The 69,356-nt window shown below is 34.7% G+C and overlaps 8 protein-coding genes and 1 long non-coding RNA gene across 23 annotated transcripts in view; all 9 read left to right on the forward strand.

Annotated features, from left to right (window-relative positions):
• The window catches only part of LOC132039661 (uncharacterized), a 9,315-nt gene extending 4,232 nt beyond the window's left edge, over nucleotides 1–5,083 (forward strand). Inside the window, exons 3-6 of one of the 10 annotated variants that reach the window (XR_009410442.1) lie at nucleotides 2,555–2,808; nucleotides 4,137–4,172; nucleotides 4,286–4,353; nucleotides 4,852–5,083. This is a non-coding gene — a long non-coding RNA (uncharacterized LOC132039661). Of the gene's footprint in view, nucleotides 1–2,554 lie in introns of all 10 variants that reach the window. The other 9 variants (XR_009410440.1, XR_009410441.1, XR_009410439.1 and 6 more) reach the window with 9 other exon arrangements.
• Nucleotides 5,084–9,381: 4,298 nt separating this feature from the next.
• Nucleotides 9,382–20,355, forward strand: LOC132040800 (uncharacterized). 5 transcript variants are annotated; one of them, XM_059431478.1, is made up of 7 exons: nucleotides 9,383–9,517; nucleotides 11,124–11,198; nucleotides 11,941–12,039; nucleotides 12,532–12,987; nucleotides 13,587–13,785; nucleotides 17,615–17,696; nucleotides 20,149–20,355. In XM_059431478.1, exons 4-6 carry the CDS (start codon nucleotides 12,547–12,549, stop codon nucleotides 17,662–17,664), a joined length of 690 nt encoding a protein of 229 aa, XP_059287461.1. In that variant the 5' UTR covers nucleotides 9,383–9,517; nucleotides 11,124–11,198; nucleotides 11,941–12,039; nucleotides 12,532–12,546; the 3' UTR covers nucleotides 17,665–17,696; nucleotides 20,149–20,355. The 5 variants fall into 5 exon arrangements, with proteins under 5 accessions (XP_059287459.1, XP_059287461.1, XP_059287456.1 ...); XM_059431473.1 differs by having other exon boundaries at nucleotides 9,384–9,517; nucleotides 20,137–20,355; XM_059431475.1 differs by lacking the exon at nucleotides 9,383–9,517 and adding an exon at nucleotides 10,221–10,349 and having other exon boundaries at nucleotides 20,137–20,355.
• Nucleotides 20,356–22,260: 1,905 nt separating this feature from the next.
• Nucleotides 22,261–23,295, forward strand: LOC132039275 (protein CHROMATIN REMODELING 5-like). Its single transcript, XM_059429797.1, has 3 exons — nucleotides 22,261–22,901; nucleotides 22,981–23,074; nucleotides 23,228–23,295. Exons 1-3 carry the CDS (start codon nucleotides 22,587–22,589, stop codon nucleotides 23,293–23,295), a joined length of 477 nt encoding a protein of 158 aa, XP_059285780.1. The 5' UTR covers nucleotides 22,261–22,586.
• LOC132040405 (protein CHROMATIN REMODELING 5-like) lies at nucleotides 23,107–23,972 on the forward strand. Its single transcript, XM_059431039.1, has 2 exons — nucleotides 23,107–23,703; nucleotides 23,736–23,972. The coding sequence occupies exons 1-2, from the start codon at nucleotides 23,324–23,326 to the stop codon at nucleotides 23,875–23,877; spliced, it is 522 nt and encodes a 173-aa protein (XP_059287022.1). The 5' UTR covers nucleotides 23,107–23,323; the 3' UTR covers nucleotides 23,878–23,972.
• A 4,645-nt stretch (nucleotides 23,973–28,617) lies between these two features.
• LOC132040823 (stress response protein NST1-like) lies at nucleotides 28,618–34,710 on the forward strand. Its single transcript, XM_059431502.1, has 6 exons — nucleotides 28,618–28,657; nucleotides 29,805–29,929; nucleotides 30,398–31,639; nucleotides 32,267–32,477; nucleotides 33,135–33,217; nucleotides 34,419–34,710. Exons 3-6 carry the CDS (start codon nucleotides 30,413–30,415, stop codon nucleotides 34,536–34,538), a joined length of 1,641 nt encoding a protein of 546 aa, XP_059287485.1. The 5' UTR covers nucleotides 28,618–28,657; nucleotides 29,805–29,929; nucleotides 30,398–30,412; the 3' UTR covers nucleotides 34,539–34,710.
• A 2,253-nt stretch (nucleotides 34,711–36,963) lies between these two features.
• LOC132040260 (serine--glyoxylate aminotransferase) lies at nucleotides 36,964–42,892 on the forward strand. The gene is given in 7 exon segments (XM_059430886.1): nucleotides 36,964–37,074; nucleotides 38,376–38,587; nucleotides 39,408–39,692; nucleotides 40,231–40,533; nucleotides 40,536–40,596; nucleotides 41,146–41,356; nucleotides 42,597–42,892. Coding segments are annotated over 6 exon segments (1,203 nt in total). The 5' UTR covers nucleotides 36,964–37,074; nucleotides 38,376–38,382; the 3' UTR covers nucleotides 42,735–42,892.
• A 1,530-nt stretch (nucleotides 42,893–44,422) lies between these two features.
• LOC132039892 (GCN5-related N-acetyltransferase 6, chloroplastic-like) lies at nucleotides 44,423–50,305 on the forward strand. Of its 2 annotated transcripts, none has more exons than XM_059430443.1 (9): nucleotides 44,423–44,757; nucleotides 46,728–46,950; nucleotides 47,065–47,117; nucleotides 47,247–47,283; nucleotides 47,826–47,897; nucleotides 48,595–48,699; nucleotides 48,869–49,025; nucleotides 49,120–49,196; nucleotides 49,886–50,305. In XM_059430443.1, the coding sequence occupies exons 1-9, from the start codon at nucleotides 44,642–44,644 to the stop codon at nucleotides 49,949–49,951; spliced, it is 906 nt and encodes a 301-aa protein (XP_059286426.1). In that variant the 5' UTR covers nucleotides 44,423–44,641; the 3' UTR covers nucleotides 49,952–50,305. The 2 variants fall into 2 exon arrangements, with proteins under 2 accessions (XP_059286426.1, XP_059286425.1); XM_059430442.1 differs by lacking the exon at nucleotides 44,423–44,757 and adding an exon at nucleotides 44,794–45,447.
• A 1,418-nt stretch (nucleotides 50,306–51,723) lies between these two features.
• LOC132040314 (uncharacterized) lies at nucleotides 51,724–54,868 on the forward strand. The gene is made up of 2 exons (XM_059430951.1): nucleotides 51,724–51,859; nucleotides 54,149–54,868. Exon 2 carries the CDS (start codon nucleotides 54,204–54,206, stop codon nucleotides 54,672–54,674), a length of 471 nt encoding a protein of 156 aa, XP_059286934.1. The 5' UTR covers nucleotides 51,724–51,859; nucleotides 54,149–54,203; the 3' UTR covers nucleotides 54,675–54,868.
• Nucleotides 54,869–60,048: 5,180 nt separating this feature from the next.
• Nucleotides 60,049–67,931, forward strand: LOC132040861 (SNF1-related protein kinase regulatory subunit beta-1). Its single transcript, XM_059431553.1, has 4 exons — nucleotides 60,049–60,316; nucleotides 65,979–66,157; nucleotides 66,273–66,435; nucleotides 67,335–67,931. Exons 1-4 carry the CDS (start codon nucleotides 60,131–60,133, stop codon nucleotides 67,653–67,655), a joined length of 849 nt encoding a protein of 282 aa, XP_059287536.1. The 5' UTR covers nucleotides 60,049–60,130; the 3' UTR covers nucleotides 67,656–67,931.
• Nucleotides 67,932–69,356: the final 1,425 nt, after the last annotated feature.

Raw genomic sequence — 69,356 nt, forward strand, 5'->3', positions numbered from 1 at the left:
TTTAGTATCATTGTGTCTTTCTCTGTTAGATTTTCAGGTTTTGTTACACTTGAGTAATCAGTCGTTTCATATATGCTAGATTTATTGGAATTGGGAAACTTTAGAGGAAAAGAATTCTTCATAAAATGTGAGCCCATAAAATGTGAATGTTACAGGAAAGGAATTGGTCATCACTGATTAAGAGGCCTGTGAAAGTATGTTGGACATCAGATTTCCTTTGTGTTACTAATATTTTCCTTACTTTGTTTGTTGTCTTCTTTGCGTACTCTCTTTAGTGAAATCAAATAAATTTCACTTGACTAAGAAGGTCCTTTTTCATCTTTTTAGAATCATATGGGATGTGTATCTCAAGATCTACTATCTATTGCCCTTTAGCTTACCTTTAGATTCTTCTTTCGTCCATAGTAACCTATGGAATGTTGTCAACTCTAAAAGTTTCTTTTATTGTCTTTCTTCCGATATACAACAACAACAACAACCCGGATAATCCCACATCGTAGATCTGGGGATAGATGTGAGACCTTACTATGTAATGTTTCCGAAAGACCCTCGGCTCAAGAAAAGCATAAAAGCATAAACAAGTCAGATAATGCTAAGAAATTCAAGCGACATGTAAAAGCAATAATATAAAATAAAATAATGCAATTCCGAGGTAATGAAAGCACGGAAATAGTAGATAATTAAATTGGAGCATAAGTTATAGGAATTACTAATAAGTCGTGTCCTCGGTATAATCTACTAGCCTTCTACCCTAATTGGGTCCTCCAAACTCCTCCTATCTAAGGTCATGTCCTCGGTAAGCCGTAATTGTGCCATGTCGTGTCTAATTACCTCCCCCCAAAAATTATCAAGAAATACAAAGAATACTTTCTCTTCTTCTTGAAATTCTACAGAATGTTACAGGAAAGGAATTGGTCATCACTGATTAAGAGGCCTCAAAGTATGTCTCCAAAAGTATGTTGGACATCAGATTTCCTTTGTGTTACTAATATTTTCACCTGAAAGTGGTCCGAGTCTCCTCTCACTGTCCACTTTGTTGGTTGTCTTCTTTTCTAGGTCGAGGAATACCATGTGTGCTCGCTCCACCAATCTTTTCTTCTTTAGTGAAATCAAATAGACAAATTCTCATTTAACTAAGAAGGTCCTTTTTCATCTTTTTAGAATCATATGGGATGTATATCTCAAGATCTACTTTCTATTGCCCTTTAGCTTACCTTTAGATTCTTCTTTCGTCCATAGTAACCTCCACTTCGTACAAGAATGTTGTCAACTCTAAAAGTTTCTTTTATTGTCTTTCTTCCGATATACTGTGGTGAAATTATTTGCTGATGAACAAACTTAAATTCTTTCCATCAAAGAACAACTTGAAGATCCAAAACTGGTATATATATATATATTTTTTTTTTGCAAAATCCAAAAGTCTTTTTCTTTCAAGAGCTTATAGGCCCGATGTGTCCAATCCTCCCACGAATACTAGGATTTTCATCCTCCCAAAACGTGCCCGCACGCGCGCATATGCACTAATAATGTTCAAAGTGAATCCTTCAACGACCTATCAGTGGCCCTCCTAACCTCTACCACCTGATCCCTTAATTCGCTATCCACTAAAATGCCCACCCCATTTCTATACTTCGACCTACCAGAGAACCACAGCTTATACCCGTCTACCTCCTTAGCTTTAGTACCTACCCATTTGGTCTCTTGGATACAAGCTATATTAATCCTCCTCTTCTTAAGAATCTTAACTAGCTCTATGGACTTCCCCGTTAACGTCCCAATATTCCAAGAACCTACTCTCAACCTAGACGCTACCCCTCCTAACCTCGCCCCGTCCCCAAACGAGAACATGACCCTAGTCTACCATCACTAAGCCAAGCCACAAGTAAGAGTATTAACTAATAAATTCAAAAGTCTAAATAGCAAAATTTTACTACAAATGTGTGGACAAATAATGGATATAGCAACCGGAGGTACCAACTCCAGTTGAACTAAACCTGGTCGCCGCCGGAAAATACTGTTCACGTCGGAGTTACTGTTCACTGTTGAAATTCTGTTCCCAAATACCTGAAACAGAAGAAGAGAAGAGGGGGGGAAAGAGAAGAGGAAAAAAAGGAGATGGAAAAGAGAAAGGAAAAAAAGAAAACAGTAGGGAAAAAGAGGGGGCTGCCGGAAAATGGTGCCGGAAAATTCTCCGGCGATGGCGCGACTGCGTTCTTACAGCGCCAACAGCAGCTAGGGAAAAAAAGGAGAGAAAAGGGGAAAAAAAGGAGAAGAGAAGAAGAATAGGAGATGAAGAAAAGGGGAGGAGAAAAAGTAAATCTGGCCGGAAAAGTGACCGGCGTTACCTGATCGCCGGAGTTACCTGGTCGACGGATATACTGTGGTGAAATTATTTGCTGATGAACAAACTTAAATTCTTTCCATCAAAGAACAACTTGAAGATCCAAAACTGGTATATATATACTTTTTTTTCTTTTTCTTTCAAGAGCTTATGATTGAATTGATGAGCTGATGATACTTTATTTAACTTATGAAAATATTATCTATTAATCAGTCCGATGAGGATATGGCTGAGTTGTTTCATAGTGTAGCAGCTATGGATATTACATTCCAAGCCTCAAGGTGTGTGTTTTGGCATTTTGTTTTGTTTTACATTTATTTATGGTGCCTTTATTTATTGTTGTTTGTTCCATTAAGGTATTGTTAGCATTGAATTTTTTGTTAGGAAACTGATAATGGACGGCATGTGAATCGACTGAGGAAGCATCAATCAAGTGAAGTTAGGAGATTGGTGAAGATGCTTGTGAGGTTTGATTTTTTCATGAATTTTATTATGATTTTAGTTGAATGAAGCAGTTAAAGAATAGTTACAGCTGCTGCAAGCTTATGTGATCCCTTTTTTTGCAAGGAGTTTCTGGTTTGCTTTGATTCTTTTCTTTCTTTCTTCTTTTTGTGCCAGAAAAGGAAAATTGTTGATGATTGGTAATATCATCTACAAAAGCCGATTTTAGTCTCTCCTTTATGTTTAGAAGCTACAATGTGGGCTAGAGTTGAGGTTAAGGGCAATAGCACAGAAAGGAATTGACAAAGAAAAATGATATGGGTTCTGCTGAGTTGATTTACTGCTCTCATTTTACTCTAATTTAGAAGCGACAGTTGGTGTGTACAAACACCGCACAAGTTACTTGTACGAAAAGCAATGTAAATTGTGCCATGGGGTGTGCCAACAAGGGCCCATTTAACGACAGCATCATTTAATATGGGCATTTTCGTTCCCACTTACAGCCCTTTGATTTATCTTCTAGGTTACACGTGTTTATAGAGGTTGGACAACTGGCTTCATTCATGACGTAGCAGTTCTAATGATCTTCTTCTTAGGATTACCCCGGCTCTATTTGGTCACTCCTATTTTTTTTTTTTTTTTTTTTTTTTTTTTTTTTTTTTTTTTGGCTTCTTTCCACTCTCAATTTCTGTCTCATTCTCACATTCGGTGATTTAAGTTTCTGTTTTTCTCTTTCCCAGTTTCATCACCTCCTTGCGCAAGCTTTGAGTTCTTCTCTTCCAGTGACATGTACCTGTTGCAGTTCATATTTGATTTTATTTTGTCTCCAATTTTAGTATTTCTTCTTTCTTTGTAGGGTATATTCTGAAATAGATGTCTTGGTGCATGTTCTGGTACCGTGTTACTTTTGATTTGGGTTTGGTAAAATGGTGTTTAGAGGGTGATATTGGTACAAGAAATAAACCAGAATACCCAATCTATTTAGGAAATAAAGAATTGTGAGAGGAGGTTTTCGTAGAAAAGATTAAAACAAAATACTTTCTTTTGGCAATATAGAAATATTTAAAGCATGTCAATTTTGTTCCTTCTCAGCTTTCCTTTCATGTCTCTTGAACATATATGTGAGGACTATGATATCATGATCTAAGGCTATTGCACGTACTGTTTTGTCATTTTTTGTGATTTTTCTTTTGAATTGTTGCGATGTACTTTGAAAAATAAAATGGGGCACGAAGTAGCTTGCTTTTCAGGTCTTAATCTCTATGTACTCCCTTGAATAAACTTGTCTTAATCTCTATGTACTCCCTTGAATAAACTTTCTTTTTTGTGCTAATCTAATCTTTTGACTTTGCAGAATGCATTCCAGATAACATATTTTCAATGGATATGGGTAATAATTCTTCTCCTATGTCAAAGATCAAATCCTGATATCGCTAGATTGTCTTTTTGTTTTTGTTTGTGCCATAAAATATGGTTGATATGAGGATTCTACTTTTTCTGTAGTATGAGTATGGGGTGAAATCATGCTTCCACGAGGCGTTTGAGATGGTCATTGCAAAAATAGTTGTAGGGTATGTTTCTTCATTCTTGCTAGCAGAAACTCAACTTTGGTGCATTTACTATCTTAGTTCCTAAGCTTAGCGAATCCAGTTTGCTCTTGTTAATCCAATTTGCCATTTATATTACTGGGTAGGAGTCTTATTCGTATGCGGTTATATCCCCCTTCCTCTTTATGCTCTTATAACTCAGGTACCATCACAGACCTATGTATCTACATTTTATTATTGTCCCAGATTACCTTGCACATTTGCTATTGCTTTGTCAAGAGATGAAAGTTCACGACATGAAACTACTGATGTTTCTAGTCTTTTAGCATGATTTGCTGTTAATTTAGAAAAAAGCATTTGCCTTTTTGTAGATGGGATCCCATATGAAAAAATCCTTCTTTGTTGGGCAAACCTCCAAGGCACTGAAGTAGTGCATATGACTAGGCTTAATAGAGAGCTCTCTTTTGTATCCATCATGATTGAATTTTGATCACTTGTGGCTTGATTCATTTTATTTTGTAGGCACGGGATATAAGAAGTACGTCTCATCGCCTAACAACCCAAAAAGGGTCACAAAATGGAAGCAACACCACAAATTCATGCAGAGTGGTCATTGAACATTATTTAGGATTTATTGTAGTTAATGCCCCTGTTGCATTGAATGGATGTAAAATACAACTCAAAGTTTTAATACATTTTATGATGTAATTTGAAGTACTTATGAGTTCTAGTATATATAACGAATGATTTACTTGTTTAATCTTTTATTGAATGTTTGTGTTGAAATTGTAAACCAACGAACTGGCTGTGATGATTGCTCCAAACTTCACTAAGTTGGCTCCTTGCTGCTGATTTTGGATGTACACCTCAAGGAAGAGAAATTTTAGGGAGCCAATTCCAAGCCAGTTATTCTCCCAAAAAGAGATTTTTTTTTCCCCATTTCCAACTTTGAATTTTGTTCTATAGCTGAAGGCTTGCCATGGGTTCCTAATAGATCTCCATACACTGAGCCCATAAACTGTGTTCACCACCTTTGTCTTCCAAGAATCATCTTCTCCATATTTGCCTTTAGTAACATTCTTCCATAAAGTATCATCTTCATTTGAATATCTCCATAGCCACTTCATGCTCTAGTTTTCATGGTAGCAATGGTTTCTACATTCCTTAAAGAACAAATTGTGATTATGTTTGTCATTTGGTTGAAATACATTAGTACATCTTCGTGGAAGGAGTTGCATTTGGCAAAATGCCAGTAGTACTGAGTACTTTTTTTTGGTAACCGTAGTGTCAAGGCCGGCATGCGCGTATCTCGACTAATTGCATGTGACACTTGCTACCTCCCTCCAACAATAAGGGTTGGTGACTCTTTCTACTAAGGCTTGGACAAATGAGAAGAAATAAGTTATCTAGTGTTGGCAATGGATTTTGAAAGCTTAAGATTCTCAATCCACTTCATTGACCATTGGGCCACACTCTTGAGTATCTCATATCTGGTATCTTTTCTTTATGTATATGTTTTGACATGCAATTCTAAGATGGATATGTTGTTACATGATGTAGGATTAGAAATGAGTACAAGTAGCAAGCATAGATGATGAAGTGAGATTTCGTTGCTTGAGATGGTTTGGTTTTGTTCTACGTAAACCTACAGATATGATGCATACTGATGTTATGATGAGTGAATGTTCTAAAATGACAGGAAGCAGACCTAAATCGCAAAGAGAGAAGTTGGAAAGATACCTATAATCTCTCATCATTATGATTGAATGTGCTAAAATAAGAGGAAGCGAACCTAAAATCGCAGAGAGAAGTTAGGAGCAAAATATTTGTAATCTCTCGGAATCAATACAAACTTAGCTAACAACGTAACATGATGGATTGAAAGATCCATATTGGCCATCTTATTGAGACTAGGTTTTGGGTTCTATTTATTTGCATTTAATGGGGGTATTGGATATGAATTATTCAAATATTAGCCTTGTTAAAGTGCTTTCTTTTTCTTTCACAAGCATGTATTAGCTCTTACTAGATTTATATCATGCATAAAGTGTACAATGTCTTAAAGTCATTAAGACGTTCATACAATGATTCTTGTGAACGTATAACATTTAACGTCGTTCTGTATATTATCACCATTGTCAGCCGCTACCGCAACCACAACAGACACCTCCACAACTTGCCACCTTTACAGAGTACCTCCACCACCCACCTCCACCTCCACCCACAATCACAATCGTCAATCACTATCACCAAACCACCGACCATCTCGATTGCCGATCGCTATATCACTAGCCAGTAGTTATAACCACAAACACCAAGCTCTATCGCACAATCACTATCCAACCACCACCAACTACTAGTCACCACCACTGACTTCTTAGCTTCAACCACAGAACTACCAACACCAATCAATACCATCAACCATATTTTACATCCACCACCAACGCACCACCACCATTGCCTCCATTGTCCAATCGTCATCGCAAATTCCTCACAACCACGACCACAACGAGCCACCACCTTACAAATATCATCGCCAACCACTATCACGACTAGCTTTTAGATGTGATTCATCATAGAGACAAGTCATACAACATCATGTAAATTAGTATGTTCTTTAATATCTTGTGTATATGTTACTTATTAATTTTTTGAATTTTCTATTTATTAATTTTTTTAAGTAAAATGAATTATTCACGTTCAAATGTTGAAGAAAAAAATCGTAATTGTTAAGTATTTTGATTTATATACAGTTTCTTAGTATTTGAATATGCATTCGAATTCAAACATCCTATTTTCTGAAAAACAAACGGTGTCTTAATGGGGTTTGAGATTTATATAATGATGTAAGAATAAGTTGTTGAGATTCAGAAAGTATCAAGTAAGAAAATATCATTACTTAGGAGAAGTGATAAGAATAACTTTAATGTGTGAGATTCAGAAAATATCAAGTAAGAAAATAACATTGCATTTGGAGAAGTGATAAGAATAATTTAATGTATGAGTTTTATGTGTGAGATTCAGAAAATATCGAGTAAGTAAATATCATTGCATTGGAGAAGTGATAAGAATAACTTTATTGTATGAGTTTCAATTATAAGATTATTTAATAATGGCTTAATACATTTTTTTTTAATTTGCTAGTAAATTTACTTGGACACTCACACTACAACTTATTTCAATTGAAAACCCGAATACATACTAAAGTGTTTCTACTAGACACTTTCTGTTCAAATTGTGATTTTTTTGAGCGTCTATTAGATAGCTAAGTTAATAACATAAAATATGTCATGACTTGTAATTGTACGCATCGGTCTAAATTGGAATAGGCCCGAGGCTTTTGGCTTTTTGAGATGAATGCTTATAACTAAAGGAATTGACATATTTTAAGTGATAAACTTATCTGCATAATAATCAATTGAGAACATGCGCAAGAAAAGGACTCCCTCCGGATAAAAAAGAGTGTCCACTTAGTCATTTGCACACCCCTTAAGAAACTACTAACTCCTAGAAAAAAATAGGTAATTTGACTAAACTGCCCCTAATTAAATATGTATTGGGATTTGATCACATAACTTTAATAAAGGCAAATATGGAAAAATTAGGTTAGTTCTTTTTTGATTTGATAAGTGGACACTCTTTTTGACCCACGAAAAAAAAAGGCTAAGTGAACACTCTTTTTGATGCGGAGGGAGTATCAAAATTTGAGTTGAAAGTGTCTAATACGAAAATTTTATCATGTGTCTAGGTGCTCAATTGATACAAGTCGTAATTCGTGTATTTAAATGATATTTACTGGCAAATTTAAGGGGTTATGATGTCTTAAGCTTTATATAATCTCTGAGTTGGATTCACAAAATCCGATATACTATATTTTAGAACATTCAAAATTTTCAGTGAAAGATTGAAAGTTAGGAGTATTATTATCATACGAATACCTACAATAAGTATTACAAACAAAACTTTACCACAATCCCATTAGACCAAAAACTGGAAAAAATAAATTATTATGATTAAGCAATTAGCTTCGCGTCAAAAGCTGCTACAACTTTTGTATTATACTTTATACGACTATAATACAAAAAGTCATAGTTTACCCTTGTTTTAAATTAAATAAATAGTAGAAAAATAAAATTCAAATAATTTTGGATTTTTAGGTGTTTTATTGTTATAAAGCTAATTTTTGTATAAGTTATCCTATATTGGTTTCGTTATAAAATAATACGAGAATTACATAGACATCTTTTTAGTGATTGAAAAGAAGTTACGAAAAATAATACACTTGAAAAGAAGTGAATCACCATAAAAATACCTTATTAATAGAAGGGTTAATTGCGCTTTTGATTGTTTAATTATTCATAAATTTTGAATTTAGTCCTTGTGATATTTTACTCATCTCCTTTAATCTTCAATTACTTGAAATGTGTATTTTGATCCCCTTTTCCGATGAATATTCACAAATTTTCAAAAAATTAACCATTTCATCATTTAATTATTCATGTATTATGTTAAACTTTTATTGTTACTATAAATATAACATATTACGCACATAAAAGATCGAAATAACACATTTTAATTAGTTAAAAGCCAAATGTAACGAGTACAAAGATTAAATTAGAATTTACTAATAACTAAGTGACCAAAAGATTCTCCCTTAGTATAAATTAGAGTAAGGGTCAATAACATTTTTGGTCCCTTAATTATTGATAAATTTTAATTTTAGTCCTTAGATTATTTGATTAAGAACATTTAACACTCAACTACGTAAAACATGCACTTTTGATCCCTTTGCTTGTAAGTAATCATAAGCTTTCTGAATTATTAACGGTTTCACCATTTAATTATCCACGTGTTATGTAAATTGTTATTGTTACTCTATATTTAGGGCAACATACTTTTAAGATAATTTAAGTATAACATATTTTCTACATAAATAGACTAAACGCACACATTTTAATTAATTAAAAATTAAATATGCTGATATCATATCTTACAAAGACCAAAATCATAATTTACCCATAAACAGGAGACCAATAGTGCTATTATCCCAGAAAAGAAACCAAAAAAGGAAAATAAAAATAAAAATGAAAGTGTGATTACCAAAATCTAGTCTAAGAGTATAACAGACCAATAGTTACAAAGCTGCCATTTGTCATTCACTCTGCTACTTCCTTCTTTCTCTGCTAAGGTGAGCAGTCAATTTTATATGCTTTTTTTTTGTTGCTCAATTTAACTCTTTTTTCCCTATATGTTTCAATTTTCATTCATGTTCGTTAATTCATAGAATTGTTTTATGTATACATTATATCTGTATATATGCATTTGAGTTTTGTGGTATCCAAAATCTTGGATTTTAAGGGAATTATTGAAGGTGATAAAAGCTTAGAATTCAATCAAGTTATGCCCTTTCTTTGTCACTCTTTTTTGGTTCTATGTTTCATGGAATTTATAAGTCTCTGTTTTTCTTTTTAAAAAGTACAACAACAACAACAACATACCCAGTGAAATTCCACGATGTGGGGTCTGGGGAGGGTAAAGTGTACGTAGACCTTACTTCTACCTTGGAAGGTGAGAGGCTGTTTCCGAGAGACCATCGGCTTAAGAGAAAGCTTGACAAAAAAAGGTTAGATAAGGACAAGAAAATTAAAGCAGTATGAAAATGAAAATAATGAGAGCGAAAAAGCATTGATAAAGCATTTTGAAAAAAACAGTAGCTACTATAGATAAATACGATAAAAAGAATGGTATAGCATTATGAAAAAGGCAGTAACTACAATCGATATACAAATGAATACGCCAATTGACGTACAAGAAATAACAGAAAGTAACAGAAATCGAAGGACAAGAAACTATACGAGTAATACTAGTGACATACATTAAATCTGTATATATGCGTTTGGGTGTTCCACGTATTCAAAATCTTGGCTTTTAACGAAATCATTCTAGGACGAACAACCTCGTCTAAAAGCTTAGCAGTCAATCATGTTATGCCTTTTCTTTGTCTTCAACCTTGACTGAAGGTGAATTTCACTCTTTTTTGCTATATGGTTAATTTTCATTTATGGTGAGTCAATTCATGGAATTTATATCTGTATATATGCATTCAAAATCTTGGTTTTAATGAAATCATTGAAGGTGAATTACCTCGTCTAAAAGCTTAGCATTCAATCAAGTTAAGCCCTTTCTTTTTCTTCAACTTTGATTTTGCTAAATTTCATTCTTTTCTCCCTATATGTTCTAGTTTTTGTTTATGGTGAGTTAATTCATGGAATTGTATTTTAGATGCGCGTATAAGTATCTGATTTAACTGCTTTGATATGCGTTACTTGAGCCGAGGGCTTTTCGGAAACAACCTCTCTACCTCTATGAGGAAAAGTTAAGGTCCTTTATTGTTTTATAGGGGTGTGTACATTTTTCGTACCCTCCCTGTGGGTACCCCGAAACTCTTGGTTTTTGTGGGATTACAGCTATGACGGGATGTTCTGTATAAGTCTCTGATTTTTTATAAAGGACATACATATATATGTATATATGCATTTGGTATTTCATGGATATTCAAATCTTGACTTTTAACGGAATAATTGATGGTGAATGACCTCGTGTAAAAGCTTAATAGCCAATGAAGTTTTTCCCTTTCTTTGTCTTCAGTGTTACTGTGCTAAATTTCTCTTTTTCATTTTGCTATATGTTTCATTCACGGCGGTTAATTCCCTTTATTGTTTTATAGGGGGTGTGTGTGTATAAGTCTATTTTTCTGATAAGTGGCCTACTTATAACTGTATATATGCATTTAGGTTCTGTGGGTATCCGAAATCTTGGTTTTTAACGAAATCATTGAAGGTGAATTACCTCGCCTAAAAGTTTAGCTGGTATGACGGGACAGAGGTTTATTGTTAATTATATCTTCGATACTTACCCCACTTGTGGGATCACACTGGGTTGTTTTTTTTTTTTTTTTTTTTTTTTGATCAGGTATGGCTATATCTTCGATACTTATGTGTGATTTTTCCTTTTTGGGACCATAGCTGATAGCACTTCTTCGAAAAGCACAGCAGCTAGGGTGCCCTTTTATTTACTTAATTGTGTTTCTACTTCTTAGTACTTCCCATCACTTGATGTTTTTTCTTGGACCACAAATGCATCTCTTAAAGCTTAGAAGTTAGAGAGATTATACTGTTACTTGCTTATGTTTTCAATGGTTTTTTCCTTGAGCTAAGTATATAGATATATTTTTTTGTTAATGGGGAGCGATGAGACTCCAACATTCTTGCTCATACCATGTTAAATTTAACTGTGTTATCACTCCAACAAAAAGGCTTGCTTTATTTATATAATTATGTCTTCGACATAATGATGAAAGGTTATTGTTATTTAAAGTGATGAGGTCTTCTTTGTAGAGTATCAAGTGTCAGGATTTCAGATAAAGCTGACTCTTTTCCCCTTCAACAATGATCTTTCAGCTGGATGTTATGGAATTTTTAACAATTTATAGGTTTTTGTAATTTCAGATGTGTGTGAATGTAATAATTCAAGTATTTAGTTATCTTTAATATTTATAGTAGAAAACAAACACTGGCATAATTACAAAGTTGCTCCTTTGGTTACATGCAGGTTATTTGTTCAATACGTGGAAACAACCTCTTTGCATAAATCCAAAGGGAAGGCTGCAGATAATATTTTCCCACCCTTCTACCCTTTGGACCATTTCAGGTAAGGGACATGCCTTTCTCTTTTTGGGACAAAATATTTTTATAGCCTGTTTGGCCAAGCTTCTAAAATTAGCTTATTTTGAGAAGCAGTTTGTGTCTCGAAAGTGCTTTTTCAAAAAAGTACTTTTGGTGAGAAACAGTTTGTGTTTGGGAAATTAATTTGAAAAACACTTCTGAGCTACAATTAGAAGTTGATTAAGCTTCTAAAACGTGATTCTAACTGTATTTTCTCAAAAGTGCTTTTCAAAAAAGTATTTTTGGGGAGAAACTATTTTATTTTTTCCTAAAAGCTTGGCCAAACACCTTTTCTTCTCCTAAAAGCTTGGCCAAACACCTCAACTTAAAAAAAATCTTTTTTTTTATATAAATAAAATAAAAAAAACGCTTTTTGCCTTGGAGAAGCTTGGCTCAGACTATTAGTGAACTTACATTGAGTATATTCTTTTTCTTTTGCCTCTAAACATCGTTGGTCCGATCTGTTTGTTATTAAAAGCTTAACCCCATTAAAATGGCGCGACACCCCTTTGAGGGCTTGGAAATTATGTATGAAGCTCAACGTTTACCAAGAGAGAGTGCACACCATTTCAAAAGGAAGATTAGAGAAATGACGAGTATCGATGAAGATTATGCACATTTTTTGATGCTTTCCCTTGACTATCATAAAGAGTCCACAAATGAAGGTGGAAATGAAGGTCCCGCTGTTGCTAGAGATAAGCTTAATCACGGCGAGTATGAGGACAGAGACGAGGATGAGGTTGATCCAGATTACGAGGAGTTTTTGGCTAATGCTGAAAAATATGGGAACTCATATTTGGCTAAAAGTGGTCAGAGTTTTGAATGCAAGACTGCTGAAGATGATCTTCGAGTAATCGTCGGTGATAATTGTACATTTGGAAAGGAAGGAAGCTCTATTCTCATGGATGCTTCTTCAGCAAAACAATTGGAAAATGTATGATCCTCCATTCTCTGCTTCTCCTCCTCATTTTATTTTATCCTCCCTACACCTACTTTCTTTTGTAGGGAATGCTTGGTATGATGGAAATTGTTTTACGGAAAATATTCTCCTATATTCGCTTGTTTGGTTGCACTAAGTATCTTGGAAAATGTTTTCCTCAAAACAAGAGAAAGTGTTTTCCTTGAAAATTTGAGAATATTTTCCGGATCAATAAAAACACACCAACGTATCCCCAACCAACCCCCACCCTTGCCTAACCCTCTCCCTCTACCTACCACCTTCCCTCTCTACCCCTACCCCTTCTACTCCCTCCCCCCCAAACCCCCAAAACCCCCACCATCACCACCACCAGAGGTTGCACTCCGGATTCAAAAATCTCATAGTGTTTTGCTATTATGCAAATGCTCTTAAGATGACATTTTCCCACTTGCGTACCAAATCCAAAAAAATGAGTAGGAAAATCACTTATTTTCCGGAAAAATATGTTCTTGGAAATTTTCCGTCATACTAAACACACACCCTTTGTTAATTCAGAATTTCTCGGAAATATTTCATTGTGATGCTTATATATTGACGATGTATTGAATTTTAAGGTTGAGGATATCTGCCCACTTCAAACTGTAGTTTCTGATTTTGAGTGGAATGTCAAAGCTCTTCTTGAGAGGCCTTACGATCAGAAGGAATATATAGGATTGTGGAAACTTGTCAAAAGTAGAACGCCTTCTCACTTGCGTAATGGGAAAGTTTACACGACAAGGCGGTTGGGGAAATCATATTTGGATCATTATAAAGGTGAGCTAAACATCTTAAATTTTTTCTGCATTGATGCTATGTTTTGCTGTAAGTTTCACAGTTTTGCTACTACTCCTCCTTGACTTTGTCGAACATTTGCAAATTTGTTCGTCAAATGGTTGTAATCAGTCACTGAATTCAATCCTTCCTGATGTGGACATATTATTATGTTATTTTTCTTATCGATAAGGAATTATTGTGTTATTTCCTTTTTACTTTTTTTTTGACAAGGTAACAGACAATTTCCTTTCTATATTTTAAAAACAATTTAAATTCTTCAACCCATGAACTTCGTTATATAATTTCTCAGTTGCTATTGCAAGATTTTATGTGAAATCAAAAGAAGAATTAGAATGTATTAAGAAGTAACATAGTTACACTTATGACCCCTATATTATTGAAATTCTACACTTACACTGTTACACACCCTATGAGGTATATCGATACCTAAGTATATTAAAATATAATTATCAAAGACAAACTATAATTATAAATAAAAAAGTTTTTATGCATGAAATTTAAAAAAGAGAATACTTATATTTGTTGAAAATCATTATTCACGCCTTTGATTAAAAAGATAATATACATGTATCTTTTGAAACTCTTAAACAAGAAATGAAGACAAATTACTTAATAATATAATGGTGTCATACTATGGCAACCTTCCAAGCTTGAAGTGGTTACTGAATACAGTGAATTTGGTGGCGTGATACCTGCCTTTTCATAAGCAAAAGGTGGCGATGGCTAGTTTTAAGAAGAATAAAAATGGAAAAGAAGCTAGGATGTACTTCAAGCTTTGGTTAATTTTTTTGACATTTCTCTAGTGTAAATACTTGAATGTGGAGTTAAACACTTGGTAACTGTTAAGTCCCTCAGATGGCTGCTTTATCTCTCCTTCATGAATACCTGGCCACCTTGTAATTGTAATTGGATTCCAGATTTTCCCCCCAGTCAACTTATCAAAATTCTTTCGAGAAGACTTCTTGCCCCTGAGATTTTTTGGAGTGATAATGCTATGTAGTAACTGATGAAGTGCTCATGAGCGCCTCAAAAAGCCGATATATACATGCATAGGAATCTCTAAGAATTATTTTTCTTGGGAGAGGGCAAATATGCTAGTTAGTTGAAGTATTAAGTATCATATTTTGTTAAAAGTTCTAAATTTAGCATATATCATGGTCATTAATAATATGTTTTCTCGAATTGAATGTTCATATCTTATGCATGAACCGGCAACATAACTTTTTTTTGATAAGGTAAATAATTTTATTAATAATTGGGGGAAACCCCATATACAGGGTAAATACCAAAAGAAGAGAACCTACACCAAAATATGGTTCTCAATACTCTATACAAATAGGGACCTCGTAAGTACACCAAAAAGAAACTAGAGACAAAACACCACTTTGCAATTTTACAAAATCGAGTTCCGCCCCTTCAAATTCCCTCATATTCATCTCTTGCCAATTGACCCACATGATTGCTAAGGGGGCAACTCGCCATGCCCTCGGGCTTCTCTCCCCCTTCTATGAGTCCAAATTTTTAAAGCCTCCTTCATTGTGCCCTGCATTACCCACTGCAACCTAAAAAAATTAAGGGCCACCCTCAAAAACCGACTAGCCACCTTATAATGCAAAAGAAAATGATCTATACTTTCGCGTCCACTCTTATAAATAAAGCATCAACTAACATAGGTGATCTTCCTCTTTCGGATTTTCTGCGGTTATGATCATACCCCTTGCCGTTAACCATACAAAGAAATAGACCTTCCTCGGTGCTCTAGGGATCCAAATGGAGTCATAGGGGAAAGTACATTCGTCTCTCACTAGTATCCTCTTATAGTAAGAGCTAAAATAATTTTCATTCTAAAGGGAACGTTGTGAAAGGGGTGCTTAAAAAACATTTAAGCCCTAAAGTGAGGTGCAAAACATGTTGAGCGCTTCACCTCGCTTGGCGGGCGCTTCAGTGTCGTCGTCAAGGCTCTAAGGCATACTTTTCCTTGCCAATGAGCGTAATCCTCAAGAGGCGACACTAAACAATTGACATTCTACTTTATCATAATTTTGTAGCGCTTCACCTGGCTTGGCGGGCACTTCAGTGCCGTCGTCAAGGCTCTAAGGCATACTTTTCCTTGACATTTCACTTTATCATAATGGAAAGTTTTCCTTCCATTCTTAAACTCCGTGTCCAATCAAACGCCTTCATATAAGTTGGGACGGTGGGAGTATTTGTTGTTCATACTTAAAGTTATTAGTCTTGGACTACACATACATATTTTGTATGTTTTCTCCGTCTGCACCTTTCATCATTAAAGCCCCTTTATTTGCGCTTTGCACTTAAAGTCCCAATGGCCCTTAAAGTTTTTTCGCTCTTTTCGCCTTTGATAACACTAGGAAGGTTTTAGTATTTTTTTTAAACCAGAAAAAAAATATGAATTGCAATTTTACTTTAGAACACGACTTCTCTCTTTTTTTTTTTCTTTCCCAAAACCATTTATTTAGAAGAAGAAAAGCTCAACATCTGAAGGTTAAAAAAATGCTAATAGGACAACATAATTATCTGTATATGTGAGAGAGTAAAGACAACAAATTACAAACTATACGCATTTATGCTCCTAATTATTTCTTTTTTTTTTGGAAAGAATATAATTGAGGTACTTGTTATGTCCCACTTTGTGAGATTTCACTGGGTATGTTATTGTTGCAGTTAATGTACTTGTTATGTCATCCCAAAACAATATCCTTTTTTTCCTACGGGAAATCTTCTTTCAACATTTTTTACTTCTTTTTTTTGAACAGTTAACAAAACATTTTTTACTTTTAATTACCACAAAGGATATGTATTAAATGCCACGAAGGGGAACGTTGGAAGTTGGAGCAACGGTAGAGTTGTCTCGTAGTAACCTTTAAGTTACGGGTTCGAGCCGTGGAATCGCCACTGATGCTTGCATCACGGTAGGTTGCCTACATCACACCCCTTCCCCGGACCTGCGTGTGAACTCGGGATGCTTCGTACACCAAGCGGTCCCCCCCCCCCCCCCCCCCCAAAATCATGTTTAGAGCCCATACTATCTAGCAAACTGGAAAGTCTTTGTCAGGTTCTCATGAATGATTTTGTATGCCACCAATTTACACAAAATTGCATATTAATAGAATATAAATAATAATTGTGGAAGATAATCGTACTCACTAGAAAGGCAAGCAACTTATAATACCTTCAACTTTTTAAAAGAAACATATATCATGCATGGCTGGGTTCGGAAACATTCATATCATGTTCTGAATAGATTTTGTGAAGAATGCTACTTTGACGTATCTAATAAAAGGCTACTCCAATTTGTGAATACAAATTTCTCTGATGAGTTGTGTCATGATCTCGTTAGGTTTTGGAACAATTTTTGTGCAATCCAAAAAAAGTTTTGAAACAATTTTCTAATTTGGAGGTCCTTTTATATTACTGTCATTTTTTAATGATATTTTTCCCTGTATCTTGGTTAACACCAATTTTCCTAATATGCACAATAGGATTTGTATGCTGCGAGCAAGCTAAACTTGCCCGATTTTTGGATTTTTGCCGTTTTGATTTGCTAAATATATACATTGATAGAGAAGGGTTCTTTTCTCACTTTCCTTAGTTCGATTAAAATTGTCCAAAAGTTAATTCTATCTGACCATGCTTTACCTTCAGTTAAATTTTCTTGTGTGCTTTTTCTCTGTATTCTCTGTAGTTCTATACTATAAACAACATTTGATCTCTGTGCTTCAGTTAATTGTTATTTAAGTTTAACTGTGAAGGCATTATGTAATGATTGTCCTCTTTAAACCTGCAGACCTCCATGAAAACTTAAAGAAGTTGACAACAACAACCGAAAGAAGCTAAACATCTTGCGCGGCTTCTTCTTTTGGTTACAGGTGAGTTGCTCTTATTCTTCACTTTTGAATAAATAATTGTGTAATGCATTCCTTTGGCAAGACTTCTTGGCCGCCTACATATGTTCACAACGCCTTGAGCATGCATCATGTCTCCTGTCACTACATTGCCTCGTGCGTCCTCTACCATAGCAACATTCTCTTAGGCCAATACCACCATGCATGCTGGCCATGCTAGCCCCCCTCCCCCTCTCTCCTAATCCCAAAGATGCTCCAAAATCTTTTCGATTGTTTGTTCGAGAACTACAATCTTTAGCTCTGGTTCATCCTTCGGAACCATATCACATCCCGAATCTGATGAAATAGGATGAATTGAGACGGTATTTTGTAAATGCGTATTTTTCTTGAATGTATTAACCATTTCTTTATTTTTCCATCGCTCGGAAGGGAAAAAAAAAGATCTATTTGTTTCTTCAACAATTTCTGATCTCTGGTGGAATTCTCAGTGGGATTAGGATTCAAACCCCGATGAAGTTCTGACCATCTATCAGAAAAAAAAGAATGAACGGATCTTGTAGGATTCCCAAGAAATTCTTCGATTTATTCTAGAAACAGATGATTAATCATCGAAGTTCTGACCATCTATCAGAGTAAAAATGAATGAATGGATCTTGTCGGATTCCCTAGAAATTCTTCGATTTCTTCTGGAAACAGATGATTAATCATCTGCATCTCACGTTCTGTGAATAGCCATTTATAGGATTCCAAGAAATTCTTCGATTTCTTCCGAAATGGATGATTAATCATCTGCTTCTCACGGCCCATGGACAGCCAAGGCATTGAGGAATATCCAGAAAAGCATTTTAGGAATCGGCTTGATTCTATCTCTTTTCTTTCCGTTTGAAGAAAGGAAGGATCCCAAAGAATCTATCTTTCTCTTCGTTGTCAAATCTCTCTTGAATTAATCAATGTGTGATATTCCAAATCCTCACTATGAATGGAATCCAAATGATCCCGAGCCCGCATGGGAAGGTCCTAGAAGGCTGCCCACCTGGCATTTGGGAAGCTTCCATGCCCAGTGATCTTAGGAATACTCTTAACAGTGACTTACCGAATAACTGATCGATATAAAAAGAAATCGTTTCATGGATATCCGTTTTAAATACACAGCTTGACTGTACTTCACAATCATAAAAATGCTAGTCTATTTAGATTTATGGAGAAAGCAATTAATAACCTAATCCTTTTATTGATAATAAGTAACATAATAAATTCCTGACCTCATTAATAAGTAATTTTGTTTAATTTTCTTTTAAAATTATTAATGATAGAATTTTTGAAGGCCATAGGAGTTTTTTTTTTTGGCAATAAAATACATAGCCTTAAACAAAGATGTCTTATTTTTCTAGCTTTTTTGTGCAACCTGGTTTTTGTACAGGATGTTGATGCAGTTTTAGATGTAATAGGAGTTCTGCACAATCTGTAGTTATGTTTTCTCGCAGTGGCTTAGTGCGAGCATTTATAAAATCTTTAATTACTTATCAAAAAAATAAAATAAAAAAATTAATAAGTAAGTTTGTTTAGTTGAAATTCCAGCTTGAGTTGTGTCTCATATGCATTATTTACCGAAGTATGTAATGATCAGATTGTCTCCTTTTCTTGCTTTCCTGCGTCGTTTGTGTTTCTTTTGAGCCGAGGGTCTATCTGAAACAACCTCTCTACCTCGCAAAGGTAGATCTAAGGTCTCGTACATCCTACCCTCCCGAACCCCACTTGTGGGATTACTCTGAGTGTGTTGTCGTAGGTAATGATCAAATCAATTGATGTATCCGTAGTCTATGTTGCTCGGACTCGGGTGTGGGTTTCTGATCCGGGTGTTTATCTAGAGGTCGGATTCTTCGTCACCTAAATTCTAGGATTCAGGGATATGAATCCAAGTGCAGATTTCGGTGCTGGGATACAACCAATAAATGTACAGTACGACATGTAAAGTATATGTTTCGATTAGTTAAAGTTATTGAGAATAAAACTTCGTTCTTTATAAACACCAATATTTTATCTTATCTCGTGTAATAGAAAAGCATTCTCAGATTTTATATAACTATATATACGACATAAGCCCAAAAATCAACCAAACACCCAATAAATCTATACTTCTTGGTCATAGAATATGGCCAAAGTACCCAAGGTAAGTTGACCAAATCCAGTATGGATCCGACACCAACACTCATGTCGTGTCGACACGGGTGCGGCTTGGATTTTGAAGAGTCCACGCAACATAATCCACAGTGACAATATAGAGCATCACGTGGAGTACTTTTGTAGCCAAAGTCAGCTTCATCGTCCTTAATTGTTTTCTAGATGATCAATGTTATTAAGGGAACTTGGATTCTTACTATGTTCTGTTCATCACATTTTTAGTGCTTTACACAAATTTAGTTTTACAATATAAGCTCCATGATTGTTCTTCTGTTGTTGCCAGAATCTCCCGCAGGAAGGAGCCTTCAAGCCTTGGACCAACCCGGAGTGGCTCTCATTGGTGGATAAATCCAGTGGATAAACCGAGTGGATTATCTTGCTATTGTTTCTTTCTTTATTTTTTGGCTAAGAACATTGTAGTACTCTTCTGGAAGATTTCACCCCTTGCACCCTGATTTGAACCCCCGGAAATTTTGTTACATTAAACTGGCTGTTGTTGATTTACCTGTAGTTGCTTTTTTACATTTACTTGTGTCTAATTGGTTCTTCTGCTTTCCTTTTTGCTCTGTTTTGTTGCCTATTTACGGTCTCTTATATGTCACCTTCTGAAAAGGTGTAGGCAAAAGAGACCTTCCTCTGTTACGCGCAGCCTTTGCCCAAATAAATATCAATCTTGTATGTGTAGATGTAACTGAGTATTTTAGGAATGCAGTTTTGAAACTTTACCTTTATTTGGACTGTCTATTTCTCATTCCCTTGCCAGAAAGAGGGTAGATCAGACAAATAATATTTTTTGCTATCGAGAGGAAGCACTTTTTAATCTAGTCAAAAAGGACATATTGACAAAAAAGACATGAAGATAAGGTATCAAATTACAATCTTGGTCTTTAGAACTGAGATTGTACTTTATTTTTAGAAGGTGTGTGTGAGTGCTGCAGGGAAGTGTTGATGCATGATTTAGCAGACTTTGATGGGTCTAAGGGACTAGTACATTTGTCGGTTAACCCATAGCATCTTGATATTTCAGTTGGCCCTTGTATTCTTTTACTAGAAGTAATAATGTATGTGGGGTTTTGCTTCGTGTCAATGGATGTTTAGTAACAGATTTGCTGGGTCCAAAGTACTATTGAAGAAATTCAACTCAGGTTAGTGAGTTGCCTTATTTAGACTGTTAATTTTGAATATGCTTCTAGGAGTAAATAAGTGAAATCACTTGATCAAACTTACATGGGATCCCTCCCCTCTCCCTATGTCACGGGTTAAGCAGATTAATAGATAATCTGTAATAACTTCAGTAAAAGGAGAGCTTTTGAAGGAGTAGAGTCGAGTTTCTCTTAGTTAAGGAGTAACCTCCGCTCTCTTTTGTTCTTTTGGTGTATACCGAATGTTCCTTGTTGTATAGAGGATTGGGTGGAGTTTGTCGAGAATCATATTTGTAGATTCTTGATCTTTTGGTATACCCTTTGAATACGGTCGTTTTGGCAATGTTTATGAATGAAAATACTTTTACTTGGTCAAAAAAAAAAAAAAAAAAATTACTTCAGTAAAAGGACTAGCCTTGGATATTGTGTTTTGTTTCTTAGGTCAGCAAAGCTTGCAAAAAAGTAAGTGTTTTATTGATGTGAACCAGCAAAGCTGGAGAAAGTACATCCGAAAAGTTAACTTTACAGAGAACAGAAAGAACCAAGAAAATCTATTATGGCAGAGGGCTCTAAAACATAAACCATGTCCATGTTACGCCAAAAAGTAAGGAAAAGAACATATTTTTACTCAAGATTAAGACTTTTTACCTGAAAAGAGGAAAGGCAGGAGGATCTTCATGGTTCATTTTCATTGTGTAGCTAGGACTAAAAGGAGGAGGGAGTTTCAAGTCCTCCACTTTAGCTTTATTGGTTCATTCAAAGTTTAACTGTTTGGCATACATACATTCCTTACCTCCCCAGTTGTACCTCCTTTTTGGATATTGGAGAAAATTTCCCAAGGGTCAGTGTTGCATAGTTTGAAAGTCGGTGCATAATGAGCCTGCCCCTCTACCCTTCTTCACTTAAATAACAAGCTTTTGTTTGCGGCATAATTCAAACCCGTGAGGCGCACCTAATCCACACATTACAATCGCTCGTACCACTTAGACCAAAGCCCTCGGTTCACCTCCTCTAGTTGTACTAAACAAGACAAAGGCGAAGGATGAATTCTTCCCTTGGGCACAAAAATGATTGACTTACCCCTTTGTACTTCCCCTTCTCTTGCCCTGAAGAAGGAAAATAACGATGCCATAGCAGTATGTTCTGGTCTCATTGTGTGGGCAGTCATTGACATAAATAGTGAACTCCTCCATCTGTGTGGTGCTCGTTGTGTGGGGAGTCATAAAGACTTTTATATCAGTCATGGCATGATCTCTATCTTTACAATGGTGAACTGGACCAATATCTTGGACTTGTTCAACCATAAGGTCTTCAGTTGCTTCCTACTGACTTTTGATACCTGCTTTCCCAGCAAGTGCAGTGAATGCATACAGTTGCCTCTTCTTGATATTCCTTCGTGTTCGTGGTTGTATTTTTCTTCCACTTAGTTTGCAGATGTTCTTCCAGCTGTAGGATGTGGAAGTTCACTGATCTTTTTATGTTGTGTGTTGATTCTAAGATCTTTAGCTTTTCAGTTACTTGTATAACTTACCCGAGTTAGTCTTGCCAACAGGAAGTTGTAGCTGTTGGTGGGAAGAACACTAGTTTAAAAATGGGCCTTAAGGCTACCGACAAGCAGAATGAAAGCCTTCGCAGCACTGCAACATCTCTTGGAAAGGGTAAACAAAGTAAATTAAGCTCATCCGGATTAAATGTTAAAATGGGTAGAGGCAGAGCTGCAAGAGGTCAGAAGGTTGAACAGTTGGTTAAAGGGGAAGGTGAAATGTCAGACAATGATGAAGTTTATGAGCAGTTTAAAGAGGTGAAATGGATGAAATGGTGCGAATATGTAATGATGGATGAGGAAAAGACGCTTAAGCGTCTTCAAAGATTGCAGACTACTACTGCTGATCTCCCGAAGGACAAGGTTAATTTACTAACTTCAGCTCTCTCTCTCTCTCTCTCTCTCTCTTTGCAATGGGTCTGAATTTTATTTATCACACCAGGTATTAGCCAAAATACGGAACTACCTGCAGCTTCTTGATCGCAGGATTGATCAAGTAGTTCTCGACTATGAGAAGGAACCACATAAGCAAGAAAGTAAGTATCTTATGTTATCATTATTTTATCTTATGTTATCATTATTTGGCTTAAGCTAATAGTTTATAACTTACTGCCGCTCCTTGAGCCCCTCTCTACCTGAATGGAGTGTGTGGGCGCATGAGTTTTCCTTTTCTCTTAGTTATGAAACAGTATATGAGTGTGGAAATGGAACTATGCTTTCTCTCTTAATTTCTCTCCGCCTAAACACATCCAGTTAACAGGCTCATTTTAAATCTTGCTACTGGGATGACAGTCCTTTTATGGAATTATGTATCAACATTTTCAATTTTGTCTGGCGGGAAGCTTCGTCAGATTTATTCTAAACTTAAACAGGTGCAACATGTAGAAGGAAAGGTAGGACCATCGCAATTTAATGGTTCTGCATTCGGCAATCCAACGACAGGGTTTATACCCCGAGGTTTCGATGCTGCCAAATTTGAAGCATGGAAACGAAGGAAAAGAGCTGAAGCTGATGTTCATTCCCAAGTTCAGCCCCTACATCAAAGAACTTTGACTAATGGTGCATGCCTTCCTGAATCGAACTTATCGTCAGGGATTCTTGGCGCAGCTCCTTTAGATAACCAACAGTCGGGTAATGGTAGGGCTTACAGAACACATCAGTCTGGCCTGCCCTAAATACCAGGTTTCTCGTCCGGTCCCAGATAGATCTCCTACCAGACATAAACTACCATGGTGGTACTCCTGCATGCAAGCCATTCTCCCAAGTGTTCGAATTTCAATTGATGTATTTACATTTTGCAGCTTTATGGAAATTGGAAAGGTACACTTTCAGTTTGTAGCGACATCTTGAGAGTTGTGGTAAATGTATTTGGCTTCTTGCACTAGCTCTCATGGTAGTAATGGTTTCTACATTCCTTTGAAAGAACAAATTGTGACAAAATGTTTTTTTGTCAATTGTTGGAAATACAGTTATTTACATCTTCATGGAACGGGTTGCATTTGGCAGAACGCCAGTGGTACTTAGGGTATCTTTTGTTTTGTGCATATGTTTTGAATTTGTGTGATGTTACGATGGATATGTTGTTGCATGATGTAGGAATAGAGATGATCACATCTAACAGATGGTTCTAGCAGCAAACATAGATGATGAAGTGAGATTTCATTGCTTGAGATAGTTTGATTTTGTTCTCCGTACACCTCCAAAGCAGTGGCGGAGCCAAGATTTTCATCAAGGGGTTCAAGAATATGAAGAAGTAAATAAGTGCAGAAGCTAAGGAAGTTCAACATTTACTATATATACTTAAAAAATAATTTTAACCTTGTATATACAATGTAATTTTCTGCTGAAGTGGGTTCAGCCCTTATCCATAATCCCTTGTTGTGATGATTGAATAAGGAAACAAACCTAAGATCGCATAGAGGAGTTGGAGCAAAATACTTGTAATCTTTCATAATCAATATTAATTTATCTAACAACGGAATATGGTTGATTGAAAGATTCATATTGGCCATACTAACTTGTTGAGATTAGGATTTTGGTGCTATTTGTTTGCACTCAATCGAGGTAGTCGATGATACAGTGAGAAAAAAAGAGATATTTCACAAGCATTTATTAGCACTTACTAGATTTATATTGTGCACATATTGCACAATATTTTGAAGTCATTAAGATACTCATTTAATAGATTCTTATGAATGTAATTTTTATTGCTATTCTTTATATACGCCATCAATTACTACTATCAATCATAATGTACATTTACCACCATTTCAATCACCATCAGCCGCCATTCTCTAACTTTCATCTAAGACTTCACACAATCACGAGCCTCCACCTTACAAGTAAGAAAAATATTTTTGAAGGGGAAAAGTGATACGAACAAGTTTAATGCATGAGTGTAAATTAAGATTATTAGTTGGATTCACAAAATCAGATACTATATATTTTAGAACATTCAAAATTTTCAGTGAAAGATTGGAAGTTGGAGTATTTATTATCCTAAGACTACCTACAAAAAAAAAAAAAAACAAAAAAAATTACAAACAGAACTTTACCACAATCCCAAAAAACAAAAAATGGAAACATAAATTACCATGATTAAGCGATTAGCTTCGCGTCAAAAGCTACAATGACTTTTGTAATATACGACATATAATTCAAAAGGTTACAATTTACCCGTATTTTCAAGTGAATAAATAATAGAAAAATTAAAATTAAAATGATTTTGTATTTTGAGATTATTTTATAAAATTAATTCCCATATGAGTTATCTTATATTGGATTGGTTATAAAATAATCCGAGAATTACCTAGAAATCCTTTTAGCAATTAAAAAAAAAAAAAGTAACAAAAATTTAGACATTTGAAAAGAAGAAAGAAGTGAATCACCACAAACATACCCACTATATATTAATAGAAAGAAGTGAATCTCCAAAAAAAAAAAAAAAAAAAAAGTGAATCACCACAAACATACCCACTATTAATATAAGGGTTAATACCTAGCATTTTTGGTCTTTTAGTTATTGATAAATTCTAAACTTAGTCTTTGTGATATTTAACTAATCATATTTAACCTTCAATAACTTGAAATGTGCACTTTTGATCCTTTTTCCTATGAATATTTACAAATTTTCAAATTTATTAACCATTGGTCATAGTAATCTAAATATAACGTATTTCCTACATAAAGATCAAAATAGCACATTTTAATTAGTTAAAAGTCAGATGTATTGAGTCATATATATTACGATAAGTAAAATTAGTAATTGAGGGACCAAAAGTGTCACCCCTTAACAGAAATTAGAGAAAGGGTTAATAACATTTTTGATCTCTTAATTATTGGTAAATTCTAATTTTAGTTCTTATGTTATCTGATCAGGCACATACAACCTTCAATTACTTGAAACGTTCACTTTTGATCCATTTGTTCATGAACAATCATAAAAATTTCTAAATTATTAAGTGTATCATTATTTAATGATCCATGTATTTTGTTGAACTGTTATAGTTACTCCATATTTGAGGGTAATATAATTTTAAAATAATTTAAATATAACATATTTCCTAGAATAAAGGGACCAAAAACACACACTTTAATTTACTAAAGATTAAATATGTTGCATGATATCACCGGCAAGGGTGAATCAGCTAGTTGAGCATGAGGCTTTTATAATGGAGTTCTCAATTTCGAAACCCTCTACCTACGATAGTATGAGATTTGCCTTCTAGATTGAAATTTAAATCACGACTTCGACACTGCAAGTATGGACTATCTCTCATGTGTGATTGCTGGCACCCAAAGGATAGCAGTTGTGGTTCCCTAATCATAAAAAAAAAATAAAAAAAAAATGTTAGCATGATATCTCACAAGGACCAAAATCATAATTTATCACAAACCTAGGGACTAAAAGTGTCAATTCACCCTTAATAGAAATTAGAGAAAAGAAACCCAAAAAGACTAGGAAGTATGATTAGCAAAATAGTGTAGAGAATAATATAAGTGGGGTTTTTTTTTTTTCCCCATTAACAAAATTAGTACTTAACAGAGTTGTCATTATCTACCATTCTCAATTTATCATTAAAGCTGTTTCTTCTTCTTCTTAGTGGTGAGCAGCTAATTTATGCTTTTAATTCTGCTCAAGTTAACTTTTTTTGCTAGTTTATGTTTCAATTTTAATATATGGTGTGCTAATTCATTAAAATTGTTTTGTTGATACACTATATCTGTATATATGCATTTGGGTTTTGTGGGGTTTTAAAATCTTGGTATTTAATGGAATCATTGAAGGTTAATTACCTAGTCTTAAAGGTGAATCACTGTAATAAATTTTACTTTTTTTTTTTTTTTCCTTTTGCTATATGTTTCAATTTTCATTCATGGAATTGTTTGTATAGATACTTATAGATACATTAGATCTTTATATATGCATGTAGGTTTTGTGGGATTTTAAAATCTTGGGGTTTAACAGAATTATTGAAGGTAAAAATTCAATCTTTTTTGTTCTATGTTTCAATTTTGATTAATGGAATTATTTTATAGATAGATTATACCTGTATATATGCATTTAGGTTTTGTGGGGTTTTAAAATCTTGGTTTTTACTGAATTATTGAAGGTAAAAATTCAATCTTTTTTGTTCTATGTTTCAATTTTCATTAATGAAATTGTTTTTATAGATAAATTATATCTGTATGTATGCCTTTGGGTTTTGTGGGGTTTTATAATCTTGGTTTTTTACTGAATTATTGAAGTTGAATTACCTCATCTAAAAGCTTAGAATAAACTTTAGTGTAAAAAAATTCAATCTTTCTTGTTCTATGTTTTAATTTTCATTGATGGAATTGTTTTATAGTTACATTATATCTGTATATATGGATTTGGGTTTTGTGGGGTTTTATAATCTTGGTTTTTAACGGAATTATTGAAGGTGAATTGCCTTTAAAAGCGTAGAATTCAATCAAGTTATGCCTTTTCTTTGTCTTCAGCTTTGATTTTGCTCAATTTAACTCTTTTTTGCTAGTGTATGTTTCAATTTTAATTAATGGTGAGTTAATTCATTAAAATTGTTCTATAGATACATTATATCTATTTATATACATTTGGGTTTTGTGGGTATTCAGAATCTTGGATATTTAACGGAATCATTGAAGGTGAACTACTGTAATAATTTTCACTCTTTTTTTGCTCTATGTTTCAATTTTCATTCACTGTTAGTTAATTCATGGAATTTTTAAGTCTTTTTTTTTTGTTAAAGTGTCATACATTATTTTTGTATATATGCATTTGGATTTTATGGGTATGTTAAGTCTTGGTTTTTAACGGAATCATTGAAGGTGAATTACCTCGTCTAAAAGCTTAGAATTCAATCAAGTTAGGCTTTTTCTTTGTTTTAAGCTTTTGCTGTAAAAAATTCACTCTTTATTGTTCTATGTTTCGATTTTCATTCACGGCGAGTTAATTCATGGAATTGTATAAGTTCTGCACTTCTTTTTTTTTTTTTTTTTTTTTTTTTTTTTTTTTTGAAGTGACATTTTTAGTATCTGTATATATGCATTTGAGTTTTGTGGCATTCAAAATCTTGTCTTTTAACAGAATCACTGAGGCGAACAATTATAAAAGCTTAGCAGTCAATCAAGTTGTGCCCTTTCTTTGTCTTCAACTTCTACAGTGATCAATTTCGCTCTTTTTTGCTATATGTTTCAATTTTCATTCACGGTGAGTTAATTCACGGAATTGTTTTATAGGTGTGTGTGTGTGAGTCTTATGTTTTCTCTATAAGACGTGTATAAGTTATATCTGTATATATGCTTTGGGTTCCATGGGTTCCCATCTTGCCAGCTGGACGTTCACGATTAGAACTTGTAGGGACAAATGGATGGTGGTGGTCAATTGTATGCACTAGCCCTTTCATTCCTTTATAGCCTATTTCGAACTTTGTTTTGTCCGAAAACCCAACTGGCTTCGATGAATACAATGCTGTCTTCCTCTTATTTTGAATCACTTTCTTCATCTGTGTTGTTGCCATTAGGATCAATCAAAGCTCCAACATACATATAGCTGTATATATGCATTTAGGTTCTGTGGGTATTGAAAATCTTGGCTTTTAACGGAATCATTGAAGGTGATAACCTCGTCTAAAAGCTTAACATTCAATCAAGTTATGCCCTTTCTTTGTCTTCAGCTTTTAGTGTGCTAAATTTCTCTCTTTTTTGCTATATTCACGGAATTGTTCTCCAGGTGCACGTGTATGAGTCTCTTTATTCTTTTTTTAAGTGGTATACATTATATCTGTATATATGGTTTGGGTTTTGTGGGTATTCAAAATCTTGGCTTTTAACGGAATCATTGAAGGTGAATTACCTCACCTAAAAGCTTAGCAGTTAAGAGAGTGTAGAATGGCTTAATTATATCTTCAATACGCAGTGGAGGAGGGAGGAATTCATCAAGGATGTTCATCATGTACCATACATAAAAGAAGATTTTAACGTTATGTATATAGTGTGATTTTACACTGAAGGGTTTTATTTTTGCCCTTCTGCCCCTGTCAATACGCATCATGCGATTATATTTTGGGGCCATATCACTTGTATTAAAAGTTTAGCCGCTAGGGTGCCCTTTTATTTACTTAATTGTATTTTTAATATGTCTCGTGACATGATGCTTTAACATACATGGTATTTACTTAATTGGGTATCAAAAAAGATATGTCCCATCACGTGATGCTTTTTCTTCGACCACAAGTGCATGCCTTAAAGTTAGCAGTTAGAGAGATAATACTTCTATTTATTTATTTATTTATATATTTATGTCTTCAATGTTCTTTTTCTGGAGCCAAGTATGTAGATATACTTTTTGTTAACGGGGTGATGAGATTCCAACTTGCTTGCTCGTACCATGTTAAATTTAATTGCATAATCACTCCGTCTAAAAGTTTAAGTTATTAGAGAAGGCTTGCTTTATTTATATAATTATGTCTTCAACATAAGTTATGATGGATGGTTATTGTTATTCAAAGTGATGAGGTCTTTTTTCGTAGAGTATCAAGTGTTAAGACTTCTGATAAAGTGTTAAGACTTCTGATAAAGCTGACTCTTTTCCCCTTCAACAATGATCTTCAGCTGGATTTTATGGAACTTTTAACAATTTATAGGTTTTTGTAATTTCTGATGTGTGTGAATGTAAGAATTCAAGTATATTAGTTATCTTTAATATATTTAGTAGAGAACAAACATTGGCATAATTACGAAGTTTCCCCTTTGGACATGCAGATCATTTGTTCAATACGTGGAAACAACCTCTTCGCATAAATCCAAAGGGAAGGCTGCAGATAATATTTGCTCGCCCTTCTACCCTGGGGAGAATTTCATGTACAGAATATGCCTTTCTTTTTTTGGTACTAAATATTTTTATAGCATGTTTGGTCAAGTTTCTAAAATCAGCTTATTTTGAAAAGTATTTTTTCAAATGTGCTTGTTCAAAAAAGTATTTTTGATGAGAAGCAGTTTATGTTTGGTTAATTAATTTGAAAAACACTTTTGAGCAGCAATTACTGTTTAACCAAGCTCCTAAAAAGTCCTAATTGTATTTTCTCAAAAGTGCTTTTTACAAAAGGGCTTTTGGGGAGAACCTATTGTTTTCCGCTTCTCAAAAACAACTTCTGCTTCTACTCAAAAACACTTTTTCTTCTCCTAAAAGCTTGGCCAAACTCCTCTACTTTTTTAAAAAAAACCTTCGTTTTAAAGTAAAGCACTTTCGGCCTTGGAGAAGCTTGGCCAAATAGACTATTAGTCAACTTACATTGAGTATATTCTTTTTCTTTTGCCTCTAATCATTGTTGGTCTGATCTGTTTGTTGTTAAAAGCTGAATCCCATTAAAATGGCCCGAAACCCCTTGGAGTGCTTTGATATTTTGTTTGACGTTCAACGTTTACGGAGAAAGAGTGCACACTGTGGGAATAAGGAAGCAGGGTCTGATAATAGTGATATTTGGCGTTTCAAAAGGCAGATAAGAAAAACGAAGAATATCGATGAAGATTATGCACAGTTTTTGATGCTTCTCCTTGACTATGATAAAGAGTCCATAAATGAAAGTGCAAATGAAAGTATCCCTATTGTTAGAGATGAGCTTAATGATGACATGGATGAGGATGGTAACGAGGACGAAGATGATGGGGATGGTAATGAGGACGAAGACGATGAGGATGAGGATGATCCAGATTACAAGAAGTTTTTGGCTAATGTTAAGCCAAAAGGGAACTCATATGTGCTTAAAGTTGATAGAAGCGATGGGTTTCCTGTATTTGTAGAGTACGAGAAAGAAGATAGATCTGGATCTGATGAAGAGTGTGAATGTTTAGGACAGGAAAAACAACAAGACGCTGGGGATGAGAAAGATTTAGATAAAGTAGAAAGTCATCCATTTTCAAGAACTGTACTGGAAAATGATAATGATGTGATAGTTGAGCCTTTGGGTCCTGTTATTCAGAAGGAAAAAGGGCTTACAAGCCAGAATCCTGGGAGGCCTCGGAAGGGTGAGACAAAAAATAGGTCAGATAAGGAGCAGAAGACAGGGAAAGGGAGAAAATCAGCTAAAAAATTCAATAACAAAGAAGAAGCAGCTGATGTAGATGAAGACTATTCCTTACTTCTGGAGAAATTTATTTGTAAGAATTGGCGCATGACAAACTCATTTATTAGGCAATATAATCTAAAAAGAAAGCCATCATTAAGGGCTCTCCTGGAAAGTGATAGCGATATACCTCCAAAGAAAAAGAAGAAAAAGAGGCTTAGGAAGCAGAAAAGTAGCACGAAGGGCAATGATGCATCCAAGAGGCAGGGAAAGGGTGAGAAAAGGAAGAGGTCAAGCAAAGAGCCGACGGCGCGAAAAGGGAGAAAATCATCAGCAGTTGTGGCTGTCAACGAAGATGTAGCCAGAATGACACCAGTAGATGTTGCTGTCAAAGAAGAGATAGCTGATGTAGATGAAGCCTCATTTAAGGCTGCTGAAGAAGATCTTCAAATAATTGTCGGTGATAATTATACATTTGGAAAGGAAGGAAGCTCTAATCTCATCGAAGCTTCTTCAGAAAAACACTGTGAAAATGTATGATCCTCCATTCTCTGCTTCTCCTCCCCATTTTATTTTATCCTCCCTACACATGCTTGCTTTCTTAGGGTGTGTTTGGTATGACGGAAAATGTCTTCCTATTTTTCCTTGTTTGGTTGCACTAAATATCTTGGAAAATGCTTTCCTCAAAGTACGAGAAAATGGAGGGAAGTTTTTTCCTTAAAAAATTAAGGGAAAACATTTTCTGGATCAATAAAAAGTTAAAAACACACCAACGCATCCCCAACCCACCTACCCCTTGCCGAACCCCCACCCTCGCCTACTCCACCCCAGCTTGCCCCCTCCCCGTGCCCTACCTACCACTTACCCCTACCCCTTCTACCCATCCCCACCCCCTTACTCCCTACTCCCCCCCTACCCCCACACCACCACCAGAATTTGCACTTAGTGTTTTGCTTTGAATGTGCAAATGCTCCTAAAATGATAGTTTCCAACTTGCGAAACCAAACACAAGAAAATGAGTAGGAAATCACTTATTTTCTTGAAAATCTTTTCTTGGAGAACATTTTCCGTCATTCCAAACACACCCTTGGTTAATTTGAAGTTTTTGGAAAATATTCCGTTGTGATATGCTTATATATTGACGATATAATTAATATTAAGGTTGAGGATAGCTGCCCGCTTCAAACTGTGACTTCTGATTTTTGGTGGAATGTCAAGGCTCTTCTTGAGAAGCCTTATGATCAGAAGGAATATATAGAACTGTGGAAACTTGTCAAATGTAGAAAGCCTGTTCTAAAGAGTTCGGACTTACGTAATGGGAAATTTTGCTCAACGAGGCGGTTGGGAAAGTCATATTTGGATCATCATAAAGGTGAGCTAAACATCTTAAATTTATTCTGCATTGATGTTATGGTTTGCTTTACGTATCAAAGTATTGGTACACAACATCTATGAAATTGGCAAGTCTTTGTCAGCGTCTAATAAATGATGTTGTACACCAAAATGAATAATAATAAAATATAAATAATAATTATGGAAGATAATCTTAGAACTATGATGGAACTTTTTACGCACTAGAAAGGCACGCAATTTATATCATGCTTAAGTCCTTCTAATTACTGTCATCTAAAGAAGTTCTCACCTCTAGCATATTAATTTACACTCTTATGAAAAGTGATATTTTTTTTTTTTTTTTTTTTCTGCTTACAGCAATTTGGATCTTGGTTATCAACAATTTGCCTAATAGCACTATTTTAGGATTTTTTCGGTTTTGATTTTCTAAACATATACATTGATAGAGGAGTCTTCTTTTCTCACTTTCCTTAGTTCGATTAAAATTGTTCAAAAGTTAATTCCATCCGACCATGCTCTACCTTCAGTTAATTTTTCTTGGGTGCTTTTTTCTGTATTTTCTGCAGTTCTATACTATAAACATTAAGCAGCATTTGATCTTTGTGATTCTGTATATTGTTATTTTAAGTTTCACTATAAAGGCATTATGTAATGATTGTTAGCTTTAAACCTGCAGACCTTGATGAACAACTTAAAGAAGTTGACAACGACAAGATGAAAAAGCTAAACATCTTGCGCGGCTTTTTCTTTTGGTTACAGGTGAGTTGCTCATATTCGTTACTTTGAGAATTGTTTAATGCATTCCTTTGGCTAGACTTCTTGCAATTACACCCCCCCCCCAACCCCCCGGGTTGCGGCAGCCTGAGCCGCATGGAAAATCTGTAGGAGGAGTCCACCTAGAGGCATCTAGGAAGCTTCCATGCCCAGTGACCTTAGGAATACACTTCCAGTGACTGAATAACTGATCAATATAAAAAGAAGGCCAAATACCTAGATATGCCCTGAAACTTGGCACATTTTGTAAGTTGGACACTTAAAGTTAACTAGTGATCAGATAGACACTTTTACTTCACAGAAATGGGTCTTATTAACACCTCATGTTGACATGGCAAATCAGGTGAGTTTCACTTAAGTTTGGGAGCTTGAGGACCCCAATTATTCATTCTTTTTCATTTTTTTTAGAATTAAAGTGATTACCTTGTGTGGCCCCACATATAGTTGAGCTTAACACTGATATCCATAAACAATTTATTCTTAGACTAAATACCTAGATAGACCCTTAAACTTGGCACGTTGTGTATGTTAGCCAAATTGTTGCTTGAGAGTGCTTTTCAAATTGATTAGCCAAACACAAGCTGCTTGTCACCAAAAATACTTTTTTGTTGAGACTTTCCGAAATAACACTGATATTATGATTAGACAATCAAATAATTTGGTGTTATTTTTAGATGAAATGAAGCTTATGGGAACATTCAATATGCTGATACAAGTCAAAACATCACTGGTGTTCGCATCTTGTGTAACTTTATTATTTACCTATATTCAAAATTTCATGTGACTCGCAGAATATATTGTTTGTTCGCATCTTGTGTAACTTTATTATTTACCTATATTCAAAATTTCATGTGACTCGCAGAATATATATTGTTCTTGTGATTGATAACTTGATCCAGTTGAAGCCAACCTTTTTCTCTTTTTGGTTTCCATTAGAATCCAATGGAAGCTTTAAAACAATTTAATTTTATATTTCTATCTAGTTACGTTGATCTCATTTGCTAGTCTGAGGAATTTCATTATGAGGGACTAGTGAGATAAATTCTGTACTTTCGTTTAAACAACAATTACACTAATTCCAGATTTCAGACAATTGCTCGTCTTACTCTGTTTTGTTCATCACATTTTTAGTGCTTTACACAGATTTACAATATAAACCCCCCGATTTTTCTTCTGTGGTTGCTAGAATCTTACACAGAAAGGAGCTTTCAGGCCTTGGACCAATCCGGAGTGGCTCTCGTTGTTGGAAAATTCCACTGTTCCAATGCTTACTTTCTCTGATAATCAAGCCGGGACAATGTGGTGAAGGATGTTACTAAAGCATGCCATGCCTAAGTCAGAAATGATACAATGGATCGTCTGTTTTGTTATAATTTTGTAAGATATTGAAGTCCATGTATCATCCATGTAAATAAACCAAGTGGACTATCTTGCTATGCAAGGGAATTTGGGTAATATTTCGATCTGCTTGTGTCTAATTTCTTCTACTTCTTTCCTTTTTGGTTGGTTCTGTTGCCTATTTACATCCTCTTATTATGTCACCTTGTGAATATAATGCAAAAGGCGTAGGCAAAAGAGACCTTCCTTTGTTCGTGACGAGCCAATAAGACTTTAGGTCCCTTTGCCCTATCAATCTGTTATGTGCAGATGTTGTAACTGACTATTTTAGGAATGCAGTTTTGGAAGCTTTTCCTTTTTGTGGACTGTCATTTTCTCATTTCCCTTGTCAGAAAGAGGGAGAAAATGAAAGAGGTAAAAGTTATTCATAAAGATTTAGTTGTACATTTTCAGGAAAAAATCTTGAAAGGGGAATGAGTATTTAGAAGGAAAACAAAGAACACTCATGATAAATGAGGATTCATATAGTCGATTCTAATTTATTTGAAACTGAGGCATAACTATTGTACCTTTACTGAGTCAGTCTCCTAACTTTGCTTTTACAGTTGCACTTGGTTAGGAAAACTTTTCCACTACTTCACTAGTTTTTTGCAAGATAAACTAATACAAGACTGTTTAAGACAACATATAATTTCGATTTGAGGGCAAAAGTTAGCGCGGATACTATCCCTTTTTATTACAGTTGTGTCCTGCTCAACTATCGGGTACCTATTATTGGCTAGCAATACAAGTATCGGGTAACTCAGCTCTATGTGAGTTACTATGAATAATAAAAGGAGAAAAATCCCAAGTAAGAATTGACCACTTGCCTAAAGGGTTGCAGAGTTGGACAAAATAAAAGTTGAGAGATTGGAACAAATGGCCAATATGTAGAAATCAAAAACAAAGATTGAAAAGGAAAGTAATAAAGAAACAAAAATAGGAAAAACTGCTAGGTATCACTATTGCTTCCCACAAATGAGGGAGTGGTTCATATGGCCCTTTTTATCATCTTATCTTTTCAATTCTTTCTCAACCTCATGCACTCCATTTAATCTTTCTGTGGTCCGTATTAACTTCTTGTGAAGTAAATTTTTTATGGCTTTCTTTTATGTGTCATCATAGATCTCTAGTCATCTTGATAAGCTCTTTGATTTTTTTTCGTATATTATATTTGAACCATGTGTTTGTTATAGTTTTAATATTATTTAAGTCCACTTTCGTTAGAAGATGTACAAGAGATAAAAGAATAGACAAACCTGCTAGTGCTTTTCAAAATCCTGCAACCCATCTCTATTTGACAAAAAAGAAAACTTATTCGATCTCGATGTTTATAATGTGTGATTGGTACATATTTATCACTTAATCATGGTTAAAAAATATATATTTATTTTAAGTTTTAATTGTTAAAATTAAATTATTTGATTTAACATAAACGCTGAGTGTGCGACTAGATAATTATGTCCCCATTCCTTTCAATACTAAGACCTTAGGTGGGGGGAAGAGAGGAGACGTGTGGTGTTTTGCCATAACCTGTAATTATGGAGAGGACCTCATTTGGACTATTCTCATATGATGATTCTTCTCATTAATATTATTTGTTATTTTGCAAACATAGATCTTTTTCTAAATATTTGCTGTCTCAGCAAACAAAGCATTTATTACTTTCTTAAAAAATAAAATCACTCTTATTCTTTTAAAAATCAGTGAAATGTTAATTAAGTAAAATACTTAAAAGAGATGCATCACTAGTTTTTACCGAATTTAGATAGATACTCTTAAAGCGTTTAACCTTTTTTCCTACAAAGAGCATAAAAATGTTATACGACTTACAATAATATAGACTTCGAGGGTCTATGGAAACAACCTCTTTACCTTCACAAGGTAGGGTTAAGTCTGCATATGCACCACCCACCCAAACTCACTTATGAAAATACACTGGGTATGTTATTGTTATTGACGACTTACAATATAGACTAGAAGTAGTAATATTTAATACATAAAGACTCTTCGAAAATACAAATAGCATTAGTAAGATTGCAACTGTGTAGATTTTTGTTAGTAATTTTATGAACATATGCTCTTCTAATCTATCTACTCCCACGTATAATTATAAACTTTTTTTTTTGACAAGATTTTCTTTTATAAACTTACAACGTTTAAGTAAGAGTCCAAAATCTTTAAATATTTGAGACAAAAAATATTGGCTTTTTTGAGAAAAAGATAAAAGTAAAAATTGAAAGTTAGACGTATGGAAATTCACAAATTTCTTAGCCATAGGATTAGCATCCACGTACGCTACTTATCTGCCACGTCAGGTACATGGTGGGACCCACATAGAAGGTTGAGTGGTCTCATGCACTTGTTATAAGAGTTTGTATTTGTTGCTTTGCACTTTTCATATTCCTCTTTGCTTCTCTGCTCTGAGGTCTGAGAGCCAGTTACAGTAATTAAGTCCATTTCAGGTACATGTTCTTCTAAACTCACTTGTATTTTATTCATAACTATAAATATTTGTGTGTGTATCTATAGTCAAATCTCTCTATAACGGTATTGTTTTTCCTGATACTTTCTGTTGCTATCGTAGCGAAATATTGTTAATAGAGAACATATTGTATAACACAACATGAAGGATCGGTTCCACAGAAAATATGGTTGCTATAACAAAGTATTGTTATAGAGGATGGTTGTTATCGAGAGGTCTGATTATGTATATATTATTTTTGAGTTTATGTTCTGTGCAGTGACATGTTAAATGTTAAGTTAGACCCACAATATCAGCTAACTCTATGTATTAAGCCTGATATGATATCCTACAAAATAGGTTGAGTATACTGATAGTGTAAACTTTTCTTTTTACTGCCGAGTATATGAACTCATATGTTATACTCCCTCCGTTTCAATTTTTTGTGTCTTGGTTTGATTGAGAATGGAGTTTAAGAAAGTAAAGAGACTTTTGAATTTTATGGCCTTAAACTAAAGATGTGTTTGATGCACCGAAATCTTTCTTGAATCTTGTGGTCTTAAATATGTCATGTGGGGTATTGGAGTTGAAGAGATACTACTAAATATGGAAAGTGGCATTCTTTTATTAATAGACTAAAAAAGAAAAGTAAGACACAAATAAATGAAACAGAGAGAATATATGTTATAATACAGAGAGAGTTTTAATATAGTCTAAGATACTAATTTTATATTACAGTACTACTTACAGCTGAAGAAGTACGTTTGATCCAAAATATAAACAGGATTCTTGAAAGTTGTGAGTATGTATGGAATAATAATGTTAATTTAAAAAATGACCTTTTCCATACTAATTTCCTAATATATAGGGTCTAGGCTGATATTATGCAGACTGCTTAACTGAGTCAATTAATGGACACAAAATTCCATTTTCCAAAAAATGCAAAAGAGCTTTTTCTTGTTGAAATTAGCAGAAAAAGAAAATAAAATGTAGCATCCTAGGGTGTGGTTAGCAGTCACTGAAGTGAGTGAAAACTATAGAAAACCACCGATGGAATTATAAAAAAAAAAAAAAAAAAAAAAAAAAAAAAAAGAAGTGTATTTATTCAGTGTCTCGTTCTAGCCATACAAGTGGTAGAACATTATTTTTCTTGTTCCTGTTTGGCTGTTTGCATTTTCTTTGTAGAAATTGAGTCCTATTGGTAATTATATGGTAATTGGAATTTTCAAGATTCTTATATGAGGAACTTTTTTGTGTGCGGATATATTTGAAGGCATAAGGTTGATTTTTGAAATCCCAAAGGGAGAAGATGGACTATGTCAATGGACCTGGAAGGAACCACTTGTTTGTTCCGGGACCTGTCAATATCCCGGAACAAGTTCTTCGTGCTATGAACCGGAACAATGAAGATTACAGGTCCCCGGCCATTCCAGCTATGACAAAGACCTTGCTTGAGGATGTGAAGCAGCTTTTCAAGACTACTAGTGGAACTCCATTTCTGATCCCAACTACAGGTAGAGTACTATGTCGGTATCTTACTCTTTATCGTCCTGATATTTGCATCTGAATGAGTTTGGTTTAATGATCCATCGGTTCTTAAATATTATTTTGGTATGGTTTGCTACTTATTTCAATTTTCCAGACAGGGGAAAGACAAGTTGCCTAGGTTTAGTCCTCTTGATCATCCACCTTGGGGTTAAAATGAAGAGATAAGATTTTGTTTAGCATTAGGATGAGTCTTAAGCCGTAATATAAGGCCAAATGGAAGAAAAAGATCTATATAGATAATACCAATCAGTTGGGACTAAATTTTAGTTATTTCAGTATGTTTGCTTTAGGTCCAATATCTACAAGGAGTCCTGCTAGAGATTTATATGCCAGTAGACCTTATCTTTTTTAATTTTCTTTTTTACCCCTTCCTCAGGAGCTCCGCCTTTTTTCTCCCTTGGCGACTCGAACCCACAACCTTTGGAGGGTGTTTACCATCTGAACAACCCCCTCTTGTCCAGTAAAGATATAGAGAACGCCTAGTGTGTTTTTATTTTTATTTTTGTTTAATATTGGAATGAGATGAGTTTAATGGAGCGACGCAGATAGTGGACATTCAAAGCCGACCTCAACTTGTTTATGATTAGACGTAGTTGTTGTGATGTTTTATTAGGGTGAATCTTTTCAAATTGATTTTGTCCTATTATAGTAATATAAGGAAGGCGATAGCTTTGCAATAATATGAACGACGTCAGTGGTCGCATAGTTTTAAGTAGTTCTCTGATTTTTCGTGGCTCAACTGTCAAACTCGTGATAGCCAAACCTTATATTGTTTACATGTGGCAGGAACTGGTGCATGGGAAAGTGCACTTACAAACACGTTATCTCCTGGTGATAAAATTATATCCTTCCTCATCGGTCAGTTCAGTCTGCTGTGGATTGATCAGCAGAAACGTCTCAACTTTGATGTTGATGTTGTTGAGAGTGACTGGGGCTACGGTGCAAACCTTGAGGTTTTGGCCTCGAAAATTGCAGAAGATAAGTCACATACAATCAAGGCGATTTGCATTGTGCATAATGAGACCGCCACTGGAGTTACCAACAACTTGGCTACTGTAAGGAAAATACTCGGTAATGCATCTAACTGTGGCATACTTTGTTCAGATAATCGAAGTCAGACTTCGAAAAGTATGCATGAATTTCACTATCTCTCAAGTTTCGCTCCTGTTTCTGTTTCTTTTTTCGCCAAGTCCTCTCTTATAGCCTGTTTGGCCAAGTTCTCGAAATTTGCTTATTTTGGAAAGTGCTTTTAATCATAAATGCTTGTCGAAAAAGTAATTTTGGATAGTAGCAGTTTGTGGTTGACTAATCAATTTGAAAATAACTTTTGCCAATAATAGAACAGTACGTTATGCTTGGCCAATGTTTCAAAAGTGCTTATGGGGAAAAACTACTTCTTTTAGCTTTTGATAAACATCATCGCTACTACTCAGAAACTCTTATTTTTTCCCTAAAAGCTTGACCAAATACCTCAACTTTCTAAATAAGTACTTTTCGGAAAGAGAAAAAAAGCACTTTTGACTTCCCAAAAAGCATGGCCAAACAGGCTATTAGTATATCTGTGCCAAATTATGAAATGATTGCTAACAAATTTGTCGATGCCTGCCAGATCACTACCAGCATCCTGCTCTTTTCCTTGTTGATGGAGTGTCCTCAATTTGTGCCCTCGATTTTCGAATGGATGAATGGGGTGTAGATGTGGCACTTACTGGTTCCCAGAAAGCACTTTCCCTTCCCACCGGGCTCGGAATTGTCTGTGCTAGCCCAAAAGCTCTTGAGGCTACCAAAACTGCAAAATCAGTGAGAGTTTTCTTCGACTGGAATGATTACCTTAAGTTCTACAAGATGGGAACTTATTGGCCGTATACTCCTTCCATCCAACTTTTGTATGGTCTGAGAGCAGCTCTCGACCTTATTTTGAGGAAGGCCTTGAAAATGTGCTTGCAAGACACGCTCGCCTCGGCAAAGCAACAAGGTAAATAAAACCTCTGGTAGTAAATAAAATAGGAAGGATCTAAAGCTCGATATGCTATGCTTACGTTTAGTTACATTATAGTAGTGATATACTTCAAGCAGTACTGATCAAAACCTTGGCTTTTCACTTAAATTTTAAAGTTTATGATAGAAAGTTAGAAACTAAGTGGACAAAATCTCTACTAGCATTCAACATAACAAGATACTCCTAATAAGAGACTACCAAAATCATACTCTTATTGAGCTGATGATTCATACCTGTTATGGTTTTATTAATTAGTGAATCATGTATATCATGTTTTGCAATAACCCCAGCTTATTTGCACTTCGCTAAGATAGTAAGTACTTCGGTTGTTCCATTTCATATAACGTTCTTCCATTTTTAGCCTATCAATGTATATCTAAGAGATGCATCAGTTTCACCAGGATTCATTCTTAGTAAATCCAGAGTTACATTTTATTGGTAGTGCTTAGCATACATAATTGGAGATTCGTTCTTGAATCGGAGAAATGATACATATTTTTTTTTTTTTTTTGAATGAGAACGCAGACTCGCCGTGGAGGCATGGGGCTTGAAGAACTGCACTCAGAAGGAGGAATGGTTCAGTGATACCGTCACTGCTGTTGTTGTTCCTCCATACATCGACAGTGCTGAAATTGTGAAAAGGGCATGGAAGCGATACAACTTGAGCTTAGGTCTCGGCCTAAACAAAGTTGCAGGAAAGGTTTTCAGAATAGGACATCTTGGCAACTTGAATGAGGTAACCGTCTCTTACTGCAGATAACATGTCTTATTTGATCACACATTTTGTGAAGACTGACAAAATAAAGATTATACAGTGATTCCTCAAGCATGTGACTGTCACTATGGAACAGAATTGGAATTTCCTTTTAGATTCTAAAAGGAATTCAAGAACAATTTTTTAATATTCAAGATCATTTCTCGAGTACGTGTTAGCCACTATGATAATTGGTGTGGAGATACAGTTCTAGCATACTACCATATGCATAAGTTCTGGCTTGTTAGTGTATTGGCACCAGATATTCAACATCATCAAGTTGAGGGCTATTTCAACTCTATACCAACTAAACTAAAGGCATAAAATCTTCATTTAACAGTTAATTTCTTTTCTTTCTCTTTTGAAATACTTCATAGTTCATCATTACCATTTCACTGTCTTAGAGATTCTGTTCTGATTCACTGTGTAATGACACTTCAAAGTTAAAGCACCTTATATATATATATATATATATATATATATATATATATATATATATATATATCTCATAAAACTCAGTGTCGATGGTTTTAGGCTCTTCTCTTCTTTTTTCACTTGCTGTACATATATACTCAAAACTTCTATTACCTCTCTCATTAGTCAAGCCTGTTTTTTTATGTGCTTTCTTGAATTTGCCACTCCATCCTTTCCAGTTCATGTGGCACTTTCCATTTGGGATATTCTGAAATGTTTGACACCATTCTATTTTTATCCTACTTTCAAGAATTTGGCCTCATTAAACAATTACTCTTTAATTTGACGTGATGTTTTCTCTCTTTCAAACTAGTACTTTACTATTCTTGACTATTTTTTCTTTTTCTGGTTTCCCACTCGGTGTCTGTCACCCGCATTGGGACCCGACTAAATCCGGATTCTTGCATGGAAGTCCCACTTTAGGGGTAAAGCTCCTTAACAAAGGCGACTCCACACCCAAGGCTTGAACCGAAGACCTCTAGTTAAGAAAGGAGTTCTTATCGCTCCACCACAACCGTTGCTTGCTACTATACTCTACTATCATCACTGTTATGTTATACAAGTCAATTAACAACTGAAATTCCATATCTAGTCAAACACCGACACACCGAATGAGTACTCATGTTCTGCTAATTTCTCCTCTCCTTTTATTTTTATAGGTTTGGTATATTCCTAACTATAGCATACTTACCTCTTTTTTTTTTTTTTTTTTTTTTTTTTTTTTTTTTTTTTGTGTGTGTGTGTGTAGTTGCAACTGCTGGGATGTCTTGCTGGAGTTGAAATGGTGCTTAAGGATATTGGTTATCCAGTGAAGTTTGGTAGTGGAGTTGCAGCTGCTAGTGCCTTTCTGCAAAATTCCACTCCACTTATTCCATCAAGGATCTAATCCAATTGTTATTGAAAGTATACAAAAGCAATGCATGTAAATTATTCTCGTCATGTTACTTTTGTTCACTGTTCAGATACTGGTTGAGAATACTTTTGTAAAATTGAACAATTTCCTTGTTCTTCTTCTGACTATATGTATTTTCTTTTTCTTTGGAATTATTGCCCCTTTTGGATTTTAAGTTTTAGTTAATATATGAATAGATTGCATCAAATGAAGTGTAACAAAAACTTACAAAATCAAGCTAGTCTAGACAGGATTTAGTTACTTGTTAACACTAACATTTACAATTTCAGACACTATATTATCATTGTATGCTACTCTAACAACTTAAATATCACAATATTACAAAATAAGTCGAAGTATTACATGTCAAACTTGAAAAATATGTTGTGTCAAATTAATTGAAACAAAAAGAACTGTGAAGATAAAGCCAGTAAATTAAGAGTTGCTTGTTCAGAGGTCTCGTATTTGAGCTCTGAGTATGAAATCACCTTTGATAACAAGCGCTTTACCTCCTAAATTGGGACTTCCCGAAGCGAATTCAGACTAATCATAGCCCAAATCGAGTATCGATTACTGAGTGAGAACCAAAAAAAAAAGAGAGTTGCCTGTCCAGAATGTTAGCTTCAGCTTTCTTTTTTACTTATTATTTAAGAAAGAAAAGAGAAGCAAAAATATAAGGAAGTACCACATTGGTTACTACGAAGGCTAATAGCTTAATGGTATTAATCGTCACAATCTCGAATATTCGTAACGACGAAATTGGAAATTTAGTTATGAATTTTCAAGATTTAATTTATATTTATAAAAAGTAAATTTTGATTTATATTCACATAATTATTCATATATGCATATAAATTTTATGTTATTCAACTGACTACCTTTCCATCTATATAGTTATGCCAAGAGGTCAATAATAAACCAAAAAAACATGAGCTATTTTTTTAGTTATTTCGTTAAGAGAAAGAAAGGCTAATGAATAGCAAACGTATCATAAACAAATTATTTTCTTTCAAATCTCACTCTTGAAAAAACATCTTTCAAATACCGAAAACTCTCTGAATTTATTTTAGCCTAACTCTTGTGTAAGTTCAATTGTTATTTCGATCCGTCTCATCAATTCAACTTAGTCATATTCATTAGCTCGATTTTTTCAAATTCACATCATGTAGAATTCATTTAAGTGGAAGCTCTCTCTATCGAGATTTTTCGTTTTCAAGGTGCAAATTCGAGATATCTAGTTAAGGAGAGAACCATCCATTTAAAATTTTACCCCCTCCGTCCATGTTTACTTATCCATATTTGACTTGACACACCCCTTAAGATGCAATAAATAGAATGATAAGTTTACTATATCACCCCTAAGTTTTATAAATCGTCTTAATAATTGAAATCAATCAAATATACTTTAACAAATATGCAATCACTAATAATCTCTTGAACTTTTTAACCCAATAATTAATGATAAGGATAAAATAAGTATTTAAACGATAAATTATCTCTTCATTTTTCAAAGTGGACGAAGTAAAAATGGACATTGAGAGTAAAAAAAATTTAAGAAAAGACTACCACTTGGCTGCATTAAAATGTCATTTGTGGGGCCCAACAAAGATCCTACTTAAATTAGGAAAGTGGATAAAGTGGATATTTTATATTTACCCCATTTCTTTTCTCTCTCTCTCTTTCCCTATTATATTTTTCCTATTTTTGGGAAAACAGATGGATAGTACCTACACAAAATAGTACTGTTGACCATCTTTTTTTTTTTTTTTTTTTTCCTTTACTTTTTTCTTCCCCACCTCAATTCTTGATTTTTCCCACTTATTTAGGGTCTTAAAGCTAGAAAAAAGTTTGAATTTTTCCCATGTAATTCACCCCCCCCAAAAAAAAAAAGATCAAAAAAAATGGAGCTAAGAAGTTTATTCTTGCCTCAATTCAAGATTCAACAACCTCAATTCACTTGGCTTTTCTCTAAACAAGACAAAAATCAACCCCTTGTTGTTGTCAACATTTTTAGCAGGTAAATATGATGTTTTTGTTTGAAATATGTTGCAAATATAGATTAGATATAGAGTTTATGATTTAATTAAATAAAGTGGGTTCTTTTATTTGTGATTCTGAATGAAATTGGTACAATGGAGTGGAATAAATATAGAAGATTTATATAGTTTAGGGTCTTAAAGTAAAAAAAGTTTGTATTTTTACCATGTGATTCACCAAGAAAAAGAAGAAAAAAAATGGAGTTGAGAAGTATATTTTTGCCTTAATTCAAGATTCAACAATCTCAATTCACTTGGTTTTTCTCTAAACAAGATAAACATCAACCCCTTGTTGTTGTCAAGATTTGTAGCAGGTAAATATGATGTTTTTGTTTGACATATATTCCAAATAGATTAGATATAGAGGATTTTATATTAGTCCACCCCAATTAGTTTGTGATTTAGTTAGATAAAGTTGGTTCTTTTATTTGTGATTGTGAATGAAATTGGTACAATGGAGTGGAATAAATATAGAAGTTTTATATAATTTAGGGTCCTAAGGTAAAAAAAGTTTGTATTTTTCCCATGTGATTCACCAAGAAAAAGAAGAAAAAAATGGAGCTGAGAAGTATATTGTTGCCTCAATTCAAGATTCAACAACCTCAATTTACTTGTTTTTTCTCTAAACAAGAGAAACATCAACCCCTTGTTGTTGTCAACATTTTTAGCAGGTAAATATGATGTTTTGTTTGACATATGTTCCAAATATAGATTAGACATAGAGGATTTGTATAGCTGACCCTTATTAGTTTGTGATTTAGTTAAATAAAGTTGGTTCTTTTATTTGTCATTCTGATGAAATGGGTACAATTAGTCTGTGATTTACTTAATACCCAAATCAAATTGATGGATATATATGTGTGTGTGTGTGTGTGTGTGTATATATATATATGAGCCTAATGGTTTTTATCTCACTTTGGCATTTCTTTAAAAGGTTGCATGTTAAATAAAGTTAGTTTTTTTATTTGTGATTCTGAAATGGCTACAATGGAGTGGAATAGATATAGAGGATTTATATAGTTGACCGAAACTAGTTTGGGTTTCTATTTAATACCAGAAATTGAATTGGTAGGATATATATGAAGCTAATGGTTTTCTCAAACTGGGTATTCCTTGAAATGGTTGAATTTAAATAAAGTTAGTTCTTTTGTTTGTGATTTTGAAATGGCTACAATGGAGTGGAATAAATAAAGATTTATATAGCTGACCCGAATTAGTTTGTGATTTATTTAATACCCAGATTGGACTGGTGTATATATATGAAGCTAGTGGTGTTCTCAAATCTCAATCTTGGTATTCTTTTGAGGGGTTGCACGTAAATAAAGGTGGTTCTTTTATTTGTGATTCTGGAAGAAATTGGTGAAGTGGAGTGAAAATGTGCAATAGATATAGAAGATTTACTCAATACTTAAATTGAATTGGTTAGCTAATGGCTCAAACTTGGTATTCCGTCAAAAGTTATATGTAAAAAGTTGGTTCTTTTATTTGTGATTCTGATAAAATAAGTCCAATGGAGTTGAGTGGCTACATATTGGTATATATAATAGTAACAAACTAGTTTTTGATTTACTTACTACCTAAATCAAATTTGTGGGACATATATGAAGCTAACGGTTTTCTTGAAATTGGTATTTTTTGAAGGGTGGCTTGTGAATAAAGCTGGTTCTTTTTCCTGGTTAACCAGATTACAAACAGAGTGGTAGTGAATAAGGCTGGGCAACGGACCATTTGTATGACACGTTATTGAATAATTGTGTATTGGATGTAAAAAAACTCTAAATTTTCATGGGGATAATGTTGTCATCATCAACATGCCAAGAAAAAGAGGCTTAATTTCTAAAGATATCTTTTTCTTCACCATATGAAAGGCAAAAGATCTTTTGAGTTATATTTCTTTTTGGCATCTGAATAATCATCTAACTTCTGCCGATGGTATCCTATTTGCTTCCAGGGAGGCTTTCCCCGTTTCATATGATAGGTGGAAAAATATTGAAGTACATTGCAATAATGATCAAAGTATAAGGCACACACCCCTGTCGAAGCAAGACAATGCAAAGTTACCTGAGCTATCCTTTAACCGGCTTCAGCAAACTGATGATGGGCACTCTGGATTGCAAAGGCGGAACTTTGGTCGTTTCATTGCTCGTGAGGCCGTGCTTGACGAAGAATATTGGGTTTGTTTTGCTGCTTCTATGCTCTTCTAAATAAAACTTTTATTGCTCTTCTTTGTTACTTTTCCTAAAAGTATTTCAGATTTTCTTGTTCCTCTGTTTTAATGTTAATGGCAGACAGCAGCCTGGCTGCGGGCAGAAGCTCACTGGGAATCTGTGTCCTATATGAGGTTAGAGTTCGCTTTTATCACATGTCCGTCCTGTGATTAGTACTAGTTAGTTTGAATTGTTATGTGGTAAATATTTTTTGATCCATATTGTTATATGGTGAATATTAATTGTATTTTGGCAAATTTTAGGCGTGTTGACGCATACAAAAGGAAGTATGCCGAACAGGTGAGTTGCAGTAAACCAACTTTTTGTTTATTTGCAATTAAAATGATATCTGGTTGAAGTTGACATATGGCCATTAAATATTTAACCCTTTTTTCCTACAACTCATTAGAATAAACATTAAGTAGTTACTTAGTTGTTTATAAATTGCCTCATCTCATAGGCATGTCTTTGGCTTCAGCGACTTTTGTAATTTTAGAATTTAGACTTAACAAAAGAGGTTAGCAGATCTGTTCCTACTTTGATTAATGTAATATTTAATGCCAACAAACGAATTATCTTTTCTAGGATTCTTAGGATAGCAGTTGTATTTTTAATTTTGAGAAAAGATAATCGATGTGGTCAATGACCTTGCATTTAAATTAGACATGTTCAAATTTGACAATGAGATATATCTGGTATAAATAGTGACAACTTCGTTTTTATATTCTTCTCCCATTAAAATTAACATTAATCATCGTGTGTTGCTGGCTTTCTGCTGCTAGTATTCCTTAGCACCACTAATTTTTCTTTGCCTTTCGTTTTATTCCATTATTTGTATGCAGGAGTTTTATGGTTTAAAGAGAAGATGTTCTGGTCAGGACGGAAATTGCTTGAAGTGCTTTTGTTTTGTTGCGGTAGGTACAGTGGCTTCCAGACAATTCTTCTTGTCCTTAATGTTGCTTATGCACAAGTTGCATAAGTATAGTTGCTTTATATTGCATTTTAATTTTTAGAATTGCTTTCATTTTTCCATTGATTTCAAATGCAGTGCTTTGCATCTAGCCCATCAATCTTTTGCCTGTTGCCAATATCATAGTTTCTAGAGTCCTCCTTTCTATCAGTAAAAAGTTTCTAGAGTTTTTTCATTCATTTTGAATTTTGATGAGAAGATTCTTACTCCTGCGAGCAATTTCACCACGTTGTGCCAAGTGACCTGATGCTTCTTCCAAGTACTGACATCTTCTTAACAAATTCCTCTGCCCACTGTAAAGAAATGGATCTTGGGCCTAACTCAACCCCAACAGCTAGCTTATGAGGGGAGGATTGCCGTAAGGAGACCATGTATCCTTTAACCCACCGATGTAGAACTCCTAACACCCCACCTCACGCCCAGGGCTGGACATCTAGTGCGTGGCAATTTTTAATATAGTTTCTTTACACCCACAAAAGACAATGTTCAAACTGACTTATTCAAAAGAAAAGACAATGTTCAAAGTGTAATAAGCATACTTTAAAATGTCTGTGATGTACTTAAGATGGTTGTTATGTGATATTTATTCTTTTGAAATTTGATATTTGTCTTGGATAGTCCTCAGCCTTCAAATGTTTCAGGTTAAAAAAGAAGAGCCAAATGTTAGAAGAACAGTACTTAAAAGTGTGGTGGGAACTTTGGACCTAAGCATCCGACAATTTGTACAGCGGGAGAGATACCCAGGGGTATCAACTCAACCAAACTCCTCCCCCCTCCCAAACCCCGAAATTCTGCAGCAGGAAAAAAAAAAAAAAAAAAACACAAGCTTGATTTGTATTGTGTTTCCGTTCTATTAAGGTGGACGGAAATGTGTTCTAGGGTTTGCTGAATTCCTTTTCCTCTAATTGTCTCCAGGAAATCAAAAGGTTATCGCCTGTCTTGGCACGTCAAGATCCTTTTGATTCACATAAATATGCTTACATTGCAAATGTTTGTGTTGCAAAGTTTGCTCGACGTCAGGGTATTGCTTCAAATATGATACATTTGGCTGCTGATGTGGTCAACTTAGAAGGTGCCATTTTTCAGCTCTGGTTTATGTTCAGAATTGCCATCCATCTTGATTAATTCATTGAACTACATCTAATATTTACTGCACGTACAAGCAGGTTTCAGGCAACTCTTTGTTCACGTTAATGCAGACAACTTACCTGGCCAAGAACTATACAAAAAAACTGGCTTTAAGGTTAGCTTTCAATCCGTTTTTCCCATGTATTGAGCATCTTATTGCTATTGTTTATTGCATTATATCTGTGTATGTGAATGATTTTGTGATTTCCTCTTTGTCACTTCAAATAATAGATTATGGTTATACTTACTTTGAGCTTTTTTCTTTGTGAACGCATTCTTAATGTTTGAAACCTGTTTATATCCCGCCTCATAATTCTTGATCTATGCGTTAGATAAATTCATTTGGAGGTGTATTGTGGTTATATCACTTAGCTAACAGTGTTATTCATTCAAGGAGCAAAAAGACTTTAAGTTAATTTATATGAAACGAGCACTTAATAGTGGTATCCTTTCAAGGGACAAAAGTAGTGGAAGATAATCTATATGAAATGAGCCCTTAGTCCCTTACCTTTCTGATAGTGCTGCATTACAAAAACCAAGAGTTTAAGTTGTGCGCACTAAACGATATATAGATTTTCCACCGTCAAGTTAAGTTGACCTACAGCAGGAGGTAACTCTTCATAGAAAGCTTGACATCAACCCTGATGTGATAACCTGGTAAATAGAGTAATAACTTGCGATAGCCAGTTAGATTGAAATGATAGTATAACTTGATTTTGCACTGTATGCTCAAATCCTTTTGAAAATGCTTACATCGCTTATCTTAGAGCTGAGTCTTTTTTCTTGCTCTGTCATTCCATGCAGATCGTGGAAGCCGCTTCATCGTCTTTATCAAAAGAACAGAGGATTCTAATGTCCTTGGATTTATAAGCTCCATTGCTACTTCACTTCCTGACTATAGAGTGGATGTGGTAGTTTGTACATTTACATGGTTTGAAGCCAATAGCTTGTCGGTTGATGTATGTATCTTTGGGTAGACAGACAACTAGTTAGTTACAGAGATTGTAATATATGTATAAAGAAGTTGTACGATTTGTTTGGACTAGGGAAAAGGGTACATATGGGATACGTGTTTATTTAGTATCCAATACGAGCATATCCGGTTAAAATTTTAGTGTATTTTGGATAATTTGGACTATGTACTCATCATACTCAATGTCATATATTTTTGGACATGAATATGTTGAAAGACAAATGAAGAATTCATGTAACAATAGGCTGAGATGTTGTTTTCTCAAGGAAAAAAATATTTTGTTATCCCACCAACTACACCTATTGCTAATCATCCGAGTTAACTAAATGAATGGAAACTAGCATGACTTTGCTTCTCTATTAAGTTGCCCTATCAACTCAAATTTCATTCGTCAGACTAATCGCTTAGACGAATAGGTTGAATATACTTTCATTGGTAATTGAATAAATATACACGAATTGTATATACTCTTAAATACTTCCTCTGTTCACTTGGAGCTTTTGACCAAAATCATCCTTGTAGTTTCACCACAACTTTCACTACATCCTTATAATATCTCACTTAATAGAAATCATCCTTTTTAAGTTTCCCAAAGTGAACCAAAAACACCCTCTGTTAAATATTTCATCTACTTCTTACCAGAATCTTTATGACTCTGGGAAGCTAGAGAAAAGGGTTTGTAATGGTTATACTCCCACCGTCCCACAATAAGTGTCATTTTAGCCAATTTTTTTTGTTTATAATAAGTACACCCAAGAAATCAAGACATAAATTGACTAGTTTTTTTTCAATTCTACCCTTAGACAATAAAGTAACATCTAAATGATAATTGAAAAAATCACATAGTTAATTGGTATTATTAGATTCCCAATGTCAAAAGGTTTACTTCTTGTGCATGTTTTAATCAAAAGGTAAAAGTAATTTATTTTTATCATATAGGAATAATTTAGTAAACTTCACATTGCATTATTGGTTTCTTACTATGCGTGTTTTGGGCTAAGATGACATTTATTATGGGACGGAGGGAGTATTACTTATTCTTGGGTGAAGCTGCTTCTTTTCATTGGAAACACAGAGATGGTGCTGTTACTTATGAAGTTGGATAAGAATCATCCACTCCATCCCTCCGTTTCTATCTATTAACATTCCTAATCTTCAATTGTAGAAATCAGTCCTGAACAAGTATTCAAGATTCAAACTTGAAACAAAAACAAAGATTACAAAATTTATAGGCCAAAGAAACATTGTTAACCTGATAGAGATACCATGTTTCACTTCTTGAGATTCAATTTGACTAATTTAAAATTAATTTAATATTATAAAATTAAAATTTAGATGTTCAAAAATTATACAAAAAATAAAATAAATTGTATTCTTCTTGGACGGAGTAAATACCAGGATAACTTTAAATTTTATGTCACATTTTCATTTCAAATTGAATGTCGCTCTTTGACTTGCAAGACTTATAAACCTTCATAATACTTGAATTTTTTTTTTTTTTTGGCCATATATTTATAAAAGCAACTTTATATAAAATGTTAAACGTCTAAACATTATCTTAAAATAAATCATTTATTTTCTAGTTTCACTCTGAAAAAAGCTCTAGTTGACAATCAATTCAGGGGACCAATACACATATAACTAAAACTACAAGGGTTTATTGTTCCAAACTACATAAAGAAGGAACCAAAGTGCAATTTGTCCCAAATATTTTCAGTTTCCCTCTCATATAAAACCCCTTTCTCTTATCCCCTAGCTGCAGTCTTCACTACTTTATATACTTTTTTCAGGCAAAAGTATTTCAGGTATGGGTTTTTAGTCTTTATACTTCATTTGAATTTTGAAGTCAGTTGGTGTGGAATATTGCTTTAATCTTTAATTTTGTTAAAGTACATATGATTTTGTATTAATTTGGACTTAGTATAAATATATATAGACTATAGAGTGCTTTTAAGTAGAGATTGAGCTTATAGGTGAACAATTTTCTCTTTGCATTTCTAAAAAGATACCTGTGTTTGAGTTCTTGAACTTAGATTTATAGTTGAACAAAGTGGCTATTCTGTGGTTGTGGCAAGACTTGTCATCATTTACAGTAAATATATATATATATATATATATATATATATATTTGAAATTATGTAGTTGTTCGAAGGCATTATCTGACCTTTTCTCGTCGTGTTCTCTCTTGAGCCGAGAGTCTTTCGGAAACAGCCTCCCTATCTTCCGAGATAGGGGTAAGGTCTGCGTACACTTTACCCTCCCCAGACCCCACATTATGGGATTTCACTGGGTATGTTGTTGTTATTGTTGTTGTAGTTGTTTGAAGGCAATGAGTGTGCCATGATTATACGATGTTCCTAGCTGTGAAATGTGTTGATGATGGCTCGATTTCCTTTTGAGCTTAAACATTAAATTTGATGTATGCTATTTAAGTTGTGGGATAACAGAATATTTGAAGTCAGTGGGTGCGGAATATCACTCTAATCATTTATTCTTTGAAAGTATATGAGTTTGTATTAATTTGGACTTGGTATAAATATATATGCGGGATAGGTAGAGATTGAGCTTATAGGTGGATAGTGTTCTCTTTGCATTTCAAAAAAAGATGGTATTTTTACATCTTGAACCTGGTTATTTTAGGTCAACAAAGTTGTGGTTAAGACTTGGTATTATAAGTATACATTTGGAATGGCCTTTGGAAATTATATAGTTGAGTCGAAGACAATGAGTGAGCCATATTTATACAATGCTCCTAGTATTGAGGTGTTGGTGATGGCTCGATTTTCGTTTGATTATTGTTAAAACATTAAATTTCATGTTGTCACTTAAGCAGGTTCTACATTGAGAATGAAATGGACCCCAATAAAGTGAAATATAGAGGATTTATATAGTCGACTCCAACTAGATTGGGATTGAGGCGTAGTTGGTTGATTGATTGATATCTCTTTGAGATTAATCTTCTCTTTTTTTGGGGGGGATTTGGCTCGATGTTAAGTGTATTCTTCTTAATATTTAATGAGTTGCTATGCAATTCAATGTCTTTCACTTGTTGAAAGCTCGTGTCTTTTGAGGTCTGACTAGTCTTGTTTCAATTCTAGCAATGAAAATCTTATCTCTATGTGTCCTTTCCTGTTGGCACGGATAATATATGTGTGTCCTTTTCTGTTGGCACGAATAATATATGCCAGTGCTACATTAAAGTTCTGTGCTGATTCCTTGTGACTCGAAACACATTAACTTTCCCTCTCATATTGTGACTCGATACAGATTAACTTTCTTTACTTAACTGGCCACTGAGCCTAAGTGTGCTCACCTTTAGTGGCTCAAATTTCACAGGTTCAACCTTAATTTGCAACGACGTACAAATGAAGTTTTCATCTTTCATAGGTTGAATACAACATAGGCATGTTTTGTTTTGGGGAAACAAGACATAGTTCTATGTCCCTAGTCGGCCTAGTGGAGGAAAATGGTCCAGAGGGTGATATTGAGTAGAATAGTAATCTTAGAAATGCAGTATGTTAAATGGTTATTATCTTCAATATGGTCAGGCTAATTATATCAATTTTGTGGCCATTTTCAAAAAGGAAGCTTAAAACAGTATTATAACTATTCATGTTTTGCCTGCAAGATAACCACACAAGAAATTTTCTTTTAGCATTTATAATTGATTGAATTCATTTTCACCACCACTTCCTCTCTGCAAGTGGCCTCTTTTTTATTTATGAGTCAAGCGGAAAATAGCTTTGAGGTCTGACATCTTATGATCTCGTGACTTTATTGACTGGTTTACTGGAAGTAGCACTTTCTGCAGTTTATTAAAGTATTTTTTAGAACAATTTATTCATTTGTGTATGTACATTAGAGGGTGAAACAATGAGTCACTCTCTTGAGGTACGAGTTGTTTGAGGGGGTTAATCATATATTAATTATTAAAGATGTGCTCGAAATCTTACTTCATATTGCTGCCTACAGAGTTGTTGTCAGACGTTTGTTTTGGCTGGTTCACTAAGTTCAATGTATGCTACATTTTGCAATTCGCTCTAGCTTTTATAACTGTATCACTAGCCCCTTTCTATTAATTTTCTTTCTTCCAGTTGCAGGAACTTAATTTGAAATCAGAGAGGAATAGAGGGAAAGGATAAAAAGGTAATGGCTAAACCTCCACAACCACTTCAAAATGGGAAGGAGGAGATGAAAGAGATTGATACTGCGACCGCCAACAATGTCAATGAGAGTAGCAAAAAGAAGGCAACGAGAAAGTTGCCAAGCCCGAAAGAGCTAGTATCACACTATGAATCACAAGGCATGGACTCCCTAGAAGCTTCCTTTAAGGTTATTGACGATCTCCAGGGTGCTCTCTTCAGGGTGATCAGCTCTTCTCGAATTGACAAGAATCGTAATAATAATAGGAATATGTCATCTGATACCTCCAGAAAACTTGACGTTATCAATGCTCGACTGCTTAGTCTTGATATGAAAGTTGACTCCAAGCCAGGCTACCCTCAAACACTTGCTATTGGGGTGGCTGCTGGTGCTTTTCTTCAAGTGCTCCCTCGTGTTGCAGATTTGGTTGGCCAAATTTGGAATACTGTTAGAAGTGCTACTAACTCAAAACAGTGATAGGTCATAAATCTTGTTGGTTAGCATGTTTGCCTGTAGTCATGGTTCTTTTACTTTTGAAGTAGAGTTTTGTTGAACTTATGATATGCCAAAAAATAGAAAATTGTTCCCTTAGGGGCCTAGTGTCATGAATCTTTAGCATGTATCACATTTTTTGGCTGTTAATGCCAACTACTAGTTCCATTCTCATTCTATTCTCGGGTTATTTGAGTATACCCTTAAGGTACAGTTGCTCCAGTTTGTAGGTCCTGTAGCTCAAGATCTCTGGTCTTTATCTGGACCGATGAAAAAAAAAAAAAAAGGATCACTTTAGGAACTGAGATAGATTAGAAGGTTACCTCAACAGAGGAGAGGGAAAGCTGCTTAGATAGGGCGATAGCCCGGTTTTGATTTAATATCATTTCCTATCTATGCATTTATCAACTGTTTTACTTAGCAAAGGGCATATTGGTAGGTGTCTTTTTTTTTTTTTTCCAGATATGTGCCTTTGTAGTTACATGTTCAAATAGGTTTATCACTGCCTTTTTTTAATTCAGAAGCAAGAAGAGACATTCTTGTCAAGATAGTGATGGAAAGAGCTACAGGCTGGGGCGGATGCATAGTGTAAGTTATGGGTTCATTCGAACTCAATAACTTGGCCTTTGACCTATATATGTTAAAAATTTATTAAATAAGAGATTTGATTCAGAACCCAGTAAATCAAATAAGTTGTGGTAGAATCTCGAACTCAAAATGATAAAGTTCAAATCTTAGATCAATCTGTCTGGAAAGAACTACTCCCTTTTGAGGAAGTTGTTTTATTGTTAGCAAGTGTTTGTTCTGTTTTCTCAAAAATAAGTTAGTTTTAGGAGTTTTTAATGTCCTGGATTGTGTTTGATTTTTAATGCTTAATATATGTAGAATGATGTATGGAATCTAAACGCCATCATTAAGTGCTTGATAGCCTAAATCACATTTATGATTGAGCTTCTTGACCTTAATTTTTCATTGTTGGGGCAAATTTTAAGTAGGGGTGGGCATCCGGTTCTTCGGTTCGGCTATTTCAATTTCGGTTTTTTGAAGGTGGACACCGAACACCGAATCCAACTAGTTCGGTTCTTGCAGTTTCAAATTTTTGAAGTTCGGTTCGGTTTTGGTTTTTTCAATTCGGTTTTTTGATATGATATTAGAAGCGATTCCATTTGCATTAATTCATATTCTCAAAAGCAATAAAACATAAAACTGATAAATTGAAATCAAAATCAAACAAATAGGATACACAAGAACAGAAAATCATAACCATGATATGATATAGTGATTACTAAACACATAAAAGACATACATTAATTCTAAAGACACATATACATTCCTTTGTTAAGGATATTTGAGAATAATTAAGAAAACACATTAGTTTTTTTTTTCATTTTTTTTGCACGGATTGCCCTTCTTTTGGGGTAGTCTTTAAATTTTAAATTAATTATGCCCCTCTATTCTTTGGTCTTTAAGACATCATCCTAGTTCACCTTCCATAAATTAAAAAAAATGTTTGGGTTATTTGATTTTCTTAACAAATTTATGCGGACTCGGCATACTCATGCCTTATAGCGGAGACTTGGCATAAGTATGTCGGAAAATTAGGGATCGGATCAAAAGCATAAACTTGTGAACAAAAAGCAAAAGAGGCTTGTTATAATTGGCCTTTTTTTTTTTTTTTTGGAGGTTAAACTTAGTGGGTTTTAGCCAAAGGGTAAAATTTAAAGATTTAACTATGAGGGCAAAAAATGAACCACCCCAAAGAAGAAACTATTTTAATTTTTTTTTGGTAATGTATTAAATTTTGGTGGGCGTTCGGTTCGGCTTTATCAAACTTCGGTTCGGCTATTTCGGTTTCGGTTTTTTGAAGGTGGACACCAAACATCGAACCAAACTAGTTCGGTTCGGTTCGATTTTTTGAAGTTCGGTCCGATTTTTTGGTTTTCGGTATTTATGCCCAACCCTAATTTTAAGGGTGTGTTTTCTTCTTATAATCCTTCTCTTAATACAGTCAAATCTCTTTGTAACGGTTTCATTTGTCCGAATATTTTTTTAGCTGTTATAGCACAATATTACTATAAAACCATTAAAATGACATAAAATGAAAAACCAATACAAAAACATGATCCTCATAGTAAAATTAGTATTATAGAAATTGACTGTTCTGAAAAGCGACTCTAGAATCGAAAGGCTTCAGGATAAGCAGGACTAAGACAGAGTATATGGAGTGCAAGTTCAGTGGCGTAACGCAAGAGACAGATGTGGAAGTAAAGATCGAGGCACAAGTTATACCCAAAAGAGGAAGTTTCAAGTATCTTGGGTCCATAATACAAGGGGACGGGGAGATTGACGATGATGTCGCACATCGTATTGGAGCAGGGTGGATGAAATGGAGGCTCGCCTCTGGGGTGCTTTGCGATAAGAAGGTGTCGCCGAGGCTGAAAGGTAAGTTTTACAAAGTGGTGGTTAGACCAGCTTTATTGTATGGGGCAGAATGTTGGCCTATCATGAACGTCCACGTCCAGAAAATGAAAGTAGCGGAGATGAGAATGCTCAGATGTATGTGTGGTCATACAAGGGGGGACATGATTAGGAATGAAGATATACGGGACAAGGTCGGGGTGGCCCCCGTGGCGGATAAGATGAGAGAAGCGAGACTGAGATGGTTCGGGCATGTGAAGAGGAGGCGAGAGGATGCATCAGTTAGGAGGTGCGAGAGATTGGCGGTCGCAGGAGTTAGGAGAGGTAGAGGTAGGCCGAAAAAGAATAGGGGGGAGGTGATTAGACAGGACATGGCACAGCTTCAGTGGACGGAGGACATGACCTTAGATAGGAAAAATTGGAGGTCGAGGATTATGATAGAAGGTTAGTAGGTAGTTGAGTTTCGTCGCGCAGAGTGTGTAAGTGTTGACCGCGTAGATCATTAAGCCTTATGTGTGTACTCGTGTTACTTTATTTCTTTGGATATCTCCATATTTTGCTTCTTATTTCTATTACTTTTGCATTTGACTACGTTCTTTTTTAGCGAAATTCTATCGGAAATAGCTCCTACCCTATAAAGGTGGAGGTAAGATCAGTGTACATCTTACCCTTCCCATACCCAATATCCCATACCCCATTATGTGGGCCTATATTGGGTATGTTGTTGTTGTTGACTGTTCTGAAAAGGTTTGATCGTATAACTAAGTCAGACAAAGTAAATATGAATATCTTTGGTAGTCAATATTCTAAGAGCCTGTTTGGATTGGCTCATTTTAAGTGGTCTTAAGCCAAAATAGCTTTTAAATATTTTGTGGTGTTTTGATAAAATAAAAAGGTATTTTTAAGCACATATTTTTAAGCCAAAATAACAATAAGCCAAAGTCACAAGCTAGAATTTTCAGTTTATGCCTTTTGGCTTATAAATCAAAAGTCATAAATCCATCCAAACAGGCTCTAAGAGCGAGCTAAAAAACTGAAATACATGTGGTGTTCCTTTTCCATTTTTTATTCGTCACATTAACTTTTCCTCCCCATTTGATAATATTTAAAATTCAAAAATACAATTTTGTCGTATTTCCCACATTATTAATTGTTGATAATACTTGGAGGGGTGTCACTATCATTGCCCTAAAATCAATGTAGGCACACAGATAAAGCGAATAATATATGCACGCCGAAAAGTACCTTTGATTTGACCATTTTGGACACATTCATAAATTTAATGAATCTACACCTTCCATTTTTGTAGTTATCCTTTATATACGACTTTTGATCTTTCCACGTCATCAATATTTATCCTCTTTCCTTTTTGGTTTTTCTTTATTGTTTTCCACTTTCCATATCTACCCTTTTCTACTCACCAGCTTGGTTTTTCAGCTTTTTCTAATAAGAAAATTATCTAACTTTTATACTAAATTAATATATACAGTACAAAATAAAGTTCTTTTTAATATTTGGTGTATGAATCTGAGTTAATTAAACAATTTTAGTGTTTGACTATTATAGTAATTGTCTACTTATGAGTTATAACAATATTCTTATATATTCGTACTTGATATTAACAATAAAGTTGAAACTTATGTAGAGCTTCAAACTGTACACGTATTGTAAGAAAAATAATAATTTATACGACTAAATTTATACTATTTGTTTTTAAACTCTATATATATGATTACTTTATTGAAAATATTTAAATTTGCTTTGTTTTGTAGACTATAACCTAGTAGTTGAGGTTTGCACGTAATAATCTAAAGATTTTAAGTTCAAAGTCTCAAATTCAACACTAGTGAGCGTTATTTGTTTTAACTTTATAGAATATAATTATCATTATCTTGAAAATCTGTGCTCGTAGGCCGACCATATGTTTGTAATTAGTCTACGTGTTCATAATTCATAAACTGAAAATTTTAGTGAAACTTGCGTATTCTATTTTGTAATTATCCTTTATAAATAATTCGATGTTTCCACGTCATCCATAATTATACTCTAAACTTTCCTTTTACGTTTTTTTTCTTTTTTTCATTTTTCTATCTCAGTCATTTTCTACTCACCATTTTATTGCTCGTAGATTAGTCGAGATGTTCATAAACCGAAATGGAAAGAAAAAGGCATCATTTGTTTTAACTTGATAGAACAAAATTACGTTAAAAACTTGTGCTCGTATGCCGAACATATATTTGTAGATTAGTCAACGTATTCAGAATTAAACCAAAAATTACAGTGAATTTGTAGCTTTCATTTCATAATTATCCTTAATAAACATTTTAATCTTTCCACGTCATCCATATATATCCTTTTATGTTTTTCTTTTTTTTCATCTTTCCATCTCTGCCCTTTTCTGCGCACCAGCTTGTAAGCGAATATTTTATTCGTAGATAAGTCGGGGCGTTCATAAACTGAAATAAAAGAAAAATAAATTTTTTCTTTATCTCAATTTATGTTATATAATTTGATTAGGCACGGAGATTAAAAAAGAATGAAAAACTTTTAAAATTTATAATTTAAAATAAATCATAGATATCATTTTTTTGGGATAGACTAAGGGGTGGTTTGGTATGATGGATAAACAAATATATTAATGAGATAAAAATTTAATACCACTTTATCCTTTATTTGATTACTAAGTGTGGAATAAGTTATCCTAATATTAAAAAAAGTGATGCGATAACTTATATCCATATGAGGGTTAAATAACTATCCCGAGATTAGTTATCCCGGAATAACTTGCTTTCTAACCAAACGAGCCCTACAGGGCATAGGGACTAGGGAGTGATAAAAATCTGTAGCTCATACAGGGCATTGTCGTAAATACACCCAATAGTAAGCCTTATCTTATTGTCTAATCTCACCTTCTCCATTAATAATAAATGTCTGACAGAATACTATATAAACACAACAAAACAACGTGACTCGCATATATACAGACAAAAAATATACACAGATATATGTATAATATTCACTAAATGGGAAATGCTAACGGTAGAGAAGACGGCGCCGCCGTTAACGGCGGCGGAGGTGGAGGTGGTGATGAGGTGGCGGGAAGTGGAGATCACGCGCGGACGACGCGCGTGGCGTCGGTTGACTTGATGGTCAATTCTCCAGAGCAGAGTCCACATCGTGTTGCTTCACCGTTGTTGTTCGGACCTCAGGTTTTTAGCTTTTTTTTTTTTTTGCTGATTTTGTTGTATTTATGTGTAGTTATTGAATGATATATGTGTTTGTATATATATGTATGTGTGAGCGCTTTTTGTGTGTGTGAGAGGAGCAGAAATGTGGTCTAATTTGAGCATATATGTGTGTGTGTGTGTGTGTTTGTGGTGTGAGGAGCGAAAATGAGGTCTAATTTGAGCATATGTGTGTGTGTGTGTGTGCGCGAGCTCTTTTTGTGTGTGTGTGTGAGGAGCAGAAATGAGGTCTAATTTGAGCGTATATGTGTGTGTGTGTGTGTGTGTGTGTGTGTGTGTTTGTATACATATAAAACAATATATGCGTTTGTGTGTACAGATATATGTATGTGCGATCACTTTGTGTATATATATGTGTGTGTGTGTGTGTGTGTGAGAGAGAGAGAGAGAGAGAGAGGAGGATTTAGGATTTGGTGTGGAGCAAAAATGAGGTTTAATTTGAGCATATATACTTGTGTGTGTGTGTGTGTGTATAGAGAGAGATGTTATGCGTGTGTGTGTGTGTCTAGTATAGAGGTGGATTTAGGATTTGGTGCGGAGCAAAAATGAGGTCTAATTTGAGCATATATACTTGTATATACACATATATATAGAGAGAGAGGGGTGTGTGTGTGTAGGTGTTAGAGGAGGATTTAGGATTTGGTGTAGAGCTCAAATGAGGTCTAATTTGAGCATATATACTTGTGGTGTATATATATATATATAGAGAGAGAGAGAGATGTGTGTGTGTGTGTGTGTAGGTGTTAGTGGAGGATTTAGGATATGGTGCGAAGCACAAATGAGGTCTAATTTCAGCATATATACTTGTGTGTGTGTGTGTGTGTGTGTGTGTGTTTTGATGTTAGTGACAGTGGTGGATTTAGGATTTGGTGCGGAGCAAAAACGAGGTCTAATTTGGGCGCATATATATACTTTATTTGTCCAATATGTTGACTTTTCACTTTTTGGAGATTCAAACTAAGAGGATTTTGTCAAATGTCAGAAAATGTGTGTGCGAGCGCTTTATAAATATATATATATATATATATATATATATATATATATATATATATATATATATATATATATATATATATATGTGTGTGTGTGTGTGTGTGTGTGTGTGTGTGTGTGTGGTGTTAGTGACCAGAGGCGGACTTAGGATTTAGTGCGGAGCATAAATGAGGTTTAAATTTTGAACATGTATATATTTCATTTGTCCAATTTGTAGCCTTTTTTTACTTTTGGAGATCCAAACTAAGAGAATTAAGTCAAACATTTTAGGACCATTTTTTCAAAGAAAGGATAGGATTCTTATTAAATTCAGTAGCAAAAAGCACAAAAGGAATGGACTTGTCTCCATTTAAGTATTTAATTAATTTAGCAAATCCATTGTTATATGCGCGTGCGAGGTCATTGTATGTGTGTGTGTGTGTGTGTGTGTTTGTGGTGTTAGTCCAGAGGCAGATTTAGGATTTGGTGTAGAGCAAAAAGGAAGTCTAATTTGAGCATATATATATATATATTTCAGTTGTCGAATATGTAGCCTTTTTCACTTTTTTGGAGATTCGAACTAAGAGAACTTTTATCAAACATTTATACACACACATATCTGTATGTGCGAGCGCTTTATATGTGTGTGTGTGTGTGTGTGTTAACGAGGTCTAATTTGAGCATGTATATACTTCATTTGTCTGATATGTAGACTTTTTAACTTTTTGGAGATGCAAACTAAGAGAATTTTGTCAAACATTAGAAAATGCATTTTTTTTTTTTTTTTTTTTAAAAAAGGACAGGATTTGTGTGTTTCAACTGGGTATGTTGTTGTTGTTGTTGACAGGATTTGTGTATACATATAAAACAATATATGTGGTGTTACTCGAGAGGCGGATTTAGGATTTGGTGCGGAGCACAAATGAGGTCTAATTTAAGCATATAAACTTCCAATATGTAGCTTTTTCACTTTTTGGAGATTCAAACTAAGTGAATTTAGGATTTGGTGAGGAGCAAAAGTGAGGTCTAATTTAAGCATGTATACTTCCTATATGTAGCCTTTTTCACTTTTGGGGATTCAAACTAAAGAGAATTTAGGCGGATTTAGGATTTGTTGCGGAGCAAAGTGAGGTCTAATTTGAGCATGTATACTTCCAATATGTAGCCTTTTTCACTTTTGGAAATTCAAACTATTTGAATTAAGTCAAACATTAGAAATGCTTTTTTTTAAAGAAAGGACAGGATCTTAATTAAAATTCAGTACCACAAGCACAAAGGAATGGACTTGTCTCCATCTAAGTATTTTTAAGTAATCTGGAGGTGGATTTAGTATTTGGTGCGGAGCATAAATGAGGTTAATTTGAGCATGTATATACTCCATTTGTCCAATATGTAGCCTTTTCACTTTTTGGATATTCGAACTAAGAGAATTTTGTCAAACATTAGAAAATGCATCTTTTTTTTAGAAAGGACAAGATTTTAATAAAAGGCAGTACCAAGAAGCACAAAAGCAATGGACTTGTCTCCATTTTAGTATTTAAGTAATCTAGCAAATCCATTGTATAAGGTCTATACCACAAATAAGATTGCTAGATTTAACAAAAGGTAGATTCTTTTCCATTGAAAGCATCTGTGTTTCTTTCTATCCAAATGCACTTCTTACTATATTGATATGATGATAACTTCAACTTATAGTACTTTTTCGTGTAGTTTCAGTATGTCTTAATTCCAAGAAATGAGTCGATCTAAATTTAGCTCAAAATTTAGTCAAAGTGACTCTTCATAAGGAAATATGCCAGACAAATTAGGATGGAGTAAGTATCTTTTTAAATTGTTTAATCATATAAAGATTAGCTAAGGTGGTGGATACACCAACACCCTCTGCATCTGATACTGCCTGTCTGTATGCATGTTATTTGCTGCGATATGTCTGCGTTTATAGTGGCAGAGTTGTAAATTGATTGTTGTGCTGTTTCTTAATCTAATTGACATCATTATATGCTTAACTGCAATTTGTTGTGTTATCCCGATTTGGTAGGGTTGAAGTGTTCTGTTTGACAGTAAATTGAAACGCCTATAGGAACAACATTTACTACTTCCCAATCCCAGATCGGTAATATGAATCCTTGATATCCATTCCAATTCTATTAGGTTGCATGTTATTCCTGTATGAAGTGCCTTAGGAAAAAGCTGGATAAATTCTTTTTTCTGTTAGGTTCGATAAAGCTTGCATTATTGGACTTGCTTGAGTGTTGGCCTTAGACCCTTTGTAAAATGGGAAAAGGGAAAGTATCTCATGGCCTGTCTTTTTTTGTTGGGTAAAACGGACAAGCTAATTTATATTAGCAAGGTACATGAAAAAAAATTAAAAGGAACTTATTCCAGAAGAGCAAGCTATAATGTTTCTGTATTACAATGTCTTGCATTAATGATGCCTAATGCATCGGGGAGCAAGAGGCAGTGCAAAAATGTTATGCTGTAATCCTAATAGGACTGGTTAAACCGTTTTGTCAATTCATAGTCAAGTGAAATTTGGAGGTCTCTTTTTGTGTGTGAGTGTTGCTGAATAATTCAATCTTATTCACACTGGCTGATATTATTTACCTCCTGATACTTGATGAAACTCCTTCAAGTTCTTTTACGTGAGGCTCATAGAAGATCCTGGAGAGATTTCAATGTTCCAACTCTTTGATATAACTACGTTCGCTTTCAGATTTGAAATTCTGTTTACACAGATTTTTTTTTATTTTTTTTTTTGAAAATGGTAACATTTACACAGAATTTCATTTCTAAATAAAGGCTCTTTTTATATTTTTTTAAGTTTAGCCTAACCATGGTGGATAGGCACTTTGGGTGTGCCACCACGAATTTGTCAGATTTACATTTTGTGCTCGTGTATTTTAATTTGGAAATCCGAAGTCAAATGGAACTCCATTTCTGCGACTGTTTGTTGGGTTATTTGGAAAGAAAGAAATGCTAGATTTTTCTTAGGACAAAGGAAATACTGTACTTGAGCTTAGTTCTTGGTGCAACATGAGCTTTTGCAAATGTGTTAGAGCTCGAAGCCATGCTTGACCTTCTTAGTTCATTAGTGCATCTATTTTTGAGATCTTGATAAAGCATGTTCCCTAAGATGATTTTCCGCTACTGAACATTGATTTACTTGTGGACAAGACTACCATTTTGGAAGTATGCCTACTTTTCACGGCATTGAATGTTCACACTTTCTTTTGGATGTACATTGCCTTTGTGCTGACTCACATCAATAAATTTACCTTATAAAAAAGGGTACTAAAAGACTGGAATATTTAATAAATCATAAATGATAATAAACCAGTACTGAATAGTAGAATCATCAAATTATCCTTATACATGCATGTTTTGCTCAACGAGTAGGGTAATTTACGGATGCGGGGCTAGATGAGAGAGGTGTTTTAGATCTGTCCCTGGTAGCTAGTTCAGAACTATGTTAATGATCCTTTATTTGCCTTTATGTAGTCATATTGAACAGGAGTGATGGGTATTGATACTTTTTTTTGTAAAGATTCTTCAAATGCACATTTGCAAAAAGCTGCAAATACTTGCGGACACCTTTATCAGCTATATGCCGTAAATGAGTCCATGTAACATGGTCCATAATGCTATAATATGTGGTAATCATTGCTGTGTAGAATCAGATCTTCTCTAGTCGGGACATGTTATTGACTTCTTGGAAACCAATAAGCTACCAATTGCCATTTGTTCGCTTATGCAGTTAAATGGGTTAACATCCCATTTAGATGGCAACTGAGATGGAGGTGGTAAGATATATTTAGATTTTGCGGAAAAGGGTTGAGATTTGAGACTTTAGAATACATGATAAAGGTTGATAAAAAAATGCAATGCTCAGATATGATATAGAGAATAGGGGATGAAGGGTTTGTTATGAGTTGCATGGATTTATTGGCTTGCAAAGTCGAATTGACACCTCTATTACTGCCTATTGGAATTATGATAGCTACTTATGTATTTGGCTAGGAATTTGATGGAATCTGATACCCATAGACCTCTATGGCACTGGCCACTAAACATTGGATAGTTAGAGAAAATAAATCTATGGGATGATATGGATAGGTGATCTCGATATGCTGATGAACATAGAACACCTTGTGTGCATAAGCGATGTTCTCTTCTGGAGGTTTGATGGGGTGAGGCAGCCATCTGGAGTGCTGTCCAGAACAAAAAAAACCTCTTCTTAGAGAGGCTTTTCTTCCATAGCCTGTTCCAAGGACAAAACTCTGTTGCATTCCTTTCCTGCTGTTAGATAGTGAGAGCAGGACTCCACTGTGAAGTTAACGTCTTTTCTTGCTTTCCATCTCAAAAAGCTTGGTTCTGTGGCTGATGAGTTCCATGTCTTGTTTCCTTATGTGGTATTATCAGCGTTTACACTGATACAATCAACATTATCACTCAAAGTTTAGGTTTTTCTAAATGGACAAGAAGGGAATAATGTCCCTTTGAGGTTGGCCAATTACCATAAGCAAGAACCTCTTATTTGTAGTTAACTTGGAGATAGACCAGGAGCAGTTGATTGCTTCTGGTTGCCCCAACGTACCCCATAAATACTTATGACTGTCTAGTTCGAGACTAAACTCCTCTTTATCCTTCTTTTCAGGTCCCAGTAGTTCCTTTACCAGGAGCAGATGCCAACCCTGTTACCAATGAAATGTGGGGCAATGAATCTGAGGATGACTCTGATCATTCTCCAGAGAGTGGCATACCTACTTTAATAACATGGAGTTATGGTGGTAATAACGTTGCTATCCAGGGATCTTGGGACAACTGGAGATCAAGGTAAACTCTGGCCTCCTGTTCAGGAGTTGAACTAGGTTCGACCAAGTACTAGCTACTAAAGTGATTCCTATTAATGGAGTTTCTGAATGTATCCACTAATGATATTTGCTTGCAGGAAAGTTCTCCAAAGATCAGGCAAGGACTATGCCATTCTCTTGGTCCTTCCGTCGGGTATATATCATTACAAATTCATTGTGGATGGAGAAGTTAGATATATTCCAGAACTTCCATGTGTAGCAGATGAGACAGGCGTCGTCTTTAATCTTCTTGATGTTAATGTAAGTGAATATTCTGCCTACTGATTATTTGGTTTTGGGGGGAGGGGAAGCTGATTTACATTTGCCTAGTGAATTGATAATTTCATTAGCACATTTAGCAGTCCTCACTAATGTAATTAGGGAAAGACTGACAACTTTGCAGTGGAAGGGTAGGCAGAGTTTGCAGTGTTGCAGCTGCCCTTTGTCCGGGTTTATTTTTGTTGTCATTTTATTTTGTGCTGTTTTTTCTTGTCCTAAACAAAGAGGAAATGTGATTCTTCAGTGTTTTTAGGGGTAAAAGTGAAAATGTTTCTTCAGATACTAAACTAAGGTAAACATGGTCTGGGTAATGTGTAAGTGAGCAAATTAAAGAAAATGGATGCCTATGTTCACTCTTCGAACCTTAGGTAATGCCAATGGTATTAGTGAGACTGTCCTGATTAGTGTTTTTGTGTCATAAATGGATAAGCTTTCAGCAAGATTTCGAAAGAGGGAAAATATCTCAAGGGTTTATTCACATATACCTTCCTTAACTGTATACGCAGCGATACGGGTTCGGTTGGTAGAGATTGGGGAATCAAGAGTTTAAAAAGTGAAAAAGCTACGTAAGAACATGGTAAGTTACTCTATACACATATGCAGTTAATGATACTCTCACTTGGAAGGGGTAAGGCGAAGATTTGTCTAAAAGGAAAATGAATCTCATTGAAAAAATGCACTGATGGCTGATGAATGCATAAAAATGTGACTTGAAGGGCTGCAAGGTTACCTAGAAAGACCGTTCACCATGTCAACATTGTGGCTGTGATACTTTTGGGAGGCAAAAGAATATAGTGCTCTATAGTCTATAAACCTGCTGTTACCTAAGAAATTGTTTGGCTCATAACACATGGATAATACAATTTGTGTCCTTCCTACAGGACAATGTGCCAGAGAACCTCGAAAGTGTTGCAGAGTTTGAGGCCCCACCATCACCTGACTCTAGCTATGCGCAAGCTTTGTTGGGAGATGAGGATTTTGCAAAGGAGCCAGTGGCAGTTCCACCCCAACTTCATCTAACTGTTCTTGGTTCTGAAAACTCGGAAGAAACACCTTCTTCTCCAAAACCCCAGCACGTAGTGCTTAATCACCTCTTTATAGAGAAAGGATGGGCTTCACAATCTGTCGTTGCTCTTGGTCTGTCGCATAGGTTCCAGTCCAAATATGTCACCGTTGTCCTCTACAAGCCACTGAAGAGGTGACCCTGTGTTTACATTCTAATCTTTCTGGAGCTTTCCCAGTGTGGTTGCTTTAAGATTTCCGCTGTTAATAGACATTCTCGAAGTCCAACTTCCTTTAATCTTTCTGCTCTGTTGTACAATAGTTTCAAGTTTTATGCAAGTAAACATCTCTAGGCAAGGTAACTGCTACTGCACTCATCTTTTCTTCACCTTTTTTGGTGATTTTCTGTTCATAAAGTTTTTCTTATTACAGAAGGATTAATGTGCAGAATGAGAAAAGAAATTATAGTTAGCTAAGATTACGTGTTATATTCCCGTGATTTTTGAGAGAAACAGTTGGGGTTTTAACACGAACTCTAGCTGGTTGATTCTTTCCTGCCATCTCCCTATGACCGTCACATAGGCATGTAATAGCAAGTACACCATCATCCATTTCATTGGAATGCAGATCTCTTTTCTGTATTCCATGTATTGATGATTGTTACAAGTATGACAGATTCAAAATTATCGTTGCATTGCTAGTCAAGGGAGATGATTTATTCAAACACTAGGATAACGAGCTAAACAGTCGCTACAGGGCGATTAAGTGTAGTCTGAATTTGCTGTTAAAATACAGGGTTGTGCATTTTTCTCTCGTACAAAATTCCCTTCCACTGTTCTTCGAGTTAAAGTGTCATCGTTTGCCTTTGTTCCATTATCCTTTGACGCATTACCAGCTTATGTGTTAAAGACTTTCCTTTTTTGATTTAGAATCAAGTGAAGCCAAATTTTAGTTTCGTAAACTATATGAAAAGAAACTTTTTAGTAGTTTGCATCTTCTATAGCAAACAAGTAAATTTACATACATTGATTTGGTGTAAACAGTCGATGTGGGTAAGTATTTACCTTATTTTTAAGATTTCAATTAAAAGATACTCCTGGACATGGATGATTTGATCGATTAGTGTAAAAAAGACGCGACACAAATTCCTTCAGATTGATATTAAACGAATTTACGCTATTTAAAATCATAGGGAAGTTAATGTTATCATTCTTGTAAAGGATCAACGTGTTCACTAAGGTTCGTACATCCTCCTTTGAAGCAGTACACGGTGTGACACTGATAATAAATACAACTTAAATCACTAGACATTAGTTCAAAGCTACACTTGTAGTTCTCTCGACTATTCACAAATTCTAAAAGTGATATTTAACTAAGCAAAATAATATTTTTCAGAGATTGTTATAAATTATAAATAAAAGCCCTTTGAAAAACATATAAATTACGCCCTTCAAGTAGAACAAAATGAAAAACTATTTTGTGGTGGTATCTTCACGGCCATAAAGAAATAACAGTTTGTTCAATGACAAAACATCTACCTTACATTCTTTGCATTTCGTCAATAATTACTGGCATCATAAAATAATGGGATCTGTTTTTTTTTTTAAAAAAAAAAAAAAAAGGAAGTGAGTAAAAACAAGAAACAATGGAGAAAAAATTTCTTCTTTTTTAACTAAAACCAAAACAATGGTGAGACTGATAGAGTTAACTATGGTCCATATTACCAAATGCAGAGACTGAAAAACTAACTCCAAACATTCATTATAGAAAACCAAAGGGCATTGTGAATATAGTTACACAACCTACGAAATGCCCAAACTCCGTTATAGGTGCCAAAGAAGAACGAGAAGAAAATTGGAAAAGATCAAAAAAAGAACATAACCTCCGATAGGATAGACATA

This window comes from Lycium ferocissimum, chromosome 12, assembly GCF_029784015.1.
Source record: "Lycium ferocissimum isolate CSIRO_LF1 chromosome 12, AGI_CSIRO_Lferr_CH_V1, whole genome shotgun sequence".
In the NCBI taxonomy this organism is placed as follows: Eukaryota; Viridiplantae; Streptophyta; class Magnoliopsida; order Solanales; family Solanaceae; genus Lycium; species Lycium ferocissimum.

What these genes read in the sequence shown, in the direction of transcription:
- LOC132040800 (XM_059431476.1), top strand. Translation starts at nt 12,547, where the DNA reads ATGGCGCGACACCCCTTTGAGGGCTTGGAAATTATGTATGAAGCTCAA. An exon ending in CAGCAAAACAATTGGAAAAT is followed by an intron (nt 12,988 to 13,586) that starts GTATGATCCTCC and finishes TTGAATTTTAAG; the next exon opens with GTTGAGGATATCTGCCCACT. An exon ending in ATATTTGGATCATTATAAAG is followed by an intron (nt 13,786 to 17,614) that starts GTGAGCTAAACA and finishes TTAAACCTGCAG; the next exon opens with ACCTCCATGAAAACTTAAAG.
- LOC132039275 (XM_059429797.1), top strand. Translation starts at nt 22,587, where the DNA reads ATGGGCCTTAAGGCTACCGACAAGCAGAATGAAAGCCTTCGCAGCACT. An exon ending in CTGATCTCCCGAAGGACAAG is followed by an intron (nt 22,902 to 22,980) that starts GTTAATTTACTA and finishes TTATCACACCAG; the next exon opens with GTATTAGCCAAAATACGGAA. An exon ending in GGAACCACATAAGCAAGAAA is followed by an intron (nt 23,075 to 23,227) that starts GTAAGTATCTTA and finishes GTTATGAAACAG; the next exon opens with TATATGAGTGTGGAAATGGA.
- LOC132040405 (XM_059431039.1), top strand. Translation starts at nt 23,324, where the DNA reads ATGACAGTCCTTTTATGGAATTATGTATCAACATTTTCAATTTTGTCT. An exon ending in TACAGAACACATCAGTCTGG is followed by an intron (nt 23,704 to 23,735) that starts CCTGCCCTAAAT and finishes TCTCGTCCGGTC; the next exon opens with CCAGATAGATCTCCTACCAG.
- LOC132040823 (XM_059431502.1), top strand. Translation starts at nt 30,413, where the DNA reads ATGGCCCGAAACCCCTTGGAGTGCTTTGATATTTTGTTTGACGTTCAA. An exon ending in CAGAAAAACACTGTGAAAAT is followed by an intron (nt 31,640 to 32,266) that starts GTATGATCCTCC and finishes ATTAATATTAAG; the next exon opens with GTTGAGGATAGCTGCCCGCT. An exon ending in GCTTTTTCTTTTGGTTACAG is followed by an intron (nt 33,218 to 34,418) that starts GTGAGTTGCTCA and finishes TGTGGTTGCTAG; the next exon opens with AATCTTACACAGAAAGGAGC.
- LOC132039892 (XM_059430443.1), top strand. Translation starts at nt 44,642, where the DNA reads ATGGAGCTAAGAAGTTTATTCTTGCCTCAATTCAAGATTCAACAACCT. An exon ending in AGTGCTTTTGTTTTGTTGCG is followed by an intron (nt 47,898 to 48,594) that starts GTAGGTACAGTG and finishes CAAATGTTTCAG; the next exon opens with GTTAAAAAAGAAGAGCCAAA. An exon ending in AGCGGGAGAGATACCCAGGG is followed by an intron (nt 48,700 to 48,868) that starts GTATCAACTCAA and finishes AATTGTCTCCAG; the next exon opens with GAAATCAAAAGGTTATCGCC.
- LOC132040314 (XM_059430951.1), top strand. Translation starts at nt 54,204, where the DNA reads ATGGCTAAACCTCCACAACCACTTCAAAATGGGAAGGAGGAGATGAAA.
- LOC132040861 (XM_059431553.1), top strand. Translation starts at nt 60,131, where the DNA reads ATGGGAAATGCTAACGGTAGAGAAGACGGCGCCGCCGTTAACGGCGGC. An exon ending in CGTTGTTGTTCGGACCTCAG is followed by an intron (nt 60,317 to 65,978) that starts GTTTTTAGCTTT and finishes CCTTCTTTTCAG; the next exon opens with GTCCCAGTAGTTCCTTTACC. An exon ending in TTAATCTTCTTGATGTTAAT is followed by an intron (nt 66,436 to 67,334) that starts GTAAGTGAATAT and finishes TCCTTCCTACAG; the next exon opens with GACAATGTGCCAGAGAACCT.